The sequence below is a fragment of the Porites lutea genome, chromosome 4 (assembly GCF_958299795.1).
Source record: "Porites lutea chromosome 4, jaPorLute2.1, whole genome shotgun sequence".
In the NCBI taxonomy this organism is placed as follows: Eukaryota; Metazoa; Cnidaria; class Anthozoa; order Scleractinia; family Poritidae; genus Porites; species Porites lutea.
The window spans coordinates 9,906,884-9,978,547 of record NC_133204.1 but is presented as its reverse complement, the minus strand read 5'-3'; the positions used below and the strand labels follow the sequence as shown (position 1 = coordinate 9,978,547).

General features: G+C 39.5%; 4 protein-coding genes and 1 long non-coding RNA gene across 5 annotated transcripts in view; 3 read left to right on the top strand and 2 right to left on the bottom strand.

The window, feature by feature from the left end:
• The first annotated feature begins 12,658 nt into the window (after positions 1-12,658).
• LOC140935754 (phospholipase D1-like) lies at positions 12,659-39,865 on the top strand. The gene is made up of 28 exons (XM_073385319.1): positions 12,659-12,861; positions 14,666-14,843; positions 15,611-15,955; positions 17,216-17,311; positions 17,824-17,862; positions 18,412-18,525; positions 19,055-19,093; positions 19,740-19,850; positions 20,731-20,814; positions 21,729-21,810; positions 23,162-23,272; positions 24,066-24,165; positions 24,952-25,043; positions 25,748-25,949; positions 27,082-27,200; positions 28,163-28,276; positions 31,071-31,178; positions 32,065-32,153; positions 32,351-32,406; positions 32,980-33,087; positions 34,545-34,612; positions 34,951-35,020; positions 36,042-36,115; positions 36,563-36,636; positions 37,329-37,401; positions 37,879-37,926; positions 38,592-38,651; positions 39,399-39,865. The coding sequence occupies exons 1-28, from the start codon at positions 12,717-12,719 to the stop codon at positions 39,561-39,563; spliced, it is 2,964 nt and encodes a 987-aa protein (XP_073241420.1). The 5' UTR covers positions 12,659-12,716; the 3' UTR covers positions 39,564-39,865.
• A 3,525-nt stretch (positions 39,866-43,390) lies between these two features.
• On the bottom strand, positions 43,391-44,644 carry LOC140934850 (uncharacterized). Its single transcript, XM_073384413.1, has one exon. The coding sequence runs from the start codon at positions 44,472-44,474 to the stop codon at positions 43,713-43,715; it is 762 nt and encodes a 253-aa protein (XP_073240514.1). The 5' UTR covers positions 44,475-44,644; the 3' UTR covers positions 43,391-43,712.
• Positions 44,645-49,644: 5,000 nt separating this feature from the next.
• On the bottom strand, positions 49,645-53,306 carry LOC140935752 (uncharacterized). Its single transcript, XR_012165250.1, has 2 exons — positions 52,887-53,306; positions 49,645-50,689 (listed from the first exon to the last, which is right to left on the bottom strand). It is a non-coding gene; the product is annotated as an uncharacterized lncRNA (long non-coding RNA).
• Positions 53,307-55,250: 1,944 nt separating this feature from the next.
• On the top strand, positions 55,251-57,508 carry LOC140935751 (G1/S-specific cyclin-D2-like). Its single transcript, XM_073385317.1, has 5 exons — positions 55,251-55,710; positions 55,807-56,022; positions 56,253-56,406; positions 56,666-56,814; positions 57,276-57,508. Exons 1-5 carry the CDS (start codon positions 55,516-55,518, stop codon positions 57,405-57,407), a joined length of 846 nt encoding a protein of 281 aa, XP_073241418.1. The 5' UTR covers positions 55,251-55,515; the 3' UTR covers positions 57,408-57,508.
• A 9,458-nt stretch (positions 57,509-66,966) lies between these two features.
• Positions 66,967-71,664, top strand: part of LOC140935749 (ADP-ribose glycohydrolase OARD1-like) — an 8,093-nt gene continuing 3,395 nt past the window's right edge. The window contains exons 1-3 of the mRNA XM_073385316.1: positions 66,967-67,031; positions 69,258-69,340; positions 70,216-70,387. Of these exons, the coding sequence (XP_073241417.1) occupies positions 67,010-67,031; positions 69,258-69,340; positions 70,216-70,387 (277 nt within the window). The 5' untranslated portion in view covers positions 66,967-67,009. The remainder of the gene's footprint in view (positions 67,032-69,257; positions 69,341-70,215; positions 70,388-71,664) is intronic.

Genomic DNA, 71,664 nt, shown 5'->3' with positions numbered 1-71,664 from the left:
CACACACACTGTTTTATTGTTCCAGAATGTCTCTCTCAATGCAACCCATGCAGATGCATGAATTGATTAACTCACCAATAAAAGAAACTTGACCTAATTAAGAGGTCAAGGTGTGACCAAAGGAAGTTCTTATTGACTTTTGTTTTAATTTGATACCGCCATTTTTAACTTAAAGCCTTCCTCAGTGAAGGTCATATGCTCAATACTGATCAGCTTAACTGATAATAACAGCCTAAATCTCCTGTGATGTCTTAGTGGTTGCACGAGGCCTACCCTGATCAATCATAATGTGCAGGCCAACATGTGAGTTTATTAGATTATTCAGTAAAGGGAAAGATTGGGGTGTCATGGTGCAGGATGCCTTAAAAGCAAAAGATTACACAAACTTGCTCTGCCTGCAGACTCGGCTTTAAGAGCATTAGAATGCAACATTAATATCAATAAAGTCAACGTTTAAACATGTTGAAATGCAAAAAGGTGCTCACTTTACTATTGTCTGTACTATACTTCTGATTCGTTTAGGCAGCAAAATTCAAGAAAACTTTGCAAAGCAGCATGTATATGAATCCTTATAACAAATTCTTATGAGTCTGAATAAAACAGATATCCTATGTCCAGGGACCGCGCAGCAAGTTTTCGGGTGGGGGGGCTAAAGAAGAATGCATGAAGTAATTTTTTTTTGGGGGGGGGGGGGGCGGGGGGGGGCATGCTTGTGGATTTCTATTCAATTTCTCTCGCCAGGGAAATTCCGAAAACCACTTGGATTGAAATGCGCGATTCTGTTTGCCACAATGCTCTTTTGGAAAGTTGAAATCCGCACGTTGGAATGGTTCCGTTATATTGATCTCTACAGCTTCGCTGGCTGTCGACTGATCAACTTGTCGTTGGATTGGAGGAGGCTGCGACTCTTGACTGGATATTGTGGCTTCTACTTCACTAGTGAAGCTCTTTTAAAGAATGTAAATGAAACATTATTAGACCAATATTACAAAAGCTATGTCACATGAAAAAGTGACTGGAAATAATTCAAATATAGAACAGATTCAGAAAAAAGTAGCAAAAATTATGCAGAGTTTACTCACCAGATAAAGAAGGTTTTCCATTTTGTTTGGAAAAGTAATCAGAAATTTTAAGAGATCTCTTCTTTGCATTACTAGTGGTATGTGAAGTCTCGTCGTTCGTATTTATGTTGCCGTGTACCATGTGCACTTCTTTGTTCGTAATAACCGCCGGATTGAATGTTCCTTGATGACCAGAGCTGTACGCAATTCTGCGGTTTAAGTACTTTCGATGACAAAATGTTTTTATAAACAGACCGTGTTCAACAAAACTTGCAATTGGAATGCTCAACGAGCCGTGAAGCCTGACATCAAAAGACGGACTTCGCGCTGATCGAGCTAAAATCAGGACGCACAATAATAAGAGAAACAATAACTTCATGATCTTCCAAAAATCAAGGTTGAAACTAATAAACAATTTGTTTGAGAATCGCCTTATAAACTAAACCCAGTTATTACTTTGGATCGAAATTGACCAATTACGAAACAACGCGTTCTCCTGAGAGGTCCGCAGGAAAAAGAAGCCATTTAAAAGACGTTTACCTCTGCTAGGTTAGAAGCGAAAAAATATTTTACAATTGTAACGACTAATGCTTCATTCTGTCTATTTATCTGCGGGTTTGTCTTTGCCAGTAACTCTGGTCACTTTCGAATTAACGATTTTTTGCTATTTTTCACTCCGTTACTTTTGTTAAATTATTTTTTGTTTAATTTATTTTTATTCTTGCAAAAAAGTGGGGGGGCTAAAGCCCCCCCTGCCCCTCCCTCTGCGCGGTCCCTGATGTCAGGAACTTAAAATTAACGTAAAGTTTTCTTCAGTTGGCTATTGTTTGCAGCTCTTATGATTGGTTGAAACCTTTTAACACAAAAAAATACACCTTAAAATGGGTATGGATACATTTATTTTTGAAAACATTGTTTTTCTGAAAATATGGTTAGAAACTTTTCAAACATACTGAGCTATTCATCTGCTTAACATAGGGTGTAACTTTTAATGTGGAGTAGGCTTAAATATACAGGTTTCACCGTACACTATAGAAAAAGAGTAATTAGGTTTGTATATTTTTTCTGTGTGGAAGGGGGGTATAAAAAATAAGACACCACTCAGCAAGAAGCTATACACAGTTTGAACTTATTGCAGTAGTTTTTATTCTTCATACTTTTGAGAGCTTTCTACAACGAAAAAAAAACACTACAATCAGCAGCCAACACCTAAAACCATAAGTGCTTACTAAAGTAGAGAGAACTTGCTGGATCAATAAGTGGCAAACACAAAATCAAAAGGTCCTATGCATTCATGAATGCCTGAAGCTTGAATTATGCTGTGGTACGATTTGCAGTCAAACCCCTACATTTATTATACATGCAGCAAGCTTATATTATTTAACACACATAACAAATGTTTGGGGTTGTATGGAAATCTTACCTACACATTGTGGTGCAGGATCTGCAAAGGTTAATTATTACAGGTCTATGAGGAAAATATGAGGCTTGGTAATACCACATAAAGTAAATAAACTCAAAATGAGATTATCATACTGTCGTATTTATTTCAACACCGTTTGCAACATGAAAAATCACAAATAACCTTACACAAATAAAGCTTTTACAAGCAAAAATCGTTTTCAGGATAAACACTCAGTGGTCTTTGTAGTGTTTTAGACTCGCGAGTAACTAATGCGTTAGATCGGTGTTTTGCCAGTCGTTTTTAGAGTAAGAATCTTTCAGAATTCGGCAGAATCCTAGGGTCCATTTTTTTGAAGGTAAGAAAAGACTTCAAAGTATTCAAAAGAGCGTTTTCCGATTAACTTTACTGAGGAGTATTTTTTGCTCGATGGAATGTTGCAAATTACAGTTTAATTGAATAGAAGAGATGGTTTTGTAAACTCAACGTTTCCTTCAAAGGCGGATTTTCCCCAGAAATCAAATTCAACTTATGACAAAACAAATAAAAGAAAATCTTTACGAAATTGTCAAAAAAACTACAGCGAAACGGCGCCTTACCTCGAGCAACCGGGCCACCATTGTCTGCACTTATTAAAGAACAACACAAGCTGCACAAGAAACCTTTTCCCTGACTTGGCGAGTCGACAGATGAAAACAAAGCTCTTCTTTTCTTCACAGGCTGGGAAGCAGAATTTAAAGTTCTGGCGATTCCATATAACCCATTAGGCCATTGTTTGCGAAAGGATTTTTTAACTGCGATTTGATTTGCAATGTTTGAAAATCCTGTAAAGATCAAACTTTTGCACATACCGATTTTTCACACATGAATTGATCCGTCAAAACCGTCAATCAAATTGAACTTATATTAAATGGTCTCCTTACTGATTTTTAATCTTGGTGAACAGTGGCTTTAGGAATATTAACCTTGCCGCGAATATTCCGCTTCTATTCACCTCTTGTTCAAGAATATTAAAGTGCTTAATATCAGTCAAAGCAGGAAAAGGTGTTTTCCACATGATCCCTGGTCATGTCCTTGACGAAAATACTGGAAACCTTTATACGTTCTTTTCCTTTCTCTTTCAATAGAAAATACGTCCACATGGTCGCTTGTACGGTCGTCTTTGTAGGACCCGCGTGTTTTGTGTTCAACGCTTATCCGGGCCGCAATGCTACTTGTCCTCTTTCCAGCTGTCCAAACAAAAACGATGGTCACGCGGTCGCTTTAACCGATTTCTACCGTTTCTTGTAAAGGATCCTTTTGTGTAGAAGTTTTAACCAGTTTCTATGGTAGGTTCGTCGTTGAAGAAGGACAATTTATCAAGTACAAACCCTCCACATCGTCCCTCCACCTGGGAATTCATATTTTTACAAAGTTTTTAAAAAACTTTACTAGTACTCGTAAAAAAAGTTTTTTCAAAATTCTTTAACAGTGAAAAATATTTTTCTTTTAGTATACATTATGTAATTTATTAAATTTGTCTCTTTAACTTTCAGTGGTAAAGTTTTTTGCTAAAAATATTTTTACTAGTACTAGTAAAGTTTTTTGAAAACTTTGCAAATATCTGATGACCCCACGAAAGATAGAGACTCAGAGGAAAAAAATTATAAATTTAGGAGGAAGTAAAGGGTACGTGGGGCCAAAACCGAGGTTTCACAATCACCCAGGAAAAACAAATTACCAATTGAAACTTCCACTAAGTATCTCCTGTTAAGTGAGACAAAAGAACAGTAGAAAGTGGCTTTCTTTCTCTCCTGCTTTCGAACTGTTTTGTCCGTTCCTTTTCTGTCTAAAATGCCTTTTCCTTTCATTATTATACATTATTTAAATACTAATAAATGCATTTTCTCGCTAAAAAGTCATTTCTTTTTTGCCCGTTTTTCCATTTATTGCCGACGAGGCAACCGAGCTGAGAAGCGAGGTTGCCTCGGCGGCAGACTTATAATCCCGCAGGATGTAGGCAAAACCTCTCAAATTCTGCGTAGCCCTCTAAAATTTGCATTTTTGACCATATTTGGGTGTAAGACCCCAAATTTGGGTAGTGACGTCATGGTCTTGAATTTACAACGCGTGGTCCGAAAATTGGGTGATTTAGTGTGCAGCTGTTCGTTGTCTATTCAAGAGGCCCTAACAGGTGAGCAAGCTTTAATACGATTTCTCGTTTGAAAGGGCTATTAGTGCTCTGGTTAGCTTTTTAAATTACGTTTAAACGGCAGCTGATCAAGGAAGAGGGTTTTACGCTCAAATTTTTGTCAGAACCAGCTTGTTCTTTGCAGGTCCATTTACAATGAGGCAGCGTGTTCGCTTCTCGACTCAGAACCAGGGTTTTCCGTGTTCTCTTTTCCTTTGTGAATTGAATTTTAAGCGGTAGTTGATCAAGGCAATAGGGTTATATTCTTAAAACTTATATCAGAACCAGCGTGTTCTTCGCAGGTCGATTTACATTGAGCCAAACTTCACCTCCCGTGAGGAATGCAACGTATTTGCGGATCTTTTTTTAGAATTTATTCACGTCTTTAGCTTTTGTCAACGAGCATGTTTTTTTGCAGCTCGATTTACATTGAGACAGCCCAAAACTCCCGTGAGGAATACAACGAACTTGCGAACCTTTTGTTTTGAAGACTATCATAATTATGCCTTTCAAAAGAATCTTTGTCCTGTGACACTCGCTCATTAGATCTTTGTATTTTATTCAAGTTCATAGTTTTATACCTCTGATACATTCCGCCCAATTCTTGCGCTTTTCACACAGTTTACTTTAAAACCAATTTTTCTTATGTATAATACTACACGAAATATATCTTTTTTTATCTCCGATGACGCTGTTGCTCGGAATTTAATTATTATTTTTAATTTCAGCAGTCAAAAGCCTTATTTGAACTATATTTTTCTTTCTAACGTTTATAGTTTTGATACAATGGAATTTTCCATGAAACATAAGTGCTATCTTGCTCATGATTTACCAACAAAGCTTCAGGCTATGTTGTTATTGTTTAATAAAAGTGAAAGCCTAGAGTGTGCCAAAGTTGTTGTTTTGAAGTTGGGTGCCATCCTTTTCTATAGCGGAACCCATTTTAAACCTCTAAAATTATGAAAAAAAAAACTATATATATATATATATGTATCGCGAAGATTTGAATAGGCACATTCCACAAAAGATAAACGAATTCGCCTCATTGGCACTTGCCGGAAGGTACCCCTAGTTAGTATATTTTATTTAAATACTAATAAATGCATTTTCTCGCTAAAAAGTCATTTCTTTTTTGCCGGTTTGTCCATTTACTAGTATACATTATGCATTTTATTAAATTTGTCTCTTTAACTTTCACTGGTAAAGTTTTTTGCTAAAAATATTTTCACTAGTACTAGTAAAGTTTTTGAATACTTTGCAAACATCTGATGACCCCCTCCACTTAGGCAGCCATTTTATTCATTTATTGACCCGGCCTCGCTTTGGCGCTGAATCTTTCGGAAGTCAACCAGGTTACCGGAAACTGTTTCCGCATGGTCCGCATAGTTCTAAAAATAACTTTTTTGGACTTAAGATATCCCAAAGGCGTGACTGGGAGTGTCCCTCTCTGTCCTATAATGGCTCTTGGTTTTCTAATGGTCCGTCCCTAAGAGATCTCCCTTTTCTTTGGCCGCGGGAGATCTGGGTACAGGATTAATCGCAAACGTCTTCCAAGTTTAGTCAACGTTAGCTGGTTATTAATCAGAACCTGACAAACATTTTAATTGAATAAATAACATTACCTCGGGAGATTCTACAGAAGTCTGTAGTGTGACCACAGCTAATATAGTCAAACCCCGCTTTACGGACACCCGCTTAATACGAAAACCTCATGACGGTTTGCTTTGTCCCTGGGAAAAGAAAGCCCTTTCATTTTTCTAAAATCGAAACGCTTAATACGGACACCTCGTGTCCGTATTAACGGGCCGGGGTTTGACTGTAACAATGATTCCCTCGGGGCAAAAGACCAACAATTGTAGAGGAATTACTACAAATAAAACTTGCAGAAACAAGCATACGCTACATATTTTAGGACAACAGGGGTCAATCGAATATTCGTTAAACAGGGAGGGTATTAGCCTGTGTAGCATGGCGGTTTTGGTTGTTTTGGTTGCGCTAAATAATAAAGGCGGGCGAGGGCGTTCGCGCGTTTTTGCGGCTTCGCCGCTCAGTCGCGCTCCCGAAAAAACCGCCCGGGTATCACTATCAGAGTTGTCTTCCTTTCCATAGCACTGGTGTTACAATAATTAAAACGCCATCAAGAATACATACTTTGTGGTAGTTTCTGCAAAAACTTTATATGCTGCCTTCAGTTTCGGTTCTGAAGTGTTCCAAAATGAAAGATCATAGATTTCTCAACCTGACCTTTCACGAAGTCAAGAGCCCATAGGCTCTTGACGAAGTATACTCCAAACGTGTTGAATTTTTTTTTTCTCATGGCATCCATATTCGTTTGTTCGTTCTTCCGTTCGTTGAAGCACGGGAGATGCCTATCACTGCAAGACATAAAAAATCCTAATGAGACAAAGTTCATGATTTTAAATCTAGAAATACGTGATGTTCAATAAATAAAATGACAAATTTATGTCAAATATATGTCATTCATTCATTCATTCATTCATTCATTCATTCATTCATTTTATTTTGCCTTTAACAAGAAATACAACAACAGTGTACAGAAATACATTAAAGATAATATACAATATTCCAGCTAAATTATTTACAAGATGAAATGTGGTAAAGGCAAGGAAGCCTATGTAGAAGCCGGGGGCTTATAAACTATAGGCTTCCTGGAACCACAAGGTAAACCATACAAGTTAAGGGTACTGAATGAAAATTTCGATTAATTTTTTAAAGAAAAAAAAAGAAGAAGAAGAAAGAAAGAAAAGAAAAACGAGAAAGAAAAGGTGTGTAGCTCAACAAAGATTCAATTTAACTAATTCAATTTAATGTCATTTGAAAGGAGCCTATGGTCATGGCTCCTCCATTTGATTATTCTAAACTCTGGGACATTGCTAGACAGTGAGTACTCTGATTCACGTCGCCTTAGGCGGAATACGCGAGCACTCGTGAAAATCGCCACATGCGAGGAAGGTGACACGCGAAGCTAGGAGGATCATTTTAGGCATTTTGAGGGGAGGTGCAAGGCCTCTGTCTGAATTTCAAACCCGTCGTTTCGCGAACTGAGGAGGAAACCATGTTGTTTTCGGTATTTTGCTATTGTATTTGCGCTTTTCTTTGCAGGGGCACCCAACGAGAATATAGTTCAAAACCGTTGTTAAACGTATTTTAGTATTTAAACGGTAGATATAGGCATATTTTTATCCTCTAAAAACTTTTCATCTGTTTGGATTTCCTAGCTGAAAGTCCAGTGATCCGAAAATTATAGGGATCAAAACTTACCTTTTCGAAAATTTCAGCCAGAAAATGGCTCCAGAATATTCTAGGTGACCTTTTTACGGTAAAAATCCGTTAAAAATGGGCAATTATACCATTTTGGGAGGTTCGAAAATCCTAGGAGAGGCATGCAAGCAAGAAATTTAACAACAAATGTTCCGAAAATTCTAAATCTCAAATCGTCTTCCGAACAGATATTTTCCAAAAATTGTCGTTGGGTGCCCCTGTCTTTGCGCTGTCGCAGTTTCCAACTATCCTTTTGTCGTCAAAGCCATGTCGCTTGTTGGTTTCCCACCTAAGAACCCTTTCCACCATACCGGATTGTTTTCGTCTTGGCAAAGAGGGACGATATTTTTGGACGCTGGGATCTGGTCATATCTGCAGGTCGTATTTTACTCTAGACTGTTACGAAGGACTGGGCGCAAAACTCGCGGAATTTTACCCTTCAATCAGTCCTTCAGTGTTTCGCTTCTTCTCGCGTGTGGCAAATCAACCTCGCGCTCGCTTATTTCGCTGTCGCATTCAGGCTTGAGCGAAAAGAGGGGTTACTCGTTGACTAGGCAACGAGTTATATTCCTTAATCGTTCTGTGATAAAATGAGTTTTAAGCTTCAGTGTTCGGTTTCAATTCATGAACTTGTAACCGTCCGGAAGGGTCGTAGTTGACGATTTCGCCCCATGCAAGGGGATCCAAGACAGTCTTGGGGTTCGTCACGCGTTCCCGCCTCGCTGCAAAAGAATTTCTCTTACTTTTTCCCAGTAAATATAGACATAAATAACAAATCAGCAAACAGAAAAGCGACTTGAGGTTTCCCGTTCGCGACCTCGGAAGTGTAGTTATCCGCTGTCCTCATTTGATTGCAGTAGCGTTTGCGGTGAACTGAATTTTCCGTTTCAACACACCTGAAAGACAGCTGACAAGGGTTTTTGCACACATTATTTAAAGTGCAGGTGAGTCGTTTGCCTTTTACCCTTTTATGGACCGCGCATTTCCTGTCTGGGGACGTCTTGCACAAGTAATCGGCAGGTGAGGGTTTTTATTTATGGCTTTTCCCGCTTACTAATGAGCTTCTTGGCGGTCAAAACACAGACTTCCCTTTAGCGTTGGTTTTGTTATACGTGAACATAAACATGCATGCATAATAAATATTTCATCCCCAAAATGTTCTGCGGGTTTTAGATATTGCTTTTTAACTCGGTAAAAACCCGGCTTCAATTGCAAAATTAGCCTCAGATTCTACAAGTAATTATAACCTTAAGTAACTTCAACTGAAGCTTATGTAATCAGGGCTGGCTTTCTTACCTGATAAAAATGAAACGTGGAAGCTAAATATAAGTTTACATTTAAGCTTGACGTTTGTTTGTATAATCTACTGGTGATAACGTCTATTGCTTAATTTATATCTCCTTGTAATCACTGCTCACAAATTGCTAGTGATTTTCGTAACTTCTCACTTCCGCTTTGAGAAGGTACATTGTAAATTAAATTTAAAGTTAATGTGTGATTTTGAATATTACTGTATGGGCCCAGTAAGCGCTAATCTGGAATGCAAATTTCTTTTTAATCTTGCTCTTTGTTGTGAAAGCTCTTTTGTTATTGCATAAATTTTCTTCCACCCTGTCAGTATAGATAAGAAGGACCAATAAAATATAATAAGTTAACGTTTAGGTATTGTTGGCAGGTGGTGTTTTAATAACTTGGCTTTGTCAATTTTTTTTTGGCTCAAATTTTAATACCGTATTTCCTCGAATAATAGCCAGGCCGGGGCGATTATTTCTTTTTTGCACAAAAAGGGGGCGGTTATTTGAGGGAAGTTGTGCCCCAAATATTTTGTTTTATTTTCCCATGAAAGCAAAAAATAATCACATCAAATGAACTTAACATGGGCTTTTTAAGTGTTCCAAATTTAGTTCCTTGATTAATTTTCATAGCTTGAATCGTCACTGATCAGTTTTGCTGGATCACATATATTGCACTTCAACTTCTAAGGGAGAGGATAAAAGGAAAAGAAGATGGTGAGAGGAGTGGGGGGAAGGGGGAGGCAATTATTCAAGGGAGGCAATCATTTTAAATATTTCAGTCAAAGGGAGGGGATTAATCGAGGGACGGCTATTATTCCAGGAAATACAGTACTTTGAGTTTGACATGCGACCTTCAGTTTATTGTAAACTACATTGTAGAGGCATTTGTCTGGAGCAGTTTTAATTTGCTTTTTTTTATAGAACAGATAAGGAAACATGGTTTAAAAGAAGGTTTAAAGGCTTGTTTTATAGTGGAGGGTGCACTTAGCTTATTTTAGCTAGTTTACAGGCACTTCGCTCAAATACATAGAAACAAATAATTCAAATACAACATAACAGGATTAAAAGTGCCAACTGGCAGGAGGCAACCAGTTGGCTATTTACAAGCGTGGCTGAGGATTTGAACTCGGGACTTAACTGAGAACAAATCCAGCAAGTGGTGAGAGCAGGACTCGAGTCTGGGACCACCAGATTGCAGTTCTAATGTGCTGACCACTCGGCCATGCTGCCTCCTAAAAAAAAAAACAAGAGATACAGGTCAGTGCCCTGGGGGGTGGGTACTTGACCAATATTTGGCCAACTGCAATAATTATTGACCAAATTCAAGTTATAGTCAAGCGAATAGTCTATTGTAATCAAAAAAGGTAATTGAGTTAGCGGGAGGTCATGGTAATCGAAAAAGGTTTGAGTTAGTGGGAGGTCATGGCAAATAAGTGGATAATGGATTATGAATACAAGCAACATGCACATTTCAAAGCTTGATATAAATACACAGTGTTGGACTCTGTTTTAAAACTGGACTGACAAAAAAGTAGAAACAGAGAATACATGGTTGTTAAAATAAATGCAATGTTTCTGACTACTGCAGCAAATTTTTTTTGGACTTTTCAGATCCTTAAAGTGTGATTTGAGTTATTGAGGGTAAATTTACCCATATAGAAATAATATGAAGGGAAACAAAAAAATGTAAGTGTATGAAGAAAATCCAAGGGAAATCAATTTTGGTTTGAGTAGTTAGAGTTATCCGGAGTCAACGGTGCATGATTAGTAAACAAATTTCATCATTAAATCAATCATGCAGGCAATACCCTGTTTATAATTGGGATGGAATCACCCATTTAGAACATACTATATACCCTGTTTAGGACAGAGAGGATAAAAACCATACTCTGTCCAGCGGCACATCCTCATATGGGCTATATATAGTACCCCCTCCCCAGCTGAGGTTCAGTGGAGGTCCTGCGAAAGTACAGGGGCCTGAGTCTTTCAAGGGCCAATTACCTTTAACCCTGGGTTAAATCTTAGTCCACGCTACCTTTTCTTTTGTTCAATTGGAATTTCTCAGACAATTTTTCTCTATTCTTTTTAGAGCATCCAACCATCAAATTGTAGACAAAAAGAATTAAACTGACTTGGCTTTATAAACTTTCATCTCTGAATTCAAATTTTGCACTAACCCTGGGTTACAACCTGGCCCAGGTTAACATCTGGATGGACATTTAAGAAAGGTGCATTTTATTGCACTCAGTTATTTACTAAAGTTAATAGCCCGTTTACAGGCTACCAACTCTCCCGGATAATCCAGGAGACTGCAGATTTTGAGCCGTTTCTCCCGGTCTCCAGATTAGAGTCTGAAATCTCCTGGATAATCGCCGAAGTTTGCCATCTCTTGTAGAATCAACTTTCTGACAATGAAATTTTTTCAAATACTTTGTGTTGTTTGAGCTTTTTTACTGTTAACAAGTTTCGTCACAAGTTTCGTCACAAACTCCGATATGCCATTGTAATATAAGCAATAATGTGATTGGAGGGAAGTAAGCCAGTTAGGTCAAATGTTACAATTCCAACAACATCTTTTTCGTGCGTTTTTTTTTTTCACAAATGACGTCATTAATCATTCCTTCCCCATCAATTCTCAATAGAAGAAGACATGGGGGGGTTGACAGCCCTGCCTTTACCCTTCGGAATTTTTTCCCAAAAAATACATCTTAAAGCAAGTCCAGCCATTTTCTGGTCACTGTCTAAAACTTACCAAAAATCCATTTACATGTACAGGTTGTGCTTTTTGGAGCCCTTCTATTCCAGATACAAAATATCAGTTTCCGAAGTTCAGGCAAGTGCAGAAAGTAAAACTTTAAGATAAATTTTTGGTTTCAAAGTGACCCAACAGTCAGTGTAAACATTTTGCTTTTGCTTTTAATTTCTTGCTACACGATGGCTTCATTTTGGTAGAAAATTTTTCTAGGAAAGCTTTTAGAATTGTAGGATTAGATGGAAGGAATCAAAGTGCAGGTGGAAAAAGATTGTTTGGAATTTCTGTGTATGATCTTATATGGATTTTTGTCTGTTCTCTAGCCTCCTTGACTTAATCGTGCACATGCAGTCGCACAAGTTACATGAACAAAATTTTTCTTGACCATTAAAACTGGTGACATCACAAGTAGTAATTTATTATTATTTTATTATAATAGTTTAATACAACAAGACATAGTAGATACAATACAATTTAAGACTTAGTAAAATAATTAGATTAATCAAATTAAGCTGTCCTATATATCTTTGGTGCTTTAACTCGAAGAAGCATTATGTAAAGGAACTTGAAGAGGATGATTATTTCGCTATATCATTTTTTCCATTTTTTTTTTTGAATGTTTAAACTGTTCTTGTTTTGCCTTCTATGTTTTTAGAATGTCCAACTGTCCGTATTTATGTATCTGAGTCACTGCAGACAGGCTGGTTCACATCCAGAATTATTTTGAGGGATCAGCATACCCCATATAATCACCATGGCAGGCATCTCAAACAATGCTGTGAAGCTGTTTATTTCTCAGCCAGACAAAGACAGTGTGGTGACTGAAGAACAGGTGTCAGTCAGAATGTGTAGCTCTACTAGTAACAACTTAGCTGTCATGAACAAGAGGACTGATACAGGTATTATTATTTCATAGCAATTTATGCAGTTATTGAATCTTTATTTTTCTCCTTGACCATTAATCATTTGGTGGGATGATTTGACACCAACTCTTAAATTTGTGGATGTAGTGTTATCTCAATAAAGCTCTTTGGTAGTACATTCACATTGTACCATAATAAGTTTTTTTCTTAATTGTTTTTTTTTTTAACATTCAGGCCACTATTAAAGTGAAAAGGTTGAACATATAATTCTTAAGTTGCTCAATATAAGTAGCAAAAATGTTGCAAATGTTTTATCCCTGCAGTGACTTAAGCAACAACAAGCAACAACTTAGAACAACTTTATTATTGGCAGAGATGGTATATTATAATTGTGTTGTGGTTCAATTTTATCTTTGGTTTAATTTTCATTTTTTTTTTGTTTCAAACTCATTATATCATACATTACCTTACCCAAAAACAAAATAAGATAAAATTTAAACCAAGGATAAAATTGAACCATGACATACATGTATATGCATGTGCACTTATTCACACATGTCCACCTTGACTACAATAATTTTTATTTTAGCTTAAAGACACCTTTAATCATAACAGTTACTACAACAATACTATTGATTTGCTATCAGCTGCCCTGATTTCGGCAATGATAGGACAGTGGAATAGTGCAGTTCGCATCATACCTAGTAAGTAATTGGACAGTACACGACACCAGTTTCCACCGTTTTACGAAAATTGGTCAGATTTTTCATAATCAATATATTTTTAATGATTAAAAATACTTTCCAAAGTTAAAATCTGGCCAATATTCTGTCTGAATGACTCTGAAACCCAGGAAAGGGTAAATTTAAGGAGTAAAAATCCAAAACATTTTCTGGGGAAGCATGCATGCCCCTTGACCTCCCTAGGAGCTTGCACCTGCGGCATTCGTTTAGAATTTTATAGTTAAGTATTTAACCTAGATCCATGCCTGGTACATGTCATCATGCACACAACTTTTAAAATGGTTTTTAAAATCTTAACTTATCTTAACTTTGTGCTGTCCAATATTTGGTGTATAATCCTGCTTACAGTTTTGTATATAGAGGATATCACACAGTGGTGCAAAGATATGAATTTTATTTTCGAGTGGCAAAACAATATTTTACCAACAAGTGCAGCGAGTGAGTGAAATATTGTTTTGCCTGAAAGCTGCCGTGTAATGTTCTTTTTATTATATAGACAAAAGGACCAATAAAATAATAGATAGTCTTGCCAAAGGACATTACAGACCATCCACTCAGGCCACTAGGAACCCAAGTGCATTCTCCTTACCTGGCTAGGGAGTATGTATTTTCAGGGGTCCTGGATGTATAGTTTTTATGAATTTTACAAGTGGTATGTTTTCAGGGGCAGATCTAGGGGGAGGGTGCAGGGGGTGCACCCCCCCCCCCCCCCCTCAGATGACCTGCGGTTTTCTAATACAACTGGTATTCTGCAAAACAAAAAAAAAAACTATGTGGTTTATTGGTGTTGAAGTAGAGCAAGAGACGAGTGCACCCCCTCCTAAAAAAATCCTGGATCTGCCTCTGGTTTTCAAGTAAAACACTCATGTCTATATCATAAGATTAAACAAATTGGACTCAAAATACATCGTTGTCCAGTTTTGTTAATCATTTATACAATTACAGACCAATTTGGAGTTACTAATAGTGAACTAAGTGTGACCTCAGTTGCAAGTCCCCACAAGTATCCAACCTATTGTCAATTACACTGCAACTGGCCTTTAAGAGGATCGATCATCTCTTGAATGTATAAATTTTGGCTTATATAATTACTCTAGATTCTGGATCAGTGTGTATAAATCTAGAAGAGTTTGCAGATGACGATGTGTTTGACAGCAGTGTTAGTTATCATTCTCAAGACAAAAAGAAAGGAGCGTTTCTTCCAGGATTAAAGGTTACAGCTGAGGTTATTGATGTTGAACGGGCACCAAGGACCCACCCATTCAATCCGAATCTGTAAGATGTGCTCTATTTATTTTTCTTTTATACTAAAATAACACAGCTTCCTAACTACTATTAAATTTACGTTATTGACCACGCATGAGGTCAAGATGATGACTTGATATACATGCATTTGGTGAGATCTTTTTTTAGTTCTTTTTTATTGTGCATTTTTATGCAGCAAGACAAAGTGGAGGTCAATAAAAATTGAAATAAAAAAAGAACAAAAAAAAAACAGTCACTGACAGCCATCTTGACCCAAACAAGCTTGGTCAGTTAGAGGATTTAATGTATGACAAAAGCAATACATGTATCTTTTCTTTAGAGACGTTGTGGGTGTTCTGGAGTGGGGAAGATGTAGTTGTTGTAGGCCCAATCTTGCCTCTGATCAGTTCTGGTAGCCAGCTATCAGGACACCTCACCAAATTAGCAATTCAAGATCAATAGAATCACAAGAAAGAAATAAGATACCAACAAGGGAAATACCGAGCAGGCAATTGGCCTTACTGTATTAATTTCGGGTGGCCAATCAGAAAACAGGATTCCCTTGATTATCTTACCTGCTGGTGGATTGAGCCATATTATAAACATGCAACTGTGCTGTGCTTAGCCATTATTTTGTTAATCACTTGTCTTTCACCTTGCATCATCCACAAGCTACATCCCTAAATGTTATAATGAATCATACCACCAGTAAGATTTATTAGACTGAAATTATTTGATTAATAGTAAATGAACATGTATAAAAATTATTTTCATCTCCTTTCTCTCTTGGTATTCAGGTACACTATAAAGCTTACACATGGGAGCTTCAGCTGGGAAATTAGGCGACGGTATAAACACTTCTTAAAACTTGATGCAGAGCTGTTCTTTCACAAAGTCAATGTGCGTCGGCACAGTTTGCGAAGGGATCACACACCTGAGCTTCGTCATCTACCAAGCAGACACTTGCCAAGGAGGCCAGACATGTTTGCCACAACAACTAACATGGAAAAAAGAAAAAAAGCTCTACAAAAGTACTTACAGGTCATTCTGGATAACCCCAACTATCGAAATCACAAAGAGACCTTGCATTTTTTGGAAGTTAGTCATCTTTCCTTTCAGTACGAGCTGGGAGAAAAGAGAACGTGAGTAAATTTTTTTTCTTCTTCAGGGCATTTATTTCATTGGGCAATTGTAGGCAATGATTTTTTTTTCATTCTGTAGCTACACATACATTTTATTTTAAATTTTTGTCATCAAGCCCAGTTTACAAGTATGAGCAAGCAGAAGGATGACACACAGATTTTTACACACACACATAATATAAGCAGAAGCTTATGCATGATGCTTAAGCTTGTGTCTCCTTTTACTGTTCCTATTTTTGGTGTGTAGAGGCTAGGCCAAGTAAACTAATGTTATCTTGTTGGCCCCTTGTTTATATAACAGGGGCTCCCCACGGCAATTTTTGGAAAATATCTGTTCGGAAGACGATTTGAGATCTAGAATTTTCGGAACATTTGTTGTAAAATTTCTTGCTTGCCTGCCTCTCCTAGGATTTTCGAACATCTACAAAATGGTATAATTACCCATTTTTAACGGATTTTGACCCTAAAAAAGGCCACCTAGAATTTTCGGGAGCCTTTTCCTGGCTGAAATTTTCGAGAAGGTAAGTTTTTATCCCTATAATTTTCGGATTACTAGACTTTCAGCTAGGAAATCCGCACAGATGAAAAGCTTTTAGGGGATAAAAATATGCCTATATCTACCGTTTTAAATACTAAAATACGTTCAACAATGCTATGTTAAGTGGCTTTGAACTATATCCCCGTTGGGTACCCCTGATATAAACATTTACATACACAATAACTATTAAAAGAGGAAAAGGAAGAAAATTAGAAGCAAATCCTTATAGAAGACCAATATGGGAGTAACTCAAGCTGATAATGTTTCGCCCAACTAAAGATAGCCAAATAAGAGCTTAGAAATAGATGTTGCAATAAAGAAATTTCCTTCTCTTCTTTCCTTCTTGTTTTCTACCCTTGCTTTCTTTATTTCCAGCCCAAAGTGAATATGTGGGCATGTTCCATCCTGAATGACACCCTGCCTGTGTGATACTAAAATCTGCAACTTACACCCCCAAATGAGATCATGCTCAACCCTTTCATGTGGGAGTTTACTTCCCCTGGGTCTAGTTTGCACGCAATACAATAGCTTTTCTCTGTCGCTGTCGCAATTTGAACCCATCTTTGTCTCGTTTGTCGCCATTTCTGCTGTCCTGTCGCTGTTTCAAGGTCGTGTAGCTTGTCAGAATTTTGCCTCAACAAGGCCTCGTTACTGTCAGTATTCTTTTGCATTTTTCTTTTGCTCAATATCCTAATTTTATTTTATTGTACTGTACTTTTCAGGGAAGGTGTTTTGAGAAAGCGAGCAGGGGGGCAGAAGTTCCCAGCGGGCTGCTGCAGTTGCTGTGCTGGATTGTCATGGGGAATATGGGACAAGAGGTAATAAAAAGTAAATCAAATTCTTTTTTGATGTTGTGCTAGTCATTTTTTTTTACCATAGTTTGAGTATTTAAACTTATTTCCTCTCCCATGCTTCGTTCTTAGACGGTGCCCCGCCTTATTGATCAACTTTATCGCTCCCCCCATTCTTCCTTTACTTTCAAAAACAAACTTTACGCTCAGGAAATACTGAGACTGAGTTGCTCACCTGAAAAACTGCACTGTTGCTGGTGCGCATTTTTTTTTTTTATAGTGTGCCGTCCACATTGACATTTTTTATTCAAACTGGGTCATTGAGTCTTTTTGCCTCACAATTGAGCTTAATGTGTATCTCTGCACAACACTGTCCTTCCACTGTTGTCCAGTTGTGTTTTTAAATAATACTGTCGCACACGTGTTTCCTAGTGGCATATGGAACATCCCTGAAGATTTTACTGCACTGTTATGCATATTTAGAACGTGAGATCCTTGATATACAGACATTTGATTATGCCCTTTTTTTTTTTTTGTAGATGGCTTGTGGTTAAAGACAGTTTTATTGCATATGTAAGGTAGGAACCACAAAGAATATAAACGTGTGGTATATATAAATCAATAAAATTTTTGATAGATTGATTAACGGACGGACGGACTGACGACCCGGAAGGGCAGACCCACCGTCCGACTAAAAGGGCGGACGGACCGGACCGATGGAAGGGCAGACTGGGCCGACAGATAGACAGACCGACCGTATGGACAGATGGACGGACCAGACCGACCAACTGGACAGATGAAGGAGGGACGCACCGACTGACCAACAGGTCGGACGGACGGATGGACAGGACCAGGCCGTTCGACCGGAGGAAAGACGGGAGGGCGGACGGACAGTAATTCCGTCATATTTTTCGAAAACGTGATGCTTAAAAACTTTGGTAAACTTCTTTGCTGCTAGCCCAGATGACTTTTACACGTATGACCAATGTAGTTAAGCGCACTCTTGCTTTCGTCAATGTGGTAAAATAGTTACTGTTCAACTGGGAAGCATGCTCAGTTTACGTAGCGATTTACGTAGCGATTTGTTCAGTTTACGTAGCGATTTTCTGTCTTTAAACTGAATATAGCCCCAAGGATAAAGAAGTGAGGGGTGTAGTTTTAATGGACAAAGAGTTCTCCTTCAAGCATGGAAGGAAGCAGACAGGTGTCAGTCATGGTTTGCTTGTGCATAACCAGAGCAGGTGAATAACTAACCGGGGTGTTTTGTAGAAACTAAGGTTAATATGTAACTTTGCCAAATCATCATACAGGAGCAATCTGAAAGGAAAACTAGTTTTGTTAGCTCAGAAATAAATTTTTGAGGGAAAAGCCTCGAAACGTCATTCTGTCAAGAAGAGGTTACATTTTGCGGTGCGTTCATTCAGACATGCAGATCTCCCGCGAGTCAAAACGGACAAGAACATCAAAATCCAACTTTGTTTGTTATTACCACATTTTCACATCATCTGTAAACTGTAGCTAAAAAGTCATATGGCAAAGTAGGGCCATTCGTTAAATTGGAGTTTCTTGAATGAAATTGGAGACCATTAAGTGGATTAATGACTTTGGCGGACAAAAGTGTTTTATTAGCTTCTATTCAACTAACATGAATAATGAAATAATACCTTGTTTTTTCTGCGAAAATAGTTAAATAAATTTATGTTGATTTTAGTTTTTAATTTTTATTGTTAATTGTAGTTTACCCCTCAAAAAAAAATTTTTCCTCTGTAGGGAACTTCTGTTGAAGTGCTGGACAGAGCGGAAAGCAAGGTACAATATATAGTCAACACGCAAGAAATTGCGCCTAACTCGGACTTCTTTGTTGGTGTCGATTAACTGATCTCTTCCGTGTGGGCAAAAATTGCCAAACTGGAAAACTTCGTAGATTCCAAGGCCGCCTTTTATTCAAACAAACTTTCCTGGTCTTTCGAAACGACAGCTGATGAAATGGAAATTTTCTGGGTAATTTTTCCCCTAGAATCTTTCGGCAATTGATAGGGACATCAGCATATTCATGAGGGAACGTTTACTAAAAGTAAAAATATTGCCCCTGATTTCCGAGAATTCAAAAAATTCTCAAACTGTAAAAGTTTTGAAAGGAAACCATTTAACTGAAAATTCTCGAAATTCTGGCAAACAGAATTTCCAGGACGAAATTTTGGAAAATTTGGGATTATCTGATAAGGTTGTTCCTTTTTCACGGAAATTCAATATAATCGCGAAAAATGTTCCATTCCCTGTGTACGTGGAATTTCAGAATTTTCTGTTGAGGTGGGAGGTGGGGATCTTACTACCAGTTGAATGCTACAGCTCTAAAGCTAGAGTTTACAAAACTTTTGTGAGTAACCTCTTTGAGACATGGTTATTATAACCGTATTTCAAGTAGACCAATAAAGGTGTAAATTTTGACCGACAGTGAATGGATGAAAGCGATTGTTCACGTGATGGCGACAGCTGGTGCAGATTGGATAAAAGAACATCCTCACGATTCATTTGCCCCGGTCAGGGATAACTCCTGTGCTCAGTGGTGAGTTTACTGCGGATATCCTACTGCAAGTGCGTCCTAATGACTGATATCATTACCGGTACTGCTCTTGATAACGACGAGGAACAAGACCGCACGTGAAAACGACTGATTTCATAACTGCATGCGCTAACGACTGATATGATAACTGCACGTGATAACGACTGATATGATAACTGCACGTGATAACGACTGATATGATAACTGCACGTGATAACGACTGATATCATAACTACACGTGATAACGGCTGATATCATAACTGCACGTGGTAAACCGGCACCAACCTACGGGCCATTGTCGAGTTGCCTCAAGCCTCATTTTCAAAATGAGGTTTAACTGAAAGCCATTCATATGAAAATGTTTTTCAATTCTCATGTGAATAAAACTCATTTCACAAGAAAACTTTTGCACTTGGCCTCGATTTGAAAGCAAGAGTTTTTGGAACTCGGAATTGGCCTACAAACAAAAGAAGTCACTTCTTATTAAGAGGAAGAGAGAGAGAGAGAGCTTTCTTTACATCATAAATGGACAATGTTTACAAATAATATATTTCGGGGATCGATTTTGTCGTGTGCATAAAATCATCTTCTATCAACCAGTAGACCCCGAGAAACCTTGCTGTCGTGGTATTTGTTGGAACAACTGCTTCATTTATCGCTAGAATTTAATCTTCGGGAACTGTTGGGTAGGAAGACGCCATTTTGAATTCCGTCCCAAAACAGTGAAAAGGCAAGGATATTCCGAGCTACGCGGGCTAACCAAAATGCACGAAAATTTTTATCCGATGCTTTGGTAAATTACTTAAAATGATACCTGTATTTATGTGACCACATTGGAAACAGTTTTGCAGATATATAATAACCAAAACTGATTCATCGGCAGGTTTGTAGATGGAGAGTCATATTTCGATAGTGTAGCTGATGCTTTGGAATCTGCAGAGGAAGAGATCTTCTTAACTGGCTGGTGGTAAGTGATGATAAGTATTGAATACCGTGAATCCTCAATTAAATCCCCCGGGGGGCTTATATATTTCAAACACATTTAAGGGGGAGGGGGACTAAAAAGAGACGGTGGGTGCATTTGAGACTGGGGCTTATTTAATTTAGCAAAGACGATTGTATCAGTTCTCCATGAAGAACTAGAATACAAAGTGGAAAAGCTCAAGTACAAGAAGTTGGAGGTCCTGCAGCCGAGGATCTAAAACAAATCTGAACTTCCAGTTGGTGAATAAATCATCGCGGATTAGTCCACATGAAGTTTTAAAAGAGAAGGGGGGCTTATTAACTTTTTTCCCCGAAAAAGAGGGGGGCTTATTTGACAGGGGAGGCTAATAGAGGATTTACTACACGCAAAGTTCGTTGAGGAGGTTAAGTATGCTGGAGAGTGCGTCGTTCATAGGGGAGAAGTACTCATCTCTAAATACTCAAAGACAGGACACCCGTAATGCACTCCGAAATACAGGGAGTCAAAGAAAAGGAGACGGTCAAAATGTGTTTCATCTTCACTTCATACAAATGTGGTGATTTTCATATATGTTTTCTATCTTACATTTAGCAGAAGGTCCTTGGTAGTGAAGGCAAGGTGGAGAGCTATCTCTTGTCACCTCGGTATTGCCACCGTCGCTCTCTCATGAAAAAAGGAATGTCTGCCATCATTACAATTATAATCGTTATACTCACCTCACAAATCGTATTTTTCAAAAACGCGTAAATATTGTCCTTGTGTTTGTCAGGTCTCAGCTTCTGTGGTCCTTTATTTCATTGGCGTCCACTAAAAGGGAAGAAGGAGCTGTACAGTATCAGCTAGTATCTTGACCTTGCGCTTGGTCACAAATTAGTCAATAGTTGTTGTTGTTTATAATGTTGATGGTTTTTTTTCAGGATCAGCCCAGAGGTTTATCTTCGGCGACCAGTCACTGCTGGCCATGAGTGGAGACTGGACAACATTCTAGAGAGAAAAGCGGTACAGAAGAATCCCGTCTCAGTACCGCTAACCTCCCACGCAGACGTTCTTTTGGCCCGTCACGCGATCCTCCCATCGAAAGGAATGCGTGACGAATCCCTAAGAACGTTCGCGTGGGAGGCGATGGTACCACCCGTTTAACGTAAACATCTCGTAAATACATTTGCCACGTTCGAGAAATGATGGTTTTCAGGGAGTGAAACTATCAGCGCCTTAGAGGAAAAAGTAACCCGAGTTCTTCTAACAGGAGTCGAACTTATGACTCTCTGGTTGCGAGACCAGGGGCCCGTTTCTCGAAAGTCCCGATAATTAACGGGACCGGTAAGCTGTTGCCGTTTACATTAAAGATCGAGGTTTCAATAGTTTTGCATCTAACATGATAAAACTGTCAGTTAATGAAACAAAATGGAATTGTTTGCTAGCCAGGACCCGCGCTCTTGTTCTTTTTATTTCGATTTGAATATTTGATTTCGGGCCCGAAAAGTTACCGGGACTTTTAAGCAACGGGCCCCTGATGCTCTACCAATGAGCTACAGGAGACTAGTGGGTCTTAAGGCCATTTAACTAACACATTCGTTTTTCTTAGAGGTAAATCAAACAAACAAACAAGCAAACAAAAAAAACACACACTAAACCTTGTTAGTACTATACGATCATGGATAAATCTTTAACTGCCAAGATCTGATTGGTAGGTCTCCTTTCTGTCTGCTGTACATGTCCTTGTACATAAGTTAAGAAAATTTGGAGTTATATAGCTGATACATCTGTCTATTCTCATCACCTATCTGCTCGATAATGTATTGATATTATAAGGGGAAGTTACATTACAATCACTTCTGGGAATTAATGAGTTAATGGTATTCCACTATACTTACCTCATGATTGCTTTTTTGATAAACAGCCGACATTTCGCGACGCCATAACTGGTTTTCCCGCGAAATGACGTCTGAGAAACGAGTGCAGAAATTCCATAGTGATGACGCGTCACTACCCAGATCTGGGTTTTGCCTCTGATTGGTCGTGCCGCGCTTCAACCAATCAGATGCACTACCCAAATATCTGGGTACTGACGCTTCATCAGTGGGGAATTTCTGCGCTCGTTTCTCAGACGTCATTTTCGCGGGGAAGCCAGTGGTGGCGTCGTGAAATGTCGACTGTTTTCTCAGCCAAAACTTCATTCGTAAGGTGTTGGCGTTGATTGCAGTTCAGGGTTGGTCATGCCCTGCATCCTGTCAGGGAAACAGTGAATACGTATTTGCAGTTTTTCGTCCACCTTGGAGCGCGAGAATGGATTAAAAATTGACAACCCTTTGCGCCTTCATTAATTTGTCTTGTATTTCTCTTTTACCAGAAAGATGGAGTGAAAATCTATATTTTGATCTACAAAGAGGTAGAGTTCGCTCTGACTATCAACAGCGCTTACACCAAATCAAAACTGATGAGTCTACACCCGAATATCAAGGTACAAAAACCAAATGTCACATTGGGTATAAACATGTGGTGGTAGTAGGTTGATAAAAATGACCAGCAAGGTTATTGTAAGCCCCTCCCCTCCATTTCTTTCCCTATCATTTTTCGCTTAACGGCAGGCGCTTTTCGTGGCTGTCTCATCGTTATTGATATGTGGCTACTGGTATAATGTATTCATGATTAGTGTTAATTTCAGAGTGGCAGATCGCAGGCTATCAACCTCATAACTATTTTTTTTCTCTGTCATTGATCTATGTTCAATAGGAGATAGCCTTCCAAGGTTTAGAACATAAGATATTACGTAATTCCTCTCATTGAACCCAAATTTCCTTCCCCTGGTGGTCTCCCCAAAGTGTAGACCTAATACTCATTGCTTACATATGATTTATTATTACATGACTGTATATGGCTACAATAGTACGCGCTCTCTGATTGGCTGTTTTCTTGTAATGACCGGGAAGTACTAGCTAGGTGTCCAAGGCATGTACAATCTGTGTTTAACTTGATAGTGGACATCCTTATAAACATCCATGTTATGGTCAATTGACACCTGTCAAAAAAGGTATCCGCTGACCAGTGTCACCTGACTTCATCGGGGCTCAAGTGTACAACTCATTCCCTGTAATGACCTCACTCTCGGTTAATAAGTAGTTTGTATTGCTTCACATACAGTGCACACGCTCACTTTTGGGAAGTTATTATTTGTACCTATTGTAAGGAAGTAGTCAATCTTACGGAATAATGACAGTGGTTACCTTCTGTTTATTAACTCGCCCTGGCTTCAGGTTTTGCGGCATCCAGACCATATAGCAGGGCAACGCGTGGTTTATTGGGCTCACCATGAAAAGTTGGTGGTCGTCGATCAGAAGGTGGCTTTTCTTGGAGGTAAATTCTTAAATGCCCTAAATAAGCTATCTCAGTAATCGGCTCCTGCTATCCCTTATAAAGATCCCTGGCACGAATTAAGCGAAGGGATAGATAAAATGAACGAATCCTTGCAGGATTCAGATGAGATCACTTTTTCCAAATACCGTAAATGCACCCCTATAACCAAAACGTTTTTTGCAATAATTTGTTTTGGGAAGGGACAACTGGAATCTAGAAGAGAAACCCTGGTATCGTAGTCGGTCCTCATTTTCAAGAATTTTTGGCAAAGGTGTTCAGATGTTATGTTGTTGTACACCTTGAAACATGTTACGCTTTCAGTTTATTCATTTGTCAGAAAAAAAAATACAGTCATTCAAAACATTGGAAAAATAATAGTTGAAGGTTAAAATTGACCTAAATTACAAAAGTGAAACAGTTAGAAGTATTTTTCTGGCGAGGAAGCTCAAATTGAAACCGTAAGGGCTTTTTACATGAACTCCCTCCCTAACCTAATACTATAAATCTAATAAATAAGCAGCGAGAAATCATGTTTATAAGTTAGGATAAAAAGCAAGCAAAACAAAACACACTAAATGTACAAAAAGAAGCAAAAAAACAAATAATATTTATAAGTGGAGAATCAGCTGAGGAGAAATGCTTTCAATCTAGATTTAAAAGGAGAGATAGTGGCAATAGGTTTGCAAAGTGTTACCTCGTGTTTTTTTTTCTTATTTTTTTGTTTTTCTCTTTTTTGTCGTTTATTTGTTTGTTAACTTTATTCAGGCTGATATTGGTTCGTTTTAGGTCTTGATCTTTGTTTTGGGCGCTGGGATAACTGTTCGCACCGTCTGACAGATTTTGGATCAGCACTACTGCCTCCGCCTGTAAGCAAAACGGTAAGTAGAGCCCGGGGGGGGGGGGGTGTCCCATTAAAATAGAAAATCAGCCTTAAACATCCACAACACAGGTGTAAACGCATGAACGAAAAGAGGTAGAATATGTAAAAAGGGAAAAATGGAAATATTTACACAAGGAAAACTCGGAAAAAACGAGCATGATATCTACGATGAGCTGAACAACAATGGGATTTGTCTTAGTTCACCCTGTTGGAATTAAACTTTCGAAAACTTGAAAACCTCTGCTTGGATATATCTTGTTACTTATGCTGATATTTATCGCACGTGAAGGCATCTTTATGCTTTGCTCGTGAACATACAATGTATGGATACTTACTTCAATCTCACAGTCGACATGTAAAGCGGTGCGTATACAGCTATTTCGAGAAAGGTTGTCGTAAAAGGTGCACGTGACAAGCCCGAAAGGTATTGTGGATGGTTTTGAGTTCACTGTTCTTCAAAGAAATTTGGAGGAATGTTAAGACAAGTCATAGACGTATGCTTGTGCGTGATAAAGGCAGCAACAAAAGTAGGCTCGACAGCTATATTGTCAGGAACCGGGTATTGATCATATCCCATATTACCTTTCGGGATTGTCGCGTGCACATTTTGTCCGACAACCTTCTCGAAATAGCTTTATATAAAGTAGTATTAACGCAGCTCTTGTTCACATTTGTACGAAATCTTCTTATATTTCCAAACAGGAAGAGCAAATTAGGAAAATCGGCGCCTTGATTGTAGAAGGAACAGTGGAGGGAATGAAGTTACCGTTTCGTCCCGAAGTAGTAGACGGGGCTAGGTTACAGATGGAACCCGGGACTACCGGAGGAAGCAAAATATGGCTGGGAAAAGATTACTCTAATCCGGTCAATAGGGATTTTTTTGAAGTGAACAAACCGTTTGAAGGTAACGAGCGATATACAGTCTATGCTATTCTCATAGCATAGCCACCCCGGAAAGCTTCACTGTGCTTTTTTCACCAGTATTATCTAAATTGAAGGAGGTTAAGCCGTCCCGGTCTAACATTTGAGGATAAGTTGTTTCCACCGCAACGACATTCTCGCAAAAAACTTGTAGTAGAATCACGACGACTATCACGTTTTCCCACCAAAATGACGCTGGTTCATGCGCGAGCACTACTCAGTATTGAGGAAATCTCGTACTCGTAGTCGTCCTTGTCTTGGAATCTAAAACTCTCTAATAACCTCCGAAATCTGCGCTAGTCTTAATAACATACGAAAGCCAAATCCTATAACTGTTTTATTGTTCATTCAAAATATTTTCAACCTAAAAACATTCTTACCTCGACCTAATTTAAAGTTTCCGTCTTCATTCGTCGGCTTTGAAGCAACACTGCAAAACGTTGAACGTACAGTTGTGTCACTTTATAATCGCTGTTTCGCACTCTCCTTACATGATTTTTTTCCCCCAACTTTTCAGTTTTAAGTTGTACTTGTTATGCTAATATACTGAAAGAAAAAGAGTAAAACAGTGAAGGTGCGTGGGGTTCTTAATCCAGAGGAGGCTAAGATTGTAAGTTTACAAGGAAGAAACTGACTTCACTTGAGGCAAAAATGAGACTTTTCAAAGAGAACGGGAACAAAAACGTATCCCTGTTGGACTCACCGCGCCCTCTTATTTTCATAGGTCATGTTACTAAGTATTATGTAGTTCTTAAGAACTCGTTGAAAGGTATCTGTGCGTTCCAGATTGAATTGGAATTTGAAAATGTTGGTTTTCAAGGAGAGGGGAAAACCGGAGTACACGGAGAAAAACCTCTCGGAGCAAGGGAGAGAGCCAACAACAAACTCAACCCACATATGGCGTCGACGCCAGGATTCGAACACGGGTCACACTGGTGGGAGGCGAGTGCTCTCACCACTGCACAACCCTTGGTCCCCCAAGGTCACACATTTCGCTGTGCACACCCCGATCTCTGAGTCGGGAGCTTTCTTGCAATCAAAACACTAAGGGGCCTCCCACTTGTTTGTGTTGAAATTTATATTTCAGTGCCATTGGTCACTCTCTTTTGTTATAGATTCTGTAGACAGGGGTGCTGTTCCTCGCATGCCGTGGCATGATGTTGGAATGCGAACATTTGGTGCGTCAGCCAGGGACGTGGCCAGACATTTCATCCTCAGATGGAATGCCACTAAGGTAGTTCAGTGCTTTTGGAAACTAAAACTTTAAAAGTCCTGTGTAAAAATTGGAGACGACTTAAATTGACAAGCTTAAGATTGAGAGCGCCACTGGTGGAGCTGAATGCTTGGACGAGCCTATCTAGTATCCGTCTGATCAAAACGTTCTGCTATTCTTAGCTTATAGCCTCCTAAGATACAGTTAAACCTGTGTTAAGTGTGCATTTGCGCAACCCATCCATGTGTCCGCTTATTGATAGAGTTGTCGGCTAAATGCAAGTTTGTTTTACAGAAAGTTTGAGAGGAAAAGTATTGAACTTAATTGTTGGCTTCGCACTAGAGCTTTCAAGAATGATCTAAGTGTACTTGGAACCCACTTTGAGTATGAAGGGGTAAAATGTACCTACTTTAACTTTACTTGGTCGCCATGGAAACGTTCGTAATTTCAATAAGCCGACGTTCGCCACCAAGTATGGTCTACACCACACTTGACCAAAAGGAAATGGAAGCCATCTGAAAGCGATGTGCACGATGCACGACGTGCACGTGGAGCGGTTCCAAGATGCTAATGAACGGACGGATAAACATCCATGTCTTGGCCTAGAAAAAGCATTGCGCAAGAGTCCAAGCTCAAGCCCTACGGCGAGTTCTTTGCCGAAAAGCGTATTGTTGAGCCATTCTAGAGAAATACAGAAGAAGAAGTCGCTTGAAAAAAACTGAAACTCTCTTCCTGAACGCAAAGGCCTCATGGCTTTAGCTTTTGTGGCGAGCAGTTGTGATTTTACCGCGAAAGATGATTGACAGCTTGCACTTCAAGCAATATACTTTGGCAGCCAGTGTGGAGCCATATTTTCTACAGACCGACTGAAGATTTTCAAGTGCACTTGAATCAAGTGCTTACTTGAAACTAACTTAGCTTCTATTGTGAAGTCAACAAACATGAGGTCCGTCCATTTCACTTACGTTTGTTTCCGTTTACAGGTAGAAAAAGTTAAAATTTATCCTGACATTCCTTACGTGCTGCCCAAATCTTATTCCAAACTGGCAGCTGACAGACGGACAGTATCTGAAAATGTGAAAACGGTGGAGTGCCAGGTAACTGAAGAACCTGCTAGGACAATGGGTTTGTCGGAAAGATGTTAATTCAATCCCAGGATACCGTCGAAATTTTAATCAAAACTTCCCTCCTCTGGAAACTTGTATTTGGGGCTTATAGAATATTATTGATCTTTTACGCAGAGACCAAACTACGTTAACCCAAAATGATGGACCATAACTGTAACAGTCAATGAGAAAGTTAACACAGACAAATTAAAAAAATCGTAGTTTGATTATCGCTTACCGTAAAAACAGCCTAGCCCTAGGCGTTCTCTCTTGCCCCGTTGTCCGCGCGAAGTCTGGGAAAGAGCGGCGAGTGTCTCTCGGTGACGTCACAGCTCACGGTAGAGTCCAGGATTGACCGAGCCGAGAACGCCCAGGGACTAGGCTGCCGTAAAAACCCTACAAAGGTAGCGACTGTTAAGGTGACTCGACCCAGTTTTTTTGGGGGGGTACCATCCTACTTTGAAGCTCTCTGGTATCCCCACCTTTACTTTTATCGTAAGTCTAACACATAGAATGGATAACATATAGATCAATCTACAATGTAACATAAAATTTTTGGCGATCGGAGTAAATGTCACGTGGTTATAATGCCACGCCCCTTTGAGGTCTGAGTCGAAAATCTGCTGTTGCTGGCATTTTTTCGTGAAAATCTCTCGGCTACACATAGTGCGCATTAGTGCCTTGCGCTGAACAGAGTTTCACCAAAATCGCAAAGACCCAATTCGAAAAATTCAACGGTTTCCAAATTTAGATCATAATTTATGCGAAAATGATAAGCAAACTTTACACGGATTATATCTAATAAACTATGAGATTCATCTCTTTATTTTGGGCATCCTTATAACAGATGGGTCCTTGCAAGTCAGCAAAACAATTTAGGGCCTTGTAAATGCGCGCGATTTCGAGCAAAGCAAACATATAGAAATTATAGTTTTCGCTATTTGTTGACGTTTGTCAGCGTTTAAGAGTCAATCTCACGAAAAAAGCATTTTCTTAAAAATTCGTAGTTTTTTTTCCTTCAAATTTTTTCAGGGCGACAATTGATTAACTAACTACCCGGACTCTGAATTTCATGGTCATTGAAAAACTGTCACATTATCTTCTATAAGCTCAGACTTGAGTAAACATTGAAGATTTTTAGCGTTTTGGCTGAGTTTGTGCTTTGGGAGTTGTCTATTGTTTCTAGTCTGTCATGATAAAGCATTCTTGTTCAGCACGCGTGCAATGACCGCGCTTGGCTGACTTCCGAATATGATAATTTTGGTACAGTGAGACAGGCCATCGCGTGATACATAGAGGTTTAACTCACAATTTTTAATCAATTCTCGTGCTTCTTGTGCCTTTGCAAAAAAATCAAGAAGTGCTACACACTAAATCTACTTACTATTAAAAAAATATCATTTTTTCATAGGTTTAATGCAAGCCAATAATTAAACCAACTCGTGACGGGAATCCCTTCTATTTTCTTATACTAAATTATCATATCTCGGTGAGCATTCGGAAGTCAGCCAAGCGTGGTCATTGCACGCGTGCTGAACAAGAATGCTTTATCATGACAGACTAGAAACAATAGACAACTCCCAAAGCACAAACTCAGCCAAAACGCTAAAAATCTTCAGTGTTTACTCAAGTTTGAGCTTATAGAAGGTAATTTCAATGACCATGAAATTCAGAGTCCGGGTAATTAGTTAATCAATTGTGGCGCTGAAAAAATTTGAAGGAAAAAAACAACGAATTTTTAAGAAAATGCTTTTTTCGTGAGATTGACTCTTAAACGCTGACAAACGTCAACAAATAGCGAAAACTATAATTTCTATATGTTTGCTTTGCTCGAAATCGCGCGCATTTACAAGGCCCTAAAGCGTTTCGCTGACTTGCAAGGACCCATCTGTTATAAGGATGCCCAAAATAAAGAGATGAATCTCATAGTTTATTAGATATAATCCGTGTAAAGTTTGCTTATCATTTTCGCATAAAGTATGACCTAAATTTGGAAACCGTTGAATTTCTCGAATTGGGTCTTTGCGATTTTGGTGAAACTCTGTTCAGCGCAAGGCACTAATGCGCACTATGTGTAGCCGAGAGATTTTCACGAAAAAATGCCAGCAACAGCAGATTTTCGACTCAGACCTCAAAGGGGCGTGGCATTATAACCACGTGACATTTACTCCGATCGCCAAAAATTTTATGTTACATTGTAGATTGATCTATATGTTATCCATTCTATGTGTTAGACTTACGATAAAAGTAAAGGTGGGGATACCAGAGAGCTTTAAAGTAGGATGGTACCCCCTATAAAAAACTGGGTCGAGTCACCTTAACTGTTGTTGTTAACTGTTGTCATGAGTACAAGTTTACTTCAGGGAGTTTTAGTTTTTCAACTTGACTATAGGGATAGTTCACATCTGTGATTTTTTGTTCTTTTTTTTGTTTGGATGACATTCGCCGTCATCATCGTTGTCAAATGTCGTCTAGTACTTCGATGTGTCTTATTTCGTGGACAACAAAGACTAAAAAAAAATGTTGTGGAAACATAAAGAATTTCTTTGAAAAATGTCGCCGACATGTCTGAGTCTTTTCATTGTCGTAAACCGTTTAGAACTTTCTTAAGTTGGGAAAAGTATAAAGTAAATTTTAGAATACAGAAAAACTATCAAACTTTCAGCGGACTTTGGCAAATCAAAGTTTTCTTGTTTGAACGAGGTTAATCACAGCCCAAGTGTGACCTGAAAATCCTTCATTGAGTTCAGTTACTTTCGTTAATTATGACTTATTTCTCTGTTAGATTCTACGCTCCTTGTGTGAATGGTCAGGTGGTGTTCCAAAAGAAAGCTCCATACATGAAGCTTACATCAAGGCAATTGAGGCGTCACAGCACTATATTTACATTGAGGTAAATTCTTTTTGCTTTTTATCCCGCAAGAGTAGGGCAAGTTTTAGCGTAATTTTTGGGATCGAAAGAGGCTTGTACTCTTCAAAGACTAAGACTGGGACTAGCGTTTTAAAGGAGGATAACATTATGGAAATTTCATTGAACACGTTTGCACAACGTAATTTGCCTGATGATTCTCCACTGCATTCCTATCATCGCCACAACGACCCTCGTATGCTCTGTATTTTTTTGCGTACTTTCCTTTTTCCCCTCTCTTATATATTTCATACTTTATATACTTCTTGTTTTTTCTCTTTTATCCTAAATAAAACTTTATTTAATCAAAGGGCATTTAATTAGTTTCACTTGCTCTTCTCCATTCATTCTTTTAATCCCATATTTAAATCTTAAGAATAATATCTTCAAATCTGTAATATAATATAAATGGCCTGTAATAAAGAATAAATGGAGAAAATAAATAAAAAATATACAGTTCCAGTCCCCTCCGCTGAGTACCAATCATAAGAGCCTTATGCGGGGTGCAAGTTAACGTATAGATTCCAAACTCTCTTGAGGAACAATTGTTCCCAGTACAGCAAATGTCGAGAGGAACCAATTATCTAACTATGCGTGCGAACTGTAATAAATTAGGCTGATTTAGCAACAGAACGGGGACGTCAGTTGACGACTGCGCGCGCAAGTCAAACAACTGGCTTGACCAATGGCAGAGCGGCACATTTGCACCGGAAATCGCGTTTAGTCCTTTCCGCGCGCGTTCATGTCGTCAAATGACGTTCCCGTTCTGTTGCCAAAAAAATCAATTTGATAGGAGTGAGTCAAAACGTTCATTGAATGGTGTGTCTTCATTTCTTCATTATATTTCTGCTCATCTTTGTTTTACTTGCAGAACCAGTTCTTTATTACGTCTCTCTTCGTCGACAATGTGAAGAATGAGATCGGTCAGAATCTTCTTAGGCGGATAGAAAGGGCGCACAGGTTGGTCTGAATATTTTCTTCCTTTTTTCACTCACAGTTTTTACTCTTGGTGAGTTTAGAAGATAGTTTGAGGATTTTCTTTTCACTGTTTTCCAACCATAAATGTTGTTTATATCTATATTTATTTTTGATTAGCTTCTCAACAATTATACTATTGCTAGAATGTTACTATATATTTTTCTTTTCGTTGCTTGCAGAGAAGGGAAAAATTTTAAAGTTATAGTCGTCATGCCACTGTTGCCCGCTTTTGAAGGTAGGTCATTCTTCAACCAAAAAGTTATGTGCGCATATCAGGCTGCTGTAAAAGTTAGATCGTGAACAACTGTTCATACTCTAACTTAGGACGAGTGCCCTCTCTCTCCAGTGCCTACCGGGTATAATTTTTCAAGGGAAAATAGAATGTATAAGGTAAAGACAACGCTATCGCTGTGTCATTTCCATTTCCGAGTTCCAAAAACTCTGACTTAATAAAAGAGGCTAAATGCAAATTTAACCTTTGTTGTGGAAATGAGATTTATTTAGCATGAGAATAAATATATAATCATCCTCGTATCAATAGTTCATTTGCATGATGACCTCTTTTTACTACTAAGACCAGAATTCACTTCGTTTTTTCTTTCATATTTAAATCTGGTAATCCTAGTGAGGTTAAAATAACAAAAGTCCTAATTTTCACAAGAAAGGAATGCACTTAAGGATTCTGGTAGTATTAGTAAAATGACTCTATTTTTTAATGGCCTATTGCTTTGCACTTAGCCTTGCTTTGAAACAGAGGCTTGACGTACCTCGGAATGGCCAATTTATTGCTTTGGTTGTTTTCTTGCAGGTGAAATAGGGACAGCAAGTGGTCGATCGATTGGCGCTATTACTCACTGGAATTATCGGTCAATTTGTCGTGCTTCCCACTCCCTGCTGGAGAGACTCAATGAGCGTGGTAATTATAGCAAGTATCCTAGAGCAAGACAGAGCGATTTTCGTATGACCTTGAAAAATGGTTTCAGTAAGTGTTGGTTATTTGTTTTATCAGCCAGTGGATGAAAAGATCAAAACATGGACTCTTCGTTTTCCCGCCAAAGAAAACTCTAATATGGAGAAGGTATTGCTCAATTGACCATTCGTGTTGCAGCATGACGTCAAAGCGAAGTATCGGTTGATTTCCAGAAAGTTCTCAGGCATGACAGTTTTTCACCCGAGCGTTCGCTTGACCATAAATAACCAACCAAAAGCCACGCGTTTGCATCCGTTCGATAAACCAATCAAATCGCTCTTTTTCCGTTCGTTTGTTGTTTCTGTTTTGTTCGCCTGTTTTCATTTCAAGGTCATGCGAAAATCGCCCTATAAAACGTTGTCTGTTTACTTTCAGTTTCAAGCCAGTAGAGAGGACAAGTGTGACGTCACGTTACCATAGTAGCAAAATTTCTGGATCATAGCAGTAGGGAGCTTAAGCAACGACGACGGCGACGTCAACGAGAACGGCAAAGCAATAGGTTTCGATTGTCAAAACAATAACTTTGTACGTGCTCGTTCATCTAGCCTCAATAGCCGACATTTGGCGACGCTACCACTGGTTTCTCTGCCAAAGAACGTCTGAGAAACGAGAGCAGAAATTCCATACTGATGACGCGTCACTACCCAGGATCTGGGTAGTACTTCTGATTGGTCGGGCCGCGTGGAAAATTTGATTCAACCAGTCAGAATCACTACCTAGATCTGGGTAGTGACCCGTTATCAGTATGGAATTTCCGCGCTCGGCTATCGTGCATCACTCTTTTTTATACTCTTCCTACCGTTGTTGCACGACTGCGACATGAAACTTCCTTATTTCACGCGCCCGCTTTATGGAGTAGGTTGAACGCAACACAAAAATTTCTTTTTCTAAATTTAGATGCGGTCCTTTCGGATTCAACCCAGAAAATTGCCAATATTTGACAGATTGATTGAGATTGAATAAGATCGATAAAGTTTGATTCTGTGCGACTTCGTTTTAAGTGAAGTTTTCGGTTTGTTGTCATCCAGAAATTTTGCTAGCGTGGCAACTTGACGTAACGACTTCTCTTCTCTATCGAGTTATGAATGTTCTGAATGACTTTGATTGTCCTCAACAAAAGTTATAAAAAATCACCAGGCATTTGAAATCTGTAGACCTTTTGAGATTGTGGAAGAAATTCCTTAGTGTATATGAAAATAGATGTGGTATTTCTGTGCTTTCACTTTGACCTTGGGCACCTTTGAGTTTTTAAAGTGCTGATGCTGCTTGTATTTCTCATAGTGTTTTATTTGGAAATAGGAGATGGAAAGGAAAGATAATGTAAATTTCCATCTAGGAATTGAAAGGATTACGTGTGCGTACTTTGCAATCCTTTTGTGATTTTATTTTATTGCTTCTCTCAGTTGGTGATCCTTCCAAGTACATCTCTTTCTATGGACTGAGGACTCATTCAGAAATTCATGGAAAGCCTGTAAGTTCCAAGTATTTTTAATGGCTAGCACCATTTCCTCGCGGGAGCAAAGGTGGAGCAGTGGTGAGAGCAATCGCGCTCCACCAGTGTGGCCCGGGTTCGAATTCCGGCGTAGACGGCATATGTGGGTTGAGTTCGTTGTCGGTTCTCTTCCTTGCTCCGAGAGGTTTTACACCGATTTTCCCTACTCCTCAAAAACCAACTTTTTCAAATTTCAATTCGACCAGGAATCAGGTAGACGAAGAACCACTTACCTCTAAATCGTTATCAGTTTATGTCAAGATTTTTATATTTATTTATTCTTGTTTTGCCTTGTTTTGTTTTCTTCCCTTCTAAAGCTAACAGAGATGGTGTATGTTCACAGCAAGATGATGATTGTTGATGACAACACAGTTATCATAGGTTCAGGTATAGTTTATAAGTATGTTCCTTGTTCCCTATATACAATAGTACCCAGCTCGGTAGATCGACATCGCCTAATGAAGATCTGCAGTGCGCGGTCAAAACGTCGCGATAATTTCTTGTGACTATCATAGGACAAACGGTAAGGGAACCCTTTGTACACATACCACGGTGAATAAAATCTCAGTTCATGACAATAAAGCCGATGTATTTTAAGTTTAATTTTTTTTGTTTGGTTACCTTTTAATTAGGTCTAGAAAAAAAGCAAAGGGGTGAATTTTATGTCACATGATATATTTGGTTTATGTCCCAGTACAATAATTTTTTATGAAAATGATGTTTGGGGTGTAGGCCCTATTTTCATCTTTTGTCATCTGGGAGACAAAAAAAGTGAGAAAATCACGATACTTATGCGCCAGTCTTGCATACTGAACAAGCCTGGCGCGCCCTATTTTAACACCTGTTTAGTATCTGACTCATTCCCAGTCTTCTTCATAACTGGACTACTCCCCCATTTTGCACCCCTGTGCCCTGCGCTTTATAAGAACGACAGAATGAGGACGAGTCAGTCATCAGTAGGTTCTGACCCCGGGGGATGGGGGGACTCCGCGTATGAAAGGGGTGGGGAGCTCGTTGGAAATTTTAAATTAAACCCCTAAAGGAGACCGATCTGGGCGTGGCCCAAGCTTTTTTTGACCCCTAAAAGAGACCATGTTGAAACACAGACAATATATATATATTTATATTTTTCGCGTGCGACCCTAAATGAGACTTTCATGGCTAAATATGATGGCGTTTTGCCTTGAACACCCTAAGCAAGACCAAAATCCGAAATTTACACCCCTAAGCGAGACCACGAGCATCCCCACCCCTTTCATATGCGGAGTCCCTCCTCCGGGTTTTTGACTCTTGCGCGCCCATTCAGATCTTTTGTTTGTTTTAAGAAAGGTCGCATGCAGGCAGCTCCAACCAATACAAAAGAGGAACCGCTGTAATCCAACATGAGCTGCTTTTTGTTCTTTTGCAGCAAACATCAATGATCGTAGTATGCTGGGAAAAAGAGATTCGGAAATAGCTGCTATCATAAAGGACCAAGAATTCGTAAGTATCTTTTGGGATCTAATGGTATTCAGCATCTATTTACTGCTGTAATGATCGCTAAACTAAGACAGGTAATAGATATGTTACTAAAGAACGGTGTAACGAACATGCATTTTGATATAAGGAATAAAGCGGTTCAACACACCTGTCTACGATTTTTAAAAGGGTTTTTTTTCGTAGTATGCCATTATTTTTGGAGGTCGAAGTAGAGGGAGTATCCACTTTGATCATCCGTTTCTTCAACGATTTAAAAGAAATTTGGACACCAGAAGACGTCGGTAATGATTCAGTTCACGACATCCAGCTGAAATATTCGCGTGGAAAAATGGGAAGGTACTCTGATATTCTAGTATTCATACCCGCCTAGTAAGCACAAAGTTATGGTAATTGGGACTGAATTTAACCGCTGCATGAGTTGTTCGATGTTTATTGTTTGTTTGAGAATAGGTGCCGTCTATGATGGATGGTGAGGAGTATCAAGCAGGCCAGTTTGCTTTCAGCTTAAGAACAAGACTCTTCAGGTACCATGCACACAACATTAGAGAGATTAAGCATCGCATTTAAGGCCGTTTGCCCTAAACGCGGTGCTTAATCTCTCTATTCGGTAACGGTGATACAGCTATAATCCCAACAGCCCGCGTGCAGACCCATTCTATATCCTTTGTCTTGCAGAAAAGGTCCCTTTTTCACGAGCAACAAAGGAAGTAAGAGGTGTCTTCAAGCGCGCTTTTACTCCCAAAAATTAGATTAAAAGTCACCATGCATAGCCTTCCACACAGGCGCTCTTAGGAAAGTCGAATTTCCTCGGCCCTCCCCAGCGAGTCAAAACGATAGTCCTAGGGGCGCTTTCCATTTGTCAGAACTGACCGGTCAAACCATTCCCGTCACAATGATAATTTCCCTTTTAATCAAAACTCTCCAGCCAGATCAGTCAAATCCTAAATAGTATGCACGGAGGAGAACGTTTTTCAGCAAAAACTCTTTGAAAAAGCCTATTTCATTTTCAAACTAACTGGTCGGGTATGGTCCGACCTGCCACTTCTGACAAATGGAAAGCGCCCCTAAATAACTAACTAACAAGGGCGGATACAATGCATTTTCGATTAGCTTTTGCCGTTGCTTGAAGTGAACTACCACCAGTACATACTTTGCACTCACTATGTGACGGACACTGGTATTTAATATTTCATTGTTTGGCTTTGTTTTTGTTTAGAGAGCACCTGGGTTTACTGGACTCTCCTTCAGATGAAGACATCAGAGATGTCGTTTCAGACAGTTTCTACATGGTAAGCTCTACAAACCTTTCGTAAAGTTGATTACGGTTTCTAAAACTTGCATGAGGAAAGTTAAGAAATGTATCTAAGCAATTTTGGTAAGTGTAAGGCACTTTCCGAGAAGAATTGGTTAGCACACTGACTTGTAGACTACGAGTAGTCCCCATTTTTCCTCAGGGATAGTAGAGCGAGCGAAACGAGAGCGCGCGTGAAAATCACCCCACGCGAGAAAAGGTGAGACGCGGCTGTGAGAGACCGCCGCGTCTCGCCTTTCTCGCGTGGAGTGATTTTCACACGCGCTCGCGTTTCGCTCGCTCTACTATCTGGAATAGGGGCTACTCGTAGTGTAACTGACTTGGAAAAGCCGTCGGAAGATACGTATTAGGTGTGATTGACCGCGTTTGCCGGCAGTCCAGGCCTTGACAATTTTCATGGTTTGTATCAAATATGCCTTTTTAATTTTGTCTTTTTCTTCCCTTCCAAATGCAGGATCTCTGGATGAAAACGGCGAAGAAAAACACTGAAATTTATGACGAGGTGAGAAGCAAATTCGATCCAACTTTCCGTTGCCCGGGAGATCACGGGTTTGAATGCCTTAATTTCTTACCACAGGCTAGTGACGCGATAAAAATGCATTCTTCCTTAATTTATCACCAAGCTGAAACATTGTTCATGGGATCCTTATTTAACACCATGTAGATTCTCGATACTGTCGACATTGTAGCCGGTAAATGACGTAGACTGCTCAGGCGTCCTTCTCATTCTGCGCCACTCCCCACGCGGTAACTCAAGGCCTGTAAGAGCTCGGAAATCCTGGAGACAAGGGAGAAGCGAGACAGGGGGATGATGGGAATGAGCGCAATACGCCACTTGCACATCTCCCATAATGGACCTTATTTGCCGCCCAAAATTTTGCATGACCTTTGTTTTTCATTTCTCCTGGGTATTACAGCCGTCCCAAGAGAGACTGAAAACGATACTTATTCAACACTTTTGGGGGCAAATAAGATGCATTATGGATGTACAAGTGGCGAATTAACTCAAATATCCCCCAAAAAGTTATCGCGAGCGACTGGGGACGAGGCAGCATTTTGTAATTCTCTCTCATGCTAAATTCATCCGTGTTAAAATCATTTGATAGGTTTTATCTGTTTGGCAGATGACTTCGTCTTCGGTAAGTTTCGCTATATTTATCATTGCAGGTTTTTCACTGCATTCCAACAGATAAAGTTCGCTCGTTGTCTGATTTAAACACTTACAAGGTAAGAGGATGGAAAGGCTTTCCAGCGCAAAATTATCGCTCAGATTTCACAAAGGCCTTTCTCCGTGACGAGAGCGTTTGCCTTTCATCATTGGAGTCACGTGAGACCCTTTACGTCACATGTCGCCGCGCGAGAAAGTACCAAAAAACTATCCCGCGCATAATAATACTGCTAGCCGGTGGCTACGCAGGCTACACCTCCATCATATCTTAAATTTATTTCCGTGATGCTCACAGTGCGTCAATCGCGTCAGCTGGTGCTTAGTACTCACTAAAATGTTTCATGCAGAAACAAAGTCGTACTTGGTCTTCAGTTTAAGTAATGATCCTGGTAAGAAGGGAAGCGATTTCTTTTGTTATGGCGCAATACGCTGTCCTCACATAGCAAAGTTTTCATTTTTACACAGAGAATACGTAAACCTTCAAAAAAGGCGGACTACGAAATAAAATGTAGAAACTCCATTTTTTATAGTTGTTTTTTGTGTTAAAGGATTTCCTCACATAGGATTTCTATGTTACTTAGACTCAGAAGAGATTCTGTTATAAGGAAGTTGACTAGAGAACAAGGGATTAATACACATGCTGCTTTTGAGAAGATTTCGTAAAATTTGATGTTTAAACCAATCAGAAATGTAGTAGAGACAATAGTGAAGATATCACCTTTTTGCATTCCGACGTGTTCATTGCGTTTGGTTCTTTCCTCTTATCTGGACCATTACTTAAACGGTACATTCATAACTATTTTTAGAATCTTAGACGACTTGCTGTTGAGGACCCAGGAGAAGCACGTGCTCGCCTGAGAGATGTCAGAGGGTACCTAGTTGAGCAACCCCTTTACTTTCTGGAGAAAGAGAACCTCCGACCTCCGATAGGCTCCTCGGAATTTTTTGTGTCAGATGACGTGTTTACGTGAATGTCACCATGTAGGAGGGTAACGTGTTGATTCAACGCTTCTTAAGAATCATGTCGATGGGATATGAGGGAAACTTCTATTTATTAAGTATTGTATTTAGTTTGTCCTACACTGTCTACAAATGGGGATAATACTTGCAGTAGTCTCATCCGTAACAAATTCAAGAGATGTATGGTCGCGTTTTGATCAAAGATAATTGAAAAATAATCATAGCCCAGTAGCTATTATTTCTTTGGTACAATGAAACTGATCTGCTTGCGGGACCTCAGTTAAAGAACTGGGAAAATGTGTTCGGTTTACTGTTTAAGATTTAACTAAAGTCTCCTCATAAGTTAAATGCTTATTCAATCAGGGAGATAGAGGAAATAAGGATACGATCACACATGATCAATTTTCACGGTATTTTAACAAATTCTCTCCTTTTTTTCCTCTAGGAACCGTATTTTATTTAATTTTACAAAACTTCCTCTGTAATTGTTCAGGATTATTTAAAAATGTTGGCCTGTCAGAGTTTGCCACATTCATTTTACGTAATGACACTCTCAAAATTAAAGTAGGTAACTATGATAACCGAGATCTAAATGAGAAAGCTAGGAGTGTGTTATCCGAGGTTGAGCGTTTAATAATTACGCACATTCAAGTTCAGCACAACAGACATGATGAATTATAAGCCAAGACTAGAAGGGCGATGATTATTTGAATATAAAGATTAATTGACTCATAAAAGTTACAATTTTTTGACGGGAAGAGTAGAAAAGTAAACAACAGTTAATTATGATCGAGGCAAATTTACGTTCTGATGGTTTCCTTCTTTTAGGTCTCAGCCAGCCTGCGCCACAGACGCAACTAAACTCTGGTTAAGTCCGTCTGCGAAGTAACCTCGTTCCCAGGGTTCTCACGTTCTGGGCCTCTAGTTGAGTACGAGCTATGATTGGCCTGTTAAGAAAGGCATCGCCTATTTGCCAAATCAAGTCGAAAAGAAATTTGCCCTTACTTCCGGTAATTCGATGAGTTCGTTGGGGGCCCAGAATAGGGATCTATCCGCTTCATTTTTTCCTTACTTAAACGGTCGTTGCCACCATTTGTAACGAAGCCTTAAGTCATGATAGATGTATTATTTTCCCTGAATTAAGTTACAATAAGGCAAATAATACATTTTTGAATAGTCTCAGAAATAACGACGTTGAAGCCGAAGTTGAATTTACGTTAAAAGTTATAGAAAGGGCTAGGGTCACCTGTTATTGATGTAGCAGTTAAGAAAGACAGTTTGCTAGCGTGTGTACTTAAATATTTCAGAATTTTGGCGAGTCGGAGTGGTAGTGTAGTGGTAAGGGAGAGAGATAAGGATACGAAAGGTCCGGGTTTAATTCACCCTGGGTTTCGATTTTCTTTCTTTTTAATAGAAACACTCACAATAACAGTGTCCTAAGAATGGCAGCGACTGATTATGAAAAGGACAACTGCCTCGGCGTTCCTTCGCAGACGTTACTAACCGGAGTTAAATTAAGTCGCGACGCAGGCTAGGCCTCAGCAGACTTTTACTCGTTGCGTTTGCTTTTAGAATGGTACAGTTATTTGTACTAATTTCTTTTTATTTTACCTTGATTTACCTCCACCGTGGTCCAGTGGCAGTCGACAAGGAAGGCCTGTGTCCAACGACGAACATTCCACGGCTAAAACTGAATTTGCTCAAAGTTGTTTTTCTGTGAAACCTGTGTCAAGTTGACGCCATGTTTAGCGAAAACCGTGTTTAAACGAACACGAACGTCAATGAGTACCAAAACGTTTTTTTTTTTTAACTCTCTCTCCCTCTGTCTTTCTTTAAAACGAACCTCGACAAATCAGATAATACCTAGGATCAGGGGCACTTAACGACCGAATCTTTCCAAACACGTCAGAAATGTCTAAAATGGATTTTCCTCTGCTTTAGAACACTGTTTCGTTAATTTGGAGCTGCCCTAAAACACTGAAACTATCTATCTGCTCGGATGTTTTAGGGGAACTTTGGTCGTTTCGAAAGTTTTAGGGGGCTTTTTCGTCTCATCCGAAAGTTTTAGTTATCCTGACGGGTCTTGTCAAAACTGCGAGGACGTGAAGTAGCTGTACTTTCATAAGGGAATTTTAGGGGACGTTTTTCCTACCACATAATCACTAAATCTTTGTAATAAATGGTGAAAAATCCACTTCGAAGATCATAGGAAAGTTAATAGAAATACTCTGGGTGCCCCTCCTAGGATCTTATGCGCCGCAACGCACGGCTTACTACAGGTTTCGTTTTATTTGTTTCACTCGGTAATCATATAGGAGAAGGGTATCGGAAGTAAAATAGTTTTTAGCGGTTAACAATTGATAAAAGGGTAGTTTTATATCATTTTATTTATTTCATAACGTCAAATGCGTTTGAGAAAAAACTGAAAAGAACATTTTGATGAAATTGCATATAAGTCAGTAATATATTGATTAGATATTTTTGGTCACGGGATATAGTTTTGTAGATTTCCAAGTCATTTTTAAGGGATCCTGTTACTGTTCAGAATTTATAATTTTGATACAAGTCTAGCTAATATATTGGTAAAATAGCCACCGGTGTTGTTTTATCCAGTAAATTGTTTTCTCGTGAAGCAACGGCCACAGAGGCTTTCAAAACTCAACACAATCTTTCTTTTCACCCTTCTGACAGTCGGTCAAAAACACTCATCTTTATCTCGTTCTCACAAAGGGACGTGCCATGGTGTCCATATTACCTGGTGTCCATATTAAGCGGACAGTCAGAAAAAAAGGTCACGGACATGTGTTTTATTACTATAGGCTAAAGAAGACAAAAAAGAAGAAGGGTAGGAGGAATGATTGCTGCAAAAAGCAAAGGAAATTAAACCTTGTTCAGTAGGAGGCAGTAAAAATTATTAAAGGGCTGCAATACCAAGCAGTTCCTGAAAGGTGCAAATATTGGAAGAAAGAAGGGCTTGTCACAATCAAACATTCATTTCATGCCATTTTGCTACTGTTTTATAAGCAATAAAATCGTAACAACCAATGTTCAATGTTTTGAATTAGCACATGATTGTTACAAGGAAAATAGACAAAAAAGTGTACAGGTTACCAGTGTCCATAAAGTGGGGTTGACAATATATGACAGTTTGTGTCTCAGGACTCAGAAAAGTGTCCATTGTCCTAATTAACCGGTGTTGAGAAAAAATATATGAGCTTTTCATCAGGGCAAATGAAACTGTCTGCTTAATGACATGTGATTGTGATAGGAAAATTAAGACAGACAGTGCAGAGGTAACCAGTGCCTGTAACATGGGGTTGACAATGTATGACAGTTTGTGTCTCGGGACGCAGAAAAGTACCGGTATCCATTATCCTAATTAACCGGTGTTTAGAGAAAATGTATGAGCTTTTCATTAGGACAAACAAAACTGTCTGCTTAATACGAGGGTCCGTATTAAGTGAGTGTCCATAGAGCAGGGTTCCACTGTGCTCTAAAATGATGGGAATTTTTTGTTACTCAACTGATGTTTTTGAACCCTTTATGGGAGGAGGCCATTGGCAGCTACCCATTCGACTTTTACTTTAGAGCATGGCAGTTTTGTACCACGTGAACCGCTAGCTGCAAAGGGCCTATTAAAGTGAATTCTAGCCACTACTTTTCACTGGGGTTCTGTAGGTACCTAATCTAGGTGTTTTCTTAATTTCCCAATGAACACTCCGTTCACTTTCATGGGGCTGGGCAAGAGAGAATGGACTGGGCTTCTCACTACAGGTTTTTTTAAAAATATTTTTTATATATATACTTTCTAAAATGGTTACACAAGCCTCAACCTATTTGCTTGTAATAAATTACTATTGAATGCAGGCCACAACAATGTTTATACATTTTGGCCAGAACAACTATTCTCACTGCAGGCCAATGCATTATTTATCATAACTGGCTAAGAGAAAAAAAAAAACAGCACCAGGCACACGGCAAAAACTATTGACGAGCCCTAATCGGAAACTCACAGGCAGATATTCTCAGATAGCTTATTGTGTAAAAGGTACAATTCTGGTCGTTCTGAGATATTACAACCGAAAGATTGTCAGAGTCAAAATCAGTTTTGAATTAGTTCCGGGTTTGGTACTTCCGGTTTTCTTCAAGAAAAGTCTCACTTAGATATGTTCTTTCATTGAACTATAAATAGCATGTGCCATCTTTTGGTAGCCATCCTCATTAAAATGCACATAATCACCCCAAAGTCTTACATCTCGCGGAAGTAGGATCTCGTTTGCCAAGTCGACAAGCACTACTTTGTTTGTGTTTTGAGCGGCGAAATCTCGGAGAAGGTCGTTCACTTTTGATTGTGTTCTGCTTAGATAATAACACCTTCCCGAACCCATGCATTCTCTATCGGGAATGGTGATCGCAACTGTTCTGGCTCCATAACTATGAGTCATGTTGTGAAGGTTTACTAAAGCGTAGAAAATAGATTTGAAGTCTCCCATCGAAGAACTATTTCTGTACTTTGACAAGTCGTTTGTCCCCCCAAGAATTATCACCCAGGTATATTTTGTTCTTGCATCTTGTAAGATTTTTTCTAACCGTGGAAACATTTGATCTACCACCCTTTCACCCGGAATCCCAGCGTTGTGAACTTCGAAGATTGGTAATATGTTCCTTCCAAGCAGTGTGTGATGATGAGAATCTAAGTGTTGTTGTAGTGTTATCGAATATGGATGCCGTTTTCTTCGTATTCCAGTGCTACCCGCGGTCAACGAATCGCCAAAAGACAAAATTCTGATAACCTGTTCCGTCTTCGGATGCTTAAAACTAGATCTTACTAAATATAAAACTGAAATTAAAACAATCGCGAAGAACACCCAGCCAAAAGCCACAAGAGGTCGTCGCTTGTTCCAAAGGTTACTCAGGAACATGCTTTCAGCGAAACTTGACGCATCCAGGTTACCGAAAAAAATCTTTGTTCCTTCGTAAATTAGACAATAAGCAGTAGAAAATTTCAGTCTGACAGGGGAGCAATCTGGAGTAGCCAAAGACCAGAATATTTTCCATCTCCGCAAAAGAGAAACGCAAATATATTTTCTCGCCTTCTTGATCACTCAACGTGTCACGCTTAGGCACCTGGCCGCTTAATTGCGACGAGTGGTTAGGGGAGGGGGGTGGGGATGCAACGTTTCTGTACCCTCTGTGCGGCAGATCGGATTTTCTGATACGTGTACATCCTCGGAGACCCAGGGGCAGATAAAGGGAGCGAGGGAAAGTCTAAACGGGCGAAAAAATATATATGGAACGAAGAAAAGTAAAGAATATTTTTCCGCCCGTTTAGACTTTCCCTCGTCCCCACTATCTGCCCCTGGGTCTCCGAGGATGATACGTGCAAAGCCGCCATAAAATTACCACTAGACACAAGCACAATTTTCCAACTCAACTTTAACCCGTCTCACAAATTGTTATCACGTGGTTGCATTTTCATTAAAATTAATTTCGGTCTCTGGTTGTTAGTATAGTACCATGACAATGGTGTGGGAAGGTCGGCGGGGAGAAAGCACGCCATTTTGCTTGAAAAAAATTATTTGAGAAAAGTTAAAGGGGTGTTTAATACATCGGTAAATGCACCGTTTTTCAGCTATTCCTTATTTGCCTTCCGTTCCTCTGCTTTGTTTTTCTATTTTGTATTGTTTGTCTTTGTTTTCTATTTGTTTTCGACATTTTATCCGCAGTACGCACGTGCGTACTTGCGTATAGGTAGCTACGCCTCTGGCTCGCCTATGACGTATTTTGTAAAAAAAGTCATTTAAAAATACTTCAGACTATTAAAACGTCAAGTATTCAAAAGTTGTAAAAAAAATGTAATTGTCTTTCTAAATTTGATTTCCGCAGTTTTGTTTATATTCTGAAGCTGTTGTCATTTGTCAAAGATGTACGAGTCTGACGCAGTAGACTCGATCTTCCGCTTCTATATTTTTTGTTTGGAAAGAGATATTCTTTCACTGATTTGCTTTCAGAATTGCCTTCCGTTCAACCATACAACGTGTATCAGCTAAAAACGGTCAGTGGACCGCCGACTCCCATAGTTTCTAAAATGCTCACCAAAGAAGACCATTTTTCGTAAACAACTTTTCCACATTCCCTTGTGTGGATGAGAACGTACCTTTTCAGAAGGCGATAACTGATACCAGTCTATCAGCGCGCGACATAAGTAAGTCAATTTGGATAAATATAACCTGGCCTGGTGCTAACTTCGTGGCTGGCACCCCTTGGCGAGGGTAAATAGGGCGCACGAATTAGTAACCCGAGTATCAGGCCTTCCTAAGGGGCTAGGGGAGAGGAGATTTTAGATTTTAGCTCTCTCCCTTTTTCGCTTCCATCTTTCCCCTTTTCCCCAGAAACGCCTGATACTCAGGCTAACGAATTAGAAAACGCGAGGTGTTCGAGAGAGGAAAGAAAAAGAGAAGAACGAATAGAGAAGACAGGCTAGAGACGGCGTAAAGAATACTGGGCAGGAAAAGAAAGCGACGGGGTGGGGGTAGTGAGAAAGGTTAATGGAGCTCTTCTCTTTCTCCTTTTTCCTTCTGCGTTTTCCCCCCGCTCTCCATTTCGCGTAACTCTAATCTATCTGAACGCCTACTCGCCTAGAACAAGCAAGCCACCAGAGGTATGACTCAGTGGACCAGTGAAATATCCTGCAGATTAGTCCATAGGGTGGGTTCCTTTGTATTATTGTTATTCACTGAATGAAGCCCTTTGAATATTGAATGGTTAGGCTTAAAATAGCTCTTCAAACAAAGACAGTCTTCTAAATTGGGTTCGCTATTACATTTGTAGTCCATCTGCCCGCTATTGTATTTGTAATTTAGAAATAGCTGTACCCATATTTTGCCATACTTTTTTTACTCTTCGTTGTTTAATTTAAACTCTTAAGAATAATTGAAAGAATACTCGTAAGGGTCATTAACGTTTTTAGCGTCTGTGTGGCTTGGTTTTTCAGTTAAACAGCTGCTGGATTGTAATAAGCAAATTTCACTTTTGTATGCTGGCATTGTTTGCCTGAAAAGCTCAGTTAGCTAAGCTCAGTTAGTTACAGTAGTCATCATCCTCGTTCCGTGGCAATTTTGACCTGGAAAACTGCAGGGGCATCCAACGAGACTATAGTTCTAAACCACTTAAACATAGCATTGTTTAAAGTCTTTTAGTATTCAAACGGTAGATATAGGAATATCTTTATCCCCTAAAAAGTTTTTATCTGTTCGGATTTCCTAGCTGAAAGTCTGGTGATCCGAAAATTATAGGGATAATTTTTCGAAAATTTAAGCCAGAAAAGGGGCTTTCGAAAATGCTAGGTGACCTTTTTAGGGTAAAATCCGTTAAAAGTGGGCAATTATATACCATGTTTTAGATGTTCGAAAATCCTAGGAGAGGTAGGCAAGCAAGCGAGGGGGTTTTACGACTAATGTTCCGAAAATTCTAGATCTCAAACATTCTTCCGAACAGATATTTTCCGAAAAACTGACGTTGGGTGCCCCTGAAACTGACAGGATAAGAAAAAAGCAGCGCTGACTCTTGAGTTTCGGCAGGAGTATTTTGACGGAGGACCGGCCGAAAGGCTGCCAATAGGCGAATGAGTCTGGCCCCGTATAATATGACCCTAACTTTCCTAAACCTTATCCCTAAACTTCAGTGTCATTGACCATTTATTCGGCGTTCCTTGGGGCAATTTTTTGCGGACAGGCGCTCCGCATTAAATCTGATCCCCGTACCGTTTAAATTGTCCAGTTGGCGGTTCTTTTGAGGTGCAAAACGGCTTCAGCTTTTCATCCCACAATATATGTAATTATTTGTTCTTAAGCGAACAAAGAATAACAAATTAGTTTTGTACAATGAACGGTTATTACTGACAAGGTGAGGCGACGTGGATAAAGAGCGAGCATTTTTTACTGTACGGAGATCTGTACGTGATGGAATTCGAATAAATAAACAGTCTTAAATGTGTTTACTTTACTGAAGTGAATAACAAGAAATTGAGGTCCTTTTTAAAAATACTTAGCACTCAAACATTTCAGCAAATAGCCTCTTGTTTATTAGAAGCGAAGCCCCTGATGAGGGTTAATGGGCAAATCAATTACTTATCCGACGTCCGACTGCTCTCAACCATGCCTTTAGTTTTTTTCTATATTTCTGATCCAGGCTCCAGTTGTTCAGAAGCTGGATAACGCCATCCAGTGGATAGCGTAATCGGTTTCCCCACTACTTATCCGGTGGATAGTGCTACATAGAATGTATCCAACGTTTGAACAACTGAGGCCTGAACACTAAGATCTAGCTTCTCGTCGCTGTTGGGCTGTTTGTCCAAGTGGTCGTTCAGGTCCTTGCATGCAAGACTTCACGGCTCGCTGACTTGTTTTGGGGATTATGAATGTTAAAAATACATCGAAGCTTTGACAAATAACCGTTATAAATGTAACCTTACTTTGACGAAAGTGTCAAATCCAAAGTTCATGTGAAATATTATTATTATTATTATCATTATTATTATTATGATAAGTAATAATCGTTATAGATAAAGCTCTCGTCACATCACGTGGTTTTCAGGGAGGTCGTCTCTAACCAAGATAAAATAATATATAAGATACTAAAAACTAATTGCAATTAGCTACGTGATATGTCACTTCTCTACACAATAGCTGTGGCCCAAATATAACGGTCTAAAAGGCTAAAAATGAAACGATGACAAAGTAAAAATTACTGAAACTTCTGCTGTGCTTGAAAATTTTACATGGCATAGATTTCCTTAGATTTCGTCTCGGGTTGAAAAACCATACCTTAGCTAGCAGGGGCGGATCTAGGGGAAGGGTGCAGAGGGTGCGCACCCCCCCCTGAGATGACCTGCGGTTTTCTAATACTACTGGTATTCTTCCAAAAAAAAAAACTATGTGGTTTATCGGTGTTGAAGTAGAGCAAGAGACGAGTGCACCCCCTCCTAAAAAAAATCCTGGATCCGCCCCAGGCTAGTGTGCGACAAAATTCCTGTTTGGGTGGTATCTGAAAGCAACCCCATTCCGGTGGGGTGTAAGGGGGTTTTGCTAGAATTTCGGCGGTTAAACGTGCGGGTTTTGGCTTGTACGTGTTGTTCTGGCCGCGGTTGTTCAAAAGCTGTATAGCGCTATCCACGGGATATGATAAGCATTACGAAAACCAATTGCGCTATCCAGTGGATAGTGCTATCCACCTTTCGAAAAACTGGGGCCAGGTTTCTAACTTCCTTTATTTTTATTGCGGTTACATTTTGAAACACGTTTGTGGATACATGGTTACTAAATCGCCTTAAAGTACCCTTAACAAGCTATCTAAGACATGATACAAACTTCTTCATATGCTTTGTACTTAACGACAAACGCTTTGAGGTGCCGCCTTAAGAGCCTTTTTTTGGCCTTTTTTTTTTCTTCCCCACGTACACCCCACGTAGTTTAAGGTTTGGTCAAGGTCGACTGCGGTCAAATGAGAAACATTTTTCGAAATTGTTGCCAACTTTTGAAGTTTGGGACTGTTTTTTTTGTTTGTTGGTTAAATCAACAAACTATTCTAACTGCACTAAGCTTTGCTTCAAGTTTGTAAGTTTGCATGATTTGCCATTCCTGACTCTGGTGAGTTTGTTCAATAAAAGTTCGTGCAATTAATTGCAACAGAGGGGGATAAACTGCTTATTTACGAGAAGTGATAGGTATATATTGTAGTTAATTTTTTATCTCAGGTAATTTTTGTTTTTCTTTTGTTTTGGGGTATGGAATGTATGCTCATGAAGTTGAAACAAAAGAAAAAGAAAAATTATACCAGAGATAAAAAAATTAACTACAACATATATACTGAAACTCACCCATCGACTATGAAATTTGCCGGGGACTTGTCCTTGCTGTAGGTGAATACCCAAAAAATTCAAATGGAAACCTGTCGCTGCTAAGATGTTTGTCAAGGAAATTAGGTCAGGGGCTTTATCAAGAGAAAAAGGCTTATTAATGATGTCTCCTAAAGAATGTTACTACTTAAACCAAACCTTGGAGATATGGAAAGAACTCATTCAGCAACATGGAACACTTGAAAATAACAATATTTATTTTAATCACTTCAATATATCGTGTACTCATGGTCTTGAAATACATAGCCAAAATTCGGAAGGACTTACTTGACAGACGATTTTTCTAAGAGCAAATTTTAAATGAAACATCGAAGGCATATTAAATATTTCAACCCGCACAAAATTAAGCATTTGAATAATCATTCCAGACAATTAAAGAAGGTAAAACATTTTAAGTGTGGGTGGATAATCACATGGAACGTCATGACCTGGTCTAAACTATGTCAAATTACATTCTGGAACTCTTTTCTCGGAAATCTATAGCCCACACACGATATATAATGCCACTTGAACTTATGGCAATACCTCCAAACTTTCTCATCCTCTCTTAAATTTTATTTTGCTGGTCATGACTACAAGAAAAATCCTTCAATCTCTGCGGTTGGCTTCTGGCAACCCACACTTGATTGCACACGCTGTGGCGAGCGCTGTCACGTCGTGGGACAGTCTTGCGCAGTGTCATGGGACACGCACACTGCAGCACGAGCGATGTCATAGGACAGTTGCACCACAGGCAGCCCAAGCTCAATATGGGGTCGAGAGTTACTTTTCAGTAAATGGCCGTAGACATAAAAGATTTTTATTGAAATCCCGATAATAGATTCAAGAAGATATTTATTCGCAGAAGTTCTCAATATATAACAGTTCTTCCTACTTAATTCAAATGGTGTGCTCTTTCTTCCTGAGTGGTTAAATTTTTTTGATTCGATGCAATTTTAGCGATTTCTTGTACTGCATTTCAGTTCTTCACTGTTTTCTTAGCTTAGGCAAAAAAATCTAGTGAGGCAGTCTTGTCCTATTATTAAGTCACTCGTATGATTATATAACGCCTGAATTAAACTCCACTCAGTTCTTCGGTATTTTCCATAGTAAACTCTGACCTTCACCCGGCGGTTTTCGACGGCGGTTCATCAACTTCATGACCGTGAATTCTCAGTTCAATATAAATAGAAAGAATCCACTTCAACGGCTCCAAGATATTGATTCCATTAGCTCTTCTTTCTGCAAAAAAAGATAAAAATAAAACAACAATGAAAGAAGATTCATTAAAAGACGACCTCGATTTAAAGACAGTGGAATATGAGAGAATAAAATTAATCAGGCAAGACAAAAGGACAAATAGTTTTGTGACAGCCTAAATCTGTTGGCCTAATTCAACATAATCGCAATATGTTTTCTTTAAAGATTTGTCTGCCATGAAGTTTTAATCTGATATAGCACCTGAGAGCAATCTCGTTATTGCATTGTAGCTTAGTGAAAATTTCCAGAAGCAGGGGCTATAAATTGATCGTAAGGCAGCCGGCCTCTATACTGCATTATTCTAGCAGGAGTTATAGGCTAGACAGGAACGACTGTGAAACTATCGTCGAAATATTAAAAGTATTACAGCTTTCTGTAATCACTTTTCAAAGCAAATACTAATACTTGACAGAATTCGCCCGGTTCACCGAGAAACGTGCTGATGATTCTAAAACGCCTGGGGACTGGCTAAAAGCGTTTTCAGTGTCAAACGTCGCTGAAACGTCCTCACTCCGTCTGCGAACTCGACGGATCTTAAGAGAAAAGGCGGCCGGACTGCTAGCAGTCTAGGGGAACCACAGTGTCCTTATACAAGGGGCTAATGCGGTTGCAGACATTGACTGTAATACTATAATTAGAACCAATCAATTTTTATTAATTCCTTCGTGGGCTTTGGATTTATCAGTATGTTTCTATCGTTCTCAGCAAGGCTAAAGCCTAATTGAAAAGTCTGGCATAAAGAACAACAAACATGAAAATCTGCGGAAACGTGTATAAAAACTTCTATCATACGATAAAATCTCCAAAGCGACTGACGCGGGTCTTCATCCGGGGTTCCCCTAAGACCGGATCGGGATGAGCAGGGGACAAAAAAGGCGGCCGGAAAACACCAAAAACAAAGCCGTGTACAGATGAGACTCAAAACAATCAAAAGGAGTGTTTACTCAAACTAGTATCGTGGTTTACCTTAATTACTGAACTGAATGCTAGCCCTGGACAGCAGCACAAGCTTGACTGGTATATCATTTTTCTATCGAGTCTCTTTGTCGTTGTTTTACTGTCGCGAGCAATAATTTATGTACCCTCTCTCCCGAGTCTCATCCGGATGCCGGGTTCCGATAGAGGGGGAGGGCGGAGAACACCCTTGCCGTGCAAACCGTTAACTGATATAGAATCTCCGTTCTGTTGTTGTACCAGGGATTCTCTGTGCTTCAGACGGAGTGACGGAGAAATTAAGGCCAATCCGCAATACTAGCCATTTATTTCGGCTCTATGATCAACTGAGGTGTATTTTCCGTTGACGATTTAGTTACGTTGTTTGTGTTAAGTCGTTCCTTTGTGCCTGATGAATGAACATAAACTACAACGAGCACACATTTGTGTGTCGAAAAACATCCAAATCCGACACAGACAGCAATCTCTTTCCCCAAGGTAAACTGGAGATTGAAAACTGAAATGAAAGTGTTTGCACCGCGAAAGTGAAGGGCCGCACGCGTTGCCAAAATCCAAAGTCGAAATCAAAAGGGATTTGTGATAAAATCTGCAATATCGGGTAGCCAGTGTGTTTATTCTATTGGGAGCTTTCTCGTTGATTGTCTCATCCGGCTTAGAGAGAAGGGTTAAAAATAAGCAATCGATACAGTATACCAACAATCCGGACGTATCTTAAACCCGCAATGGGGTTAATATATAGACTCGATCAGTAATTATTAGATTTTTTTAAAAGGTGATGGAGATTTGATTGAGACAGAGCCCTCCTCTTTTTAGACTGGTACTCCATGATAAGGATTATCTAACGCGTTCCAGGCCTCGCTAAACGCTACAGGTGCCAAGAAAAACTCTTCCGTATTTGCCAAGTCTTTTTTGGATGAAAAACAGTGGTTGTTTCAAAACAGACAGGTACCAGTTTGTTTTGGTGCTCAACTTTCCCGCGCGGATTAAGCCGGTATGCGGAGAAGAGCTGAGGAAAAACACATGCACCCTGGTATGTTAACCGCTGTGTCCCACTTAGAGGAAAACAAACAGTGACGTTGTCATATCATTGGCTGTACATGATATCGAAAGGGAACGGGTTCTCAAAGGGAACGATATACACGACAGAATTGTTTTCTCAGCTTGAGTGATAGGTTTCCCACGTAGAACCATTAGCACTGAATTAGTATCGATATTCAAGAATCACCTCAATTTTCCGTGAACTTCGTGTTTCCCTTTTCGACCCTTAATCACTGAAGTGGAATGCATGGACATTCGAGCCACGACTGATTCAATCGAGACTCAATGACTTAGCACTGAGCTATGAGTTTGCTTGCCATGTCGCTGTTGCTTTTTGCCTTTGCTTGTCCACATTCCGATCCTTCTGTACTCTTTAGTTATATAACAGGAAAAACTGAATGCATTTGATGCAATACCGCGCTATTTTTATCCTGGCATTACATAAAAGAAATGACCCTTCTTGAGTAATGGCTGATCACTCGCCCATACACGATACAAAGCACAGTGACTCGCATGAAAATCCGAATAAAGCATGGCTTTTCCAAGGTACTGCAAAAGGTAGAGCCCCTACAAATGGATACCATAAAAGAAAGAACAAGCAGTTTAAAGAAATATGCCCAGCTAGAAACAGCTGCTGGAGGGTGAAAGGTCATTGGCATATACCACACAAAAACGAAATTCACAGCCGCTCATGAGTACTGATTAATATCATCTTTTGGCGCAAAAAATAACTGTTATGTCAACATTTCTTTCTTGTTACGGAAAAAGGATCATTCAGAAACTTAACACGCCTGTGAAAAAGGAACAAACCTCGAGAAAGATTTATCTTTCTCTTTCCGGCTCCCTCAGTCCCTCTTGACCGATGGTTTGTACCGATGGTGGAATACGCTTATTTTCGACTTCTGCTACGCAGGCTAATTTCTTCACGAACTAAACATGTTTAAAACGCGCGTTTAAAGACATTGCAACAGCTAATCGCCATGCTTACTTAAACTTATCAGCACGGTCAACGCTCCGTGTGCAAGTCAGTGCGAACACTCGCGGTGTTATTAAGAACTGAACACGCAAAATGTTTTAAATAGTAAGGCCCTTAATTATGCTTCACCTGCGTGGTAAATGCGTAAGAACTCAAAGGTATATTTTTAACAAGACATGATTTTGCTTTCCAGAGACAATCTTGACGTAATTTGCACTATGTCAGCCGCCCAAACCAATCATTCACTCAAGTGGATGATTGGGAATTTCGCGAAATTTCTTTCGTTTTTTTTTTTTTTTTTTGAGTTGCAAGTCCATTAACCAGTGCGATACCGTCAGCAAAAAGCAAAAAGGATCTTTACTCCGGATGTATGGAATTACTCAACGACGAAACAATATCCACAGGCATTTTGGCTTTGCACTATAGTTTGAAGAGTTTATCAATCATTCATATTGTTTTTTGCTGGATTGTTGTATCGTGTACGGTATTGTTTCATGACCCGAGGTGACCGAAAAATCAATACCAATTTGCACTTTCATACAAAAAAACGCCATGCGGGTAGTTGTCCTTATATAATTTAAACAGCTTCTGTTGATTTGAATTGAGGGACCAGAATTTTCCAATATTCGTTCTGTTTTTTCATAGAGCTTGATTCGTGATTGCATCATCATTTCCAAGAAAATGAGAAAGTGAAAAACTCTCTCATTTCAAGCTTCTATTTTACAAGAATGTTAATCATCTTCCAGCCTTTGAGCACCAAGGTAAAGTATAAAGAACGTATATGCCCCGATGCAATCCAATCCAATAAATCTTGAGCATTTGCTTCGTCTTTTGGCTTTTTTGATTTCGGTTTTTACGTTGGATTTGGACATATATAACTCTATTTATTAAGGGAATTAAAACAAAAGATTACCAATCAACCGTGGAACTTTACATACAGTTTACCTTGGCTGAAAACCTATAACCTTGCGCAAGATATAATTACGAATTTTTGGTCTAATTTTGCTGTCCTTGGAAAACTCAGCTGGCAGATTGGAAATGGGAAGTAAATATTTGGGCATAAATACTGGCCAGGAACCTGTCAATAAAGGCTTGCATTGAAATTCAATCGACAAAACTTCTTAGGTGTCAACACTCATTTTACCGTTACGGACTGCTGGCTTTGTGTGACGGAACGCTTGGAATTCAACACACTGTCGATAAACTCCGCCCAGTGATGATTCATTATTAGAAAAAGGGTCTTTTGCGGAAAAATGAGAGTCGCTTGGACTATCATATGAAGTCTGGAACGAATGCCTGCATCATATTTGCGCTAGGGCCAAAGATCTTGATGAAAATCTTGATTACACGGTCGGTTTGATGTTGTGTCCGATCGTTTCCGGTCCAGTGAAGGGTTTTGCGGTTAAAAAAGGCATTGCCGCTCGTTACTGATTGGTCCTCATTTGAAAGGCAGGAAGCTATCAAAATGCACGTTGCTTAGCGAATCACAAAATCTACCCAGCAACGTAGCGACGTTGATCTGCATATGCGAAATGACAGGTTGTCACTAGGGTATAAAATTTGCAAAATCCTGAAGTACGGCTCTTTCTGCACCTAGCTCAGTATCATCACAGGCTGATAATCTGAGCCAGTTGCGCCGGGGGTCAGTCTCGCAGAGGCCACACGCGCTAGCCAAGAAGCAGCAGCATTCCTTCACTATCACGAAGTGTCTGCTGCTGTGTTCAAGGCCTGTGTGCTCAAACTGGCTTTGCCTCACAGCCCCGGCGCTGTCCATTTCAGCGTTGACAATTCCTCTACTGCGCGAACCTAACTTCCGTCGTGGAACACTGCTTGATCCAGCATGGAGCTTCTGTGTTGTGAGGGACCAAGGGTTCGCTATGCGTATCAGGATCCGGTCCTGCTTCAAGACGAACGCGTTCTTCGAAATCTACTTACCTGCGAGGATAAATACATCCCCAGTTGTCGATATTTCAACATTGTACAGAAGGAGATTGAACCTCACATGAGGCGCATGGTTACATCATGGATGCTCGAGGTAAATAAATACCCTGCTCTTTCCTTCATTATAAATAGATCAACTTACTCAAAGTTGATGCAGTGTCGCTGAATTGCCCTAATTTTGTCCTTTTAGGTTTGCGAGGAGCAAATGTGTGAGGAAGAAGTATTTCCCTTGGCCGTGAACTATTTAGACCGTTTTTTGTCGGTTGTGCCAACAAGAAAATGTCAACTTCAATTGCTTGGTGCAGTGTGTATGTTTATCGCCAGCAAGCTTAAAGAAACGTCGCCGCTGCCAGCTGAAAAACTGTGTATTTATACAGATAACTCGATCACTTGTCAAGAATTATTGGTAAGATTAAAGAAAGTGTCTCATATAATAATATATAGGTCATTCATTTTTTATTCGCTAGCTCGTGCTTTGCGGTCACGAGCGCGATTTTCCGTGATTGTTCTCAAATTATTTTTAACCATCACTTTCAGTATTTGTTTTCTCCCTGTCATGTTGGATTTCACGCGCACGAATCTTTTTACTTAATTTGAAAGCTCACTGTTGTTTTTGTTCTTATTGCTATCTTTTAGGATTGGGAAATTCTAGTACTCGGAAAGCTTAAATGGGATCTCTCAGCTGTGACTCCATACGACTTTCTAGAACAGATCTTTTCTCGTCTTTCTCTTCCCAACGTCAGTGTGATCCGAAAGCATGCCGCAACTTTCATCGCTTTGTGCTGTACAGGTACGTTAATGAAAGAACCGACGTTATTATTAAATTTATCCATGCAAAGATAAGGATTTAATCCTTTGAAAAAGTCTGCAAGCTTGCCCACGTCAAAGTTTGCAGACATGGATGCCCTTTTACCCTTAAATGAATTTAATTAAGTTCTTTTTCAACAAAACTGCGTCATTAACTCTTTGGTTTCTGTGGCGTATCGTGAAAGATAAAGCTTGAATATTTCACTGATTCGTTTTTCCTTTTTTACGCTTTTGTATGGCAGATGAGAAGTTCTTGATGTATCCGCCGTCCATGCTTGCTGCAGCCTCGGTTTGTGCGGCGTTTACTGGTCTCGCAACAGAAGAACAAAAAAGCGTATGGACAAGACCAATGCTCTTTTCGTTTCTTCAAGGACTAACCAACATTGAACCGGTAAGAATAGGAAAAAATAGAGGAAAAAATAATGACGGTAAAAGAGTTTTAAAAGAATTCCCTTTTCAGCTGAGCCCCTAGTTTTGATAAGGTGTGCCAAAGATAGCTAGTACCACTGCAAAAAAATGACAGAGCTGCTGGAACAAACAAATAACAAAGAAAACCTTTTCATGATATTTTCAAATCATACTGCAGGCCAAATTCACGTGCCATTCATGTGACTTTTTCATTCGGTTGCCTTTTTATTAATATTTTTGCCATTTTTTTTTTCTTCACTCACAAATACCTAGCTACACAGCTACGCGAGCTATATTTGGCGCTGGCCACAGAAGATGCCAGAAGAGATATTTCTATTGAAAACAAAATACTCTCTCGCACTTAAGAGCGTTTCTTGAACAAACAGTCTCAGACGTGGAGTTTAGACTGAAACTTTTTCCGGTTTTCTTCTCTGATCCGCACAGGAATACCTCCAGTCCTGCCAAGAGCTTATGGAAGAAGTACTTCATTTTAATGTCACGGAACCTCCAACTTCAAAGGTCGAAAACGGATGTTCGCCGAGTACACCAACAGATTTGCAGGAAATCCATTTCTGACAGAGGCATTTTCGAGTTTGTCAAAAAACTTTTATTGTGTGTGCCTGCCTACCTTATGTGTGTAAATACTGTAAAATAAAGGATTGGAATTTGCTGAACAATCTCCTCCTGCGCCATTTCTTTTTTTCAACGTGTGCCTTGTCGGCTCCTGCATTGTTTTTGTGTCTTTTTTTCAACTGTCGAACGTGCGAATTATTAATCAGCGGTTCCTTTCTCGAATGGCGTTCGCGGCAACTTTCTGAGTGACCTGCTAACCGAAAGTCTAAGTTTACATTTGCAGTGTAAACGGCTTTAGGGCCTATCGAAAAAAGAAAGACATTCTTTAAGCGAAAGCAAACATAACAAATCCCCTGGCTTGAGTCCGAAATAACAACCAGGCTATTTTGTACCTGTTTGCGATGTCTTGTGTTTGTCAACCCACGCGCGGAAAAATGCGGTCATTTTATTTACACCCAAAGGAACGCCCTTAATTATCGTTCTCCAGCAGAATTTCGCGTGACTGCCAGCTTTTTTGACAGCATAAGTACGACAGGAAGGGAAACATCGTATTTTTTCAGGTGCGCTGAAGATATTCCATTGAGAACACGCGTCAATTAGGAAACAAATGTTTGTATTTCGATGGGTTTACGAGTTAACTCGTGTACTGCCAGTTGTACACCTGTTGGGACGCAAAAACACCACGTGGTAGAAATTCCATGCGATATTATGGAACCTTAAACTTTCCTCTTGCTGTATGAAAAACGCCGATTTTAATCTTAACTAAGTGATTCCCTGGTCAGGAGTAGAAGCATTATCATAAGCCTTGTCAGCTTCTTCTTCTTTCTACACCAAGGCTTAGCCTAGCAGTGAATTATTCCGGTTACACTTCGTTGATCGGTTAAACGCACGAAAATTTCTTTAAGTACAATGTTTTCCGCTACGGGTCAACGAGATTTGAAGAAGGGTTCTCTGGCGGGTGACCTAGTAGTAGAAAGACAAAAAAAGGGTTTTTTTTTGTTTAACCGATAACTTAAATGCCCAAATTAAAACAAGGCCAAGAATTCATTGTCTCAGTGGAAACCGTATTTATAAGACAAAGAAGATTTCTTTTTAGTTCCTAATGGCGCGACATGCAGAAATTATTAAGAACTTTAGGCAATCCCATCTAATCTTGTCCAGTTTTTGTCTATCCGGCTTTTATCAGGGTTTCTTACGTTTTTAGTTTCTCCGGGTCCTTTTCTTCAATTTCATAAGAGCATCTTTTTGAAAAAATGTCTCGCACAAATATTCTTAACGCGCAGAGTCGCCCAAGGTTTCAATGACAACTTTGAAAAAGTAGTTTGCTCTTTTTCGACTGCGAGTTCATGAAATCGTGTTTACTTAGCACATTCGTGCGTCAATTTTTGGTCCCTGATGATTTGACACTTTGATTATTCCTCGTGTAAAGCGGTTGAGCCATGTCAAGTCTGAAATAACTCGTCACCTTTTAAACGTTTGTCAGCATGCATTGATTTCCATGACTTAACTGTGTCTGTTTTAAATGTTATAAATGCCGTGTACTTTCCCCGAGTCCAAAAGAATCCTGAAGTGTTTATAGCGGATACCTACCAAGATCAACTGGTTGACTTCCAGTCCGGAGTGTTTTATTCAAACTTTATAAAAAAATCGAAACGCTTGCTTCTTTATTTTCTTAAAAAATGAGCGTTTTTCACTTTCATTTTTTGGAGACAAACCAGATATAAGAGTGGACAGCACTTAACAGAATAACCTGGCATTTCGCTTAGTTTTAGAACTTACTGTTTCGAATTTTTGGTGGTTGCGCCATATTATTTGGAAGAGACGTCGTGGAAACCTAGTGGGGATAAAACATTCGCCGTTCTTTCCATCGTGGATGTACCAATGGCAAGATCATGAGAACGCTTTGAATACATGCAGTACGTAAGAGAGCAACAAAGCCGCATCTGAAAAACCAGAGCATACGGTGAGACTATATCAGCTTTCTTTGGCTTGAGAAACGACTTAAATAACATCTCGATGAAATGATCGGACATGAAAATTTTATCAGTTTGTACAAAAATGATTAAGTTCAAGTGACCTCTTCTTAGTTATCAACGTCGAAATTTCAGTGATGATTATGTTGCACTGATCTCTGATACACTCGGTCGTAAACTTGCTGGTTTAAGAGTATAACGTCGCCGGGTTTCCTTACTCGACAAAATTTTAAGTGTGCCACAAGAACTGCGAGAAAAGCTATCCTTGTTGAAGTTTCGACTAAGTGCCCCTGGTTTTCAGTGTGTGATTGCAGAGGTCGAAAAAAAAATCGCGCCTTTTTTTAACCAATCAGGAAGGGAAGAAAAACCTGCCGACTTGTGAAGCTCGTTTTTCAGTTTCCGTGCTTGGTGTTATATAACTCTCCTCAACGCGTCGTAGCGTAGCACGCCTTCGGTCATTACATGTAATGCTGATCATCTGATTTCCGTTATCGTGCTCCATGCTTATACCTATAACTTGAAAAGAGATATAAAGGCGATGCCATTACTGCAAGATGGTCGGCCATTGTCATTTAGTGTCATTCAAGGTCAAGATCAGAATTCTCGGCTTCAACTCAGACAACACATGGCATTTCGTCAAAAAATCTTTGATGCAACTGACAAGTCTTTTCTGACTTTTCTTAAAGGACGAAGGATTCCTGTCAGTTATTGTTTTGGGACAGACTTTTGGCTATATTTAGTTAAATAAATAGGAAAAGTGCAGCATCGATTGAAAAAAGAATATAAAAGATACGCACTTCTCAGAGTTTAGTGTCTCAGCTGTCGGTTGCTATACACTGTATTTGTTGGATTACTGTTGCTCTGCAGTTTACGGTGAAAATTCCATTACACGTACAATAATGTGTGTGAAACTTGAAAAAGATAAGATCTGAAAATAAACTAATTTAAAGTAGCTCTCCAGTGGAAGGATTGAAGAGTCCTTGAAGAATTCAAGTACCCCGCGTTGAAGGTTCTAACTGAATGAAAAGAACACTTGTGCCGCGCGAGTGACTGGGAGTGAATCACGTTGCTGACTAAAAGTTATTGAAATTCGCAATCTAATATTGCACGTAGCTCTGGGGTCAAGGTATGAAAATTTCACATGGTCGAGGGATATGACTCGTGCATCCGTTCATATGCACTGCGTTATAGAACATGTGACACGAATTTAGAGTGTGTACTTGATTAATGTGGTTCTGAGCTTTACCGACAAGCCATGCTCTCTTTAATATAATAAAATCTCTACAAATGTGGTTGGAGCGGCTCGGCAGTTAGTGACGACCTCTTCACAATGCAGGCTACTCTCTAGAATCGTCGGGCCAACACAGGTCATTTTATATCTGACTATGTATATTTGAAAACCTCGATCGATAGTGAAGTGGCCATATTTCTATAACGAAATCAGGAAAAAACTCTAGTGGGATAATCTCTAACTGAGTTGTGACTGCATGCAATTCCAAAACTAGAAGCACTAGTTAACGCTTGTATTAACTGATCTAATGGTGGATGTAAAACTAATTACATTAATTATTTGCATTTTCTGTCAGACAGCTATATTTTCACAACGTTTTAATTTTCTCTTGCTGAAACCCCCGGCGACCTACCACGCGATGGTCATACATTTGCGTGCAAAAGATTTATAGCTACTTTCCACACGCCACTGAAATTCAATCGCGAAGATGTAGCATCTGTTCTGTGCCCAGGATAACAAAAACACGGCGCTAATTTTCAGTCCACAAAAGCTCACAATTTCTAAGCTAGTACCATCAGTTAACGCAAAAACACAGTTAGCATGCTTAGCCTTTTTTAAAACTTGTAAGAGTGACCAAACTGAAAGCTGAAGAGTTTCCGGCAGAGTTTGTCCCCTGGAACTCTTGAACAGAATAATAGAATGGGAATCACTGTTTTGGGAATGAGTTATATGGCGTATTGGCAAGGGAAAAATTTGTTAGTCATAATTACCGTGACTTTATTTTCCCGGCGCGTTGTAAAACCGCGAGTAGCTTTCTACTTTTCGTCAATGTCGCAATACCCTGCGAAAAGAAGCCTTTGCCAAATCTTCCTAGATAGGTCCAAGATCGAAGCGGAGCCTCTGCGTGCAGGGTAATATCGTGAGTGATTAGGTTAGACATGCAAAAAAAGTGGTTGTCGAATGTTTTTTTCCTCATAGAGCTTGAGTTGCTAAATATTACATGCAAATAGCCGGACAAAACTAGTATTTTAAAGAGTCTTGTCGGCGACTACACTCAACACCACTAGAGTGTTTGAAATAGCTGTGGATGTTTTGATTTTGAGTTTTGTTAGTTGTAAATATCGAAAGATATTGGCTTTCTAACATCGTTTAACCACAGCAAATCTGAAGGAGGCTTTCACCACTGTTTCACACACGTGTTCCGCTCAACCGCATGGCTAGGCGGCTAAGATCATTCTTAGAACATCATAAGCCCTCCTGGTTCGAGTGTTAGAGTGGCTTTACTGGCGGCAGCGAGTTTCTAATAACGATAACTCTTGGCCGTGGTAGAGGGACAAAGAAGCCAAGGAACAAATTTGGAACTGCAAACTAGGCAATCGATGGGCAAGGTTGATTCGTTGTTGGACGTTGTGGTTCTATGAGGATTTAGTAACCACGCTTTTCCTGATCCAGAATACTAAGTAACCGCCCTTTCTGTCTTCTTTTTCGGTGATAATGTACCATACCGAGGCTTAGTGTGTGAAAGCTGTGCAGTTTCTTTATTTCACTTTATTTCGAGGGGAGATTATCATTCGTAATTGTATATCAGCTCTTCATAGCTGATCTGCGGTAGGACTGCTGCAGTCGATGTGTAACAAGTACGATAACTAAGCTATTAACTTGGTCTCAAGAGCGCTTTGTTGTTTTAAGGCACTTTTGTAAACTTTTCAGCAACACATTCGAAATCCAAAGGACACTCAAGAAAATAAATGACAAAAGGCTGGGCATGAAAACTCTTCATGTTCATAAAATGTTTTGTGTCAAAAAAAGTTAGCTATTTTGATAATTAAAGCTCAGAGCCTCTAACCGGCTTTACGCCCTTCTCTGGCGTTCGTCTCTGCGCACGGATCTTGAAAATTTGACACCGGCCGCCGGAGACAGGGCACCGACCAGTGAAAAATTTTTGTTGTCTGCCAAGCAATCAGTTGTAATGAGGTGAACAGATAAGATTAGCCTGCGTTGGAAGTGGTGGGCACAAGAAAAGACGGGTGCGTACCCGTTCTCTCTTTCACCCACTACTTCCAAGCGCCTGCTACGCAGGATAAGATAAGATAAGAAACGAAAAGAAAAATTAATGGGTCGTACGGCTGGGTCCCTACGTTCGATGAATGACAAAGCCAAGGGCTCTATAGTATTCACGACTACAGAGGAAGTGTCCGAGTCAAGGAACACGTTCATTTCATGCGAGATTAAACTTGACATACATGTGAACAGAGAAGTCAGGGCTTGGTACATTTTCATTTCCTCTGCAGTACCCTTTCAGTTTATGTCCTGTCCCGATTTTTATCAGGGATATTTTGGGCGGGCGGGTTACGATAAGGTTTCACTTAAACTCTTTATAAAACGGAAGGGCTAATTACAAGTTAATCACACCAAGATGTTTTTTTAGAGACTGTTCTCTCGTTCTTTTGATAAGATTTCGTGCACCTATGACAGGAATTTCTTCTCTCAAAATTTAATCATGTGCCTCGTTGATAGCCCCCTGTTGGAAATCACTCCAGGCCCTACCCATTATATAAAACATTTCAGATATTTAAGGCACAGGGGGCTTCTTTGATAAGCCGAAAAGTCGGCAGTTTAATGAATAAAATAATAATAGTCTATTTGACTAACAATCATCACAGTACCGTGGAAACTCGACTATGACGAAGGGCCAAGGGCCCAGCAATCGCTATCATAGAGACCTATAATGAGGTTTCGTTGTATCGAGGTTCTTCAGTTCATATATATTTTACTACCGAGGACTTCGTTATATAGAGGTTCAAGTTCGTTGTATCGAGGTTTCACTGATTATAGCGAACAAATTTTAACAGTGACTTAGCCCTTCGTTATATCGAAATGTCACTGTCAATGTATTATTCTTAAATGCTATTCTGGTTCTTTTTCTTTTCTTTATTTCGTTGTTTTCTCTCAGCTCTTTTTCTTTTTGTCCCAAAAACCTCTATTTGCAACTCGCACGCAATCTGTCGATTACACTATACAGGTGCGGAACCCATTTTAATTTGTCAAATTATTATTATTATTATTATTACTATTATTATTGTCATTGTTATTATTGGAGGAGTTCAAAAATGTGTTCACTAAACCCTTTTTACAGCCTGTTTACAGCTACATTTAAAATCATTCCAACCTTTCCTCGACGTTGCACGTTATTTTCTAGTAACAGACATCAGTGAAACGTGCAACCCTTGAGGAGTAAAAATTTCAATTTTTAATGCACCGAGACATTAATATTTTACTTATTTACGTTTCTGGTCTGATGGCCGCCCATCTAGAGGGGTCAGGATCCCCTGCAGACCTTACTTCTTGATCAGCCACTGGAAAAACTCAATTAACCTGTGTTTCTGACTTGAGCTGTGGTATCGCAAAAACGTCATTTGCTTCACTGGCTATCCTATTGCTTAAGTTCAACCCATTTCGCTATCCTACTAGCGAAAAAATGGTAGACAATGTGGTTTTGGTCTGAGACTTGCCAGGCAAGGACGAATTATAATCCAAAAGCTAAAGAAACCAAAGAAAACCTAAGCCTTAAAATGGTCTCATTTTTTCGCTTCTGATAATATAATTTAGTACTTGGACACTCGTGAAACGTACAGTGATTGTGGCTTTTCAGCACTCGGTGTTGAATGTGGAAAATAAAATCGCAACGAAACTTTAAGTTTATGTTGATATGACTGGGCAAAGTTTGTTTTCATCTTTTTAAAACTAAATTGCGGACACTGTTGAACAACATTAAGCATACGCAATATTGTAATACAGAATATTGGAAAACAATTACGCCTGTTGCGAGACTGTCTAATTTGATAAAAAAAAGGTTATCGTAAGACAAACGATAAAATTCCTTTATTAAATTATATGGCTACAATAGTACGCGCGTTTTGATTGGCTGTTTTCTTGTCATGACCGGGATTACTGGCTGGGTGTTCAAGGCATATACAATCTGTTTTTAACTTGATAGTAGACATCCTTATGGACATCCACGTTATTGTCGATTGACAGCTGTCAAAAAGGGTATCCCCTAACCAGTGTCACCTGACTGTAACGCGGGCTCAAGTGTAGAACTCATTGAGGTGACGCTGACCAGTTGTTGGTTTTAATCGATCGCAGACTCGGGTCCATAATGAAAAAGCCGTATAATAAATAACTTATTATTAACTTCGTCTGTTCGGCCATTACAGGGAAATCTCAGATCTCGGCCTTCATGTATTGACCTCGTTGTTCAAGCATTGCAACGCTGTGTTGCGCTCAATGCGTCGTTGCGAGTCCTCCCCTGTAACATCACCTTTAAACAACGGAAAGAAGCATGTGCAAGGTGAATTGCAATTGCGAGACTGACATGAAGTAATCCAAGTAATGTCCTTGGCATCTAACTTGGCTGAAGTATCAGTTTATGAACATTGATTAGCTGGCAAGCTCAAATATAGTAAATCTACAGCATCAAACTGAACAAGATTTTACAATGTAATTGAAGTTTATTTTTCCCCTGTCTCATTGATGAACAACTGAGCATATATGATGACTATAAGGCTCAAAGACATTTGAGATTCTGGGGTGGTACTAGCTCTTAATAGTTCCGGCCGACGGTTACGGAACTGCTTTTAAAGATCTCCGTGAAGGATCAGAAGTTATTGCGACTATAAAAGCTTAAATCAACGTCGGCTAAGAATATCTTGACGCCGGACTGGAATACTGCGGCTACAATCAGAACGTCGTATATTGCTTCCTCTTAAAACAGTATTAAGGCTAGCTGGTATTTCATTTTAAGAAAAAAGAAGAAAAATTGGAAACGTAGTATTTCCTTTTAAAAAGGCAGAAAGTTCTTGAGACATGAATGTTTTAAGCGCATTATACGGATAATTCCTACTCAAACACAGAGGTCAAGTTCATGATTCGTCTTTAAACATTGTAGAGACTCAGGAGCCGATTAATCGGCTCCTGGGACCTTGGAACTGGGCTCAATATCACTGCTGTAGACTAACGCAACTGGCACGCAATCAAACCAAACTTTGGACCGGAGGAATAGCATCTAAATACAAATCTGCTTTGAAAAGCCAAATGCAGCTTGTTCGCTGCCAGGAGAATCTAAAATCTCCTAATACGGATGCGTCTGAGTACTTAAAAAAAGATACTGAAAGAAAATATGATGAAATAAACTCTTCCTCCAGTTTAGAATACGTACACGAAACTTTTTGTCCTTTGCTTCTACTTGATGAGATGGGTGACTGTACATGCTACACATGTCCAAAAAACAGTGGTACTATAGACAATTTAGCGTGAACTAGCGCCCTTTTGAATGAGTTCTGTATCATTGGATTCATTTCTTCCACCAGCATAAACTCTTAAGCCTCCTTTCCAGGGTTTCACTTCTTTGTTCCCGGGAAAGAAAGAGAGGCCCTGCAACGAGGAAGAGGAGCCTCCTGATCTCCTGAATGACGTTTTGAACATTTTTTGAACCCGATGATTTGTTTGGTATTCTTTGTTTGCAAGCATGTGACAAGGCGGCCATAATGGTGGTCCATACAAACCATTTTTTCGAGAATTTGCGTAAAAATGGACTAGTCCGAAATAGACCGTGTGCTAGTAAAGTAGACTTTACATGTTCCCTTCGTCTCGGACGATGGAGAGACTTTAATATCAATTGTTAATTGGTTAATCCTGGGTGGAGTCGACTGCATGGTGTATAAGCATATTAATCTGTTTCTATTCAGAAACGATGATGAAATTCATAAAAGTAATAAAAAATGACAGAAACACTTTCCAAAATCGATCCGAAAAACGTCACTAATTTCGTTTTTCCAAAAACAGGCGACATTTCGCGACTGCATGTCATTTCAAGGGGAAACTAGTTCCCCGCTAGCGGAGGCCTCTTTTCCCTGGTATTTGGCGGCCGGGCAAGAGGAAAGAAGACCCCCCGCCCGCTGAATACCAGGGAAAAGAGGCCTCTCCTAGCAGGAAAGGAAACCAGTGGTAGCGCCGCAAAATGTCGCCTGTTTCCCGAGGCTTAAAGTTTATTGAGAGCGGGCAGGCAGGCTTAATAAAGGGGCGGCTACTTTTGGTTTTCAATGAACGCGTCCTGAATCGATAAGCAAAACACACTGGGCGCTCTGCAAAAAGTTGGCTTGAGGGTAATTTTTTTTTCAGGTGAAAAACTTAGAGGGAGAGCGAAACAGGCAGTTAGATTTCCCATTGATTACTTCGACTTGGTACATCGAGTCGCGCGCTCAAAGCCACTGGACGACTCACTTGCACTGGAAACGAAGTTGGATCCAAGTCCCGTCGGCCTCTGGTGACCTGGGACGGAGGTAGAAGTTAACGCCTGGCAGAAATTGGCTGGAGTGAAATTTTCATCGCAAGGAAGAATCATGTTGCATAGAAGAGCGCTTTGTAAGTTGTTGTTATGATCTAAATATCGAGGCAATCTTATGTACATGATTTACTTAACATTACTTTTGCTTAGCTTCAGAATAACCGGCCACTGAAATATTCCCAAACAAAGTACTCAGGACTGCTACCGCGCTCCTCGGTCTGCAGTGTAATGAACCGAAGCAAGCACTCTGTACATTTAATTACCTCGTTCTTTAATCCACATAAAGAGAAAAAGACTCACTGTTCATGTCTTAATATATCTCGTTCTTTAATCCACCAATCCCAACTAAGCCATTTTAAAGCAGTTGATTTCAACTCTTGTCAAAATTCACAGCAGTACATTTACACACTTAGTCAATTTCACATTCACTGACTGCGGGACTATGGACAGCGGTGGCACTACACTTACACACCAATTTCCTTTTTACTGACTGCGGACTGTGGACCACGGTAGTGGTACAATTTACCCGAAAATTTCTGGCTGGGTATTCTGAAGTTGCTCTGATTAAGTTAAACATTTCAGGGCCATAGCCAGGTTTTTTTTGTGGGTGGGTGCAATCCAACATGGAGACGGACCAAACGAGGCTGGAGGCGTAAGTCACTAGAGGGAAAATTAGGTTATCCGAGACTGCATTACAAGCGTTTTGAGAAACATTGACTTTCTCCAATTTTTGAACTTCCAATTTTTTTGGCAGAGACTGATTTTTTTTATAACTTTTGACAATGACAATAGCTGTGGTCACACTTCAGACTTTTAGCTAGGTAAAACTGATTTACCTAGGACAAATTCATCAAAAATCCCCCAAGATAAATTGAATTCGGGTTTTGTTTTACACAGGTAAAAAATTCTGGGAAGGTGACACTATTGACATCGGCTCCCAAGGTTTTCACTCACAGTTGAATTCTTTGGCGTGTAAATTCAAGAGGGCAAGATGCTCAGGGATCTAGCCGATCAAAGAGACGTTTTTCTGTTTATCTCGATGTTATTTCTTACTCTTATTCAACGTGCAAGGCAAAGATGTAGACAACTCGTGCCCCCAAAATTTCTCTCACAACGTGAGCTATTTCCGGATCTGTCATCAAGACCTTCACCGATGAGCGTCTATTGGCAAGCAGCCTCGGTATTTCATCTTTCCCTAGCTATCACTTTAGGGTAGCTGTGAAGGGAAACTCTATTGTTCTTGAGACATATGCAAGCCCCAGACGATAAAATTTTCCCGAGGTAAGTTACCTAGGGAAAAATCGATCACACTTAATTTAAAAGCAAGTTTCCCTCAGTAAACTGTCAACAAGTCGAGTTTACCTAGGTAAAAAGTCTGTAGTGTGACCCCAGCTAATGTCAATATAATGTCACTATTCTCTCTTAAAAAGTAAAAATATATAAAGAGAGAATTGTAAATCCGTATTATTCGTTAGTGGTGCGGATCATAATGATCTTCTAGTAGTGTGCCAAGCTCAAGCCTCTTTGGGTGCTTCTTAGGAAACAGATCATTGACTTCTTCCAGCTCAATGACCACTGCATAGCAGATGTGCATAACAGCCATTGAAATCAATGTGCAGTAAAAGACCACTTGGCCTCCCAGTAATAGAAAGGCGACAAGAAAAAATTTACTCAATCCACACTACGAATCCTTCAAGGGGTAAATGCCTTGTAGGCATTAACCAAATCCCCTTTTTAAGGCTAAAGCACGTTTTGTGGAATGCATGAGTTAGGCTTGTCAACCGTCTATCACAGTATTTTCAATCGTGTTTTTAACACAAGTAGTGAATTAGTCAGGATAGAACAATACTATTCATTCATTTTGTTTTAAATGGTTGATCATGAAAAAAACTAGACCTCTGGGGTCTGTGTGGAGGTGAGAGTGCACCCGTTGACCCTGCTCCCTTTAGGCCTGTATTTGAAGAACCAAGGCCAAACAAGACACTGTTTTGTAGCCTGCTAGCATCTTTGTTTATAAATCAAGGGGTATCTGGGGCCATTCCATTTTATATCTGAGGGGTCAATACTCAGAGAGAGGTTCTTTTTTTTAAGGGAATATATTTTATTGATGTCTGAAATGCTAAGTTCAACAAGTTCTGAAGGTTGAAAATATCAAGGTTAAATTTAAGAAGGGATAGGAGACAGTTTCATCTATGATATAGGGATGGTGAATGGAGTTTTTCTGATGAAGAGTGCTGCAAAACCTGCAAAAGTTTATCATGGATGATTATTATTTTATAAATAAGTAATTTTGTTTCTCAAAGCTCTGTTTACGACGAGATACAAAGGATTACAGATTGCACCTCGATGTTTTCTAGGGACAGAATCAGAAGTGATAACAAAGAAGGTAATTATACACTGCATTATTTCTTAGGTATATGCTATTTCCTATAACAGAATTATATTGTTGTCTTAAAAATATTCTATCACATCACAAGGGGTAAAAGTTAATTTGATTCAAACTGATCAACATGCAGCAACTTGACCAAAGCTGTTAGCTGTTTTTTTTGTAATGTTTTTGACTACCAAGGTTTATTAATGTAATTATAAGATTTTGGCGGAGTTTTGTTTTTGTACCAAATGCTAGTAGCCTACAAAATAACCATCTCTCCTTGCTCTTTGCCTCTAGGAATGTTTTGCCAGAAGGGATGTCTGTGTCTCAGCTACAGAGATTTCATACAGATAACATAAAAATGTTCATCTGTCTGGAATCTGGTCAGGAGCTCTGATTGGTCATTATAGTAGTTATATTAATTGTTTTAGCTATGTTTACAAAGGACAGGCAAAAGACAAATGACTACACAGTGACAGTACTGATCAAAAGAGGGCAAAAATGAAAACACAAAAGAAGTCTCCTAGGTCTTTCCAAAATGAAATTAGCCCCTCCAAAACCCTAACCTTCAAAAAATTTCAATAAGGAGTATAACTTTAAAAAAAGTAGAAAATAACATTTGTGGTTGTTTATGCATCATACTATACAAAATCTATAAAATTTATCTTATGCTCATCTGGTCGTCTTAGAACTATGCAGCTGGCACATGCGTTCGGTACTACACTTATCTCCATATTGTTTTGAATACCTAAGAAGATGGTGGCTCTAAACAATTAGACACCCAAAAAATTTTTGCCAAATTTGCCCCTTAAAAAAGCTACCAGTCAAGAATGAAAAAGTACTACCTATACTGGGATTCAAGATAACTGTATTATTTGTTTGATGTGTAGGAGAACGGGCAGTTTCAGTTAGTTGAGGCACAGGGCTGGACAAAAGTAGTGATGTCCACTGCTCAAGACTCTTCACTGGCTCACTGTGTTTCTGCAGACCTACAGATGAGTGGAGGTATCACACCAGCCTTTAAAAAGCTCTGTGGTGGATTTGAAGCACTAAAGAAACAAGGTTCAAAGAATTTTCTTTTTCTTTACATTTATTCATTACCTCATTAAAATGTTCACTTAACTTAATTTAAATTGCAAGTTTTTTTCTGGTAAAGATTTAGTGACCATTAAATTGTTTTCCAAAATCAGAAAGAAGACTTGTCAATTCATCAGGAAAAAGTTTCTAGTTAAAAAGGTGATTGAAATACAGTGTTGATCTGTCTCTGTTGATGGACACCCATCCGAGCAGAAAAAGTATACGTCGAGGAGAGAGGGGAGCCAGTGAGGGAGATTGAGAATGCAGTGTTGTATACATTTGTCTGGACCAGGCCTTATAGTCTCTGCCTTGGAAGGTGTTTTTAAGTAGAGGTTGAACAGTAGAATCTTGAGAACATAATGTTATTATTATGGGAAGACATGCCCTGAAGTATGCTTGCAACTTTGTATTTGTCCCGCTTTTCCTTAACAGCTGTAACCATTTGAGTAGATGTCATTGAACAATGGGCAAGGGGGTGGGGTTGGAGAAGATAACCTCACTCCCACGGGGGGGGGGGGGGGGGTGGTTGGGGGGGTTTGCTCCAGGTTTCAAGTCACGGGGATGGTCGAAGGATGTTTTTGGGTTTGACATTTTCAATTCTGGGATTTTTTTCAGGTTACGAAAATTTGGCAATTCTTTTTTTGGGTGGCTTGATTCATGGTGGTGTCTGCATATCGCAGCTGCAAAACACAAACATTAAATTTCTAATTTACTTTTCGTGTCATATAATTAAATGCTTTCTGGAAAATTTTAAGGCTTGGAAATTCAGCGTGGGATTTTTTGGGGTTTTGCTGGAAGCCCTAGGGATATTTTTGGGGTTTGATTTTACCCCTATTTGATCATCCCCGACACTTGAAAGCTGGAATATAACCTCTGCTGGGACCTCACTGCTCCTCTTCCAAGAATTTCTGATGCTCCTTGAACATTATTTGTGTTCTCCTTATGGATGATTATTGAGTTGGTCCAAAAAATATTCTGACTCACCTCACAGAGGCATTGTTGGTTTGAACCCCTCTCCCCGAGAAATTCTAGTTAGATTCATATTTTCCATAAAAAATGTTGGCCTTTTAAGACCTTCCACCAGAATTTCCGTCGACTGTTTTATGGGGTGGGTGTAGATTTGTTCTGCTGACACAATGAATGTTTCTTAGAATGTAATAAGTCAACAGTTCATGAAGAAAGGCATGTGCCCAACCATTCTTTAATTTTTTGACATCTGAAATTTCACATACTTTTAGTCATGAAACCTGTCAGACTCCTTT

Coding starts and splice junctions, on each gene's coding strand:
- LOC140935754 (XM_073385319.1), top strand. CDS start 12,717: ATGGCAGGCATCTCAAACAATGCTGTGAAGCTGTTTATTTCTCAGCCA. Junction 18,526..19,054: donor CTTGTGCATAACCAGAGCAG/GTGAATAACTAA, acceptor TTTCCTCTGTAG/GGAACTTCTGTTGAAGTGCT. Junction 33,088..34,544: donor GGAGAGACTCAATGAGCGTG/GTAATTATAGCA, acceptor TGCTTCTCTCAG/TTGGTGATCCTTCCAAGTAC.
- LOC140934850 (XM_073384413.1), bottom strand. CDS start 44,474: ATGTTCCTGAGTAACCTTTGGAACAAGCGACGACCTCTTGTGGCTTTT.
- LOC140935751 (XM_073385317.1), top strand. CDS start 55,516: ATGGAGCTTCTGTGTTGTGAGGGACCAAGGGTTCGCTATGCGTATCAG. Junction 56,023..56,252: donor TCACTTGTCAAGAATTATTG/GTAAGATTAAAG, acceptor GCTATCTTTTAG/GATTGGGAAATTCTAGTACT. Junction 56,407..56,665: donor CATCGCTTTGTGCTGTACAG/GTACGTTAATGA, acceptor TTTGTATGGCAG/ATGAGAAGTTCTTGATGTAT.